The 71,042-nt window shown below is 43.3% G+C and overlaps 4 protein-coding genes across 5 annotated transcripts; all 4 read left to right on the top strand.

The window, feature by feature from the left end:
* The first annotated feature begins 15,778 nt into the window (after window positions 1-15,778).
* On the top strand, window positions 15,779-35,606 carry LOC308481983 (serpin B3-like). Of its 2 annotated transcripts, none has more exons than XM_081014896.1 (9): window positions 15,779-15,828; window positions 16,025-16,209; window positions 16,998-17,078; window positions 31,922-32,047; window positions 32,493-32,639; window positions 32,984-33,101; window positions 33,528-33,679; window positions 34,125-34,292; window positions 34,481-35,606. In XM_081014896.1, the coding sequence occupies exons 2-9, from the start codon at window positions 16,042-16,044 to the stop codon at window positions 34,871-34,873; spliced, it is 1,353 nt and encodes a 450-aa protein (XP_080871022.1). In that variant the 5' UTR covers window positions 15,779-15,828; window positions 16,025-16,041; the 3' UTR covers window positions 34,874-35,606. The 2 variants fall into 2 exon arrangements, with proteins under 2 accessions (XP_080871022.1, XP_080871021.1); XM_081014895.1 differs by lacking the exons at window positions 15,779-15,828; window positions 16,025-16,209; window positions 16,998-17,078 and adding exons at window positions 30,093-30,142; window positions 30,339-30,523; window positions 31,425-31,505.
* Window positions 17,178-21,517, top strand: LOC308481800 (serpin B3-like; the record flags this gene model as incomplete). The annotated part of the gene is made up of 7 exons (XM_081014508.1): window positions 17,178-17,183; window positions 17,451-17,771; window positions 18,213-18,359; window positions 18,740-18,857; window positions 19,284-19,435; window positions 19,909-20,076; window positions 20,265-21,517. 7 exons carry the CDS (start codon window positions 17,178-17,180, stop codon window positions 20,655-20,657), a joined length of 1,305 nt encoding a protein of 434 aa, XP_080870634.1. The 3' UTR covers window positions 20,658-21,517.
* An 8,112-nt stretch (window positions 35,607-43,718) lies between the features above and the next one.
* LOC308481839 (serpin B3-like) lies at window positions 43,719-53,012 on the top strand. The gene is made up of 7 exons (XM_081014548.1): window positions 43,719-43,752; window positions 44,820-45,004; window positions 48,032-48,178; window positions 48,878-48,995; window positions 50,128-50,279; window positions 51,565-51,732; window positions 52,346-53,012. The coding sequence occupies exons 2-7, from the start codon at window positions 44,837-44,839 to the stop codon at window positions 52,715-52,717; spliced, it is 1,125 nt and encodes a 374-aa protein (XP_080870674.1). The 5' UTR covers window positions 43,719-43,752; window positions 44,820-44,836; the 3' UTR covers window positions 52,718-53,012.
* Window positions 53,013-59,747: 6,735 nt separating this feature from the next.
* On the top strand, window positions 59,748-70,647 carry LOC308481997 (serpin B11-like). Its single transcript, XM_081014923.1, has 8 exons — window positions 59,748-59,921; window positions 60,925-61,103; window positions 62,464-62,520; window positions 64,004-64,141; window positions 66,084-66,201; window positions 66,835-66,977; window positions 68,189-68,344; window positions 69,881-70,647. Exons 2-8 carry the CDS (start codon window positions 60,942-60,944, stop codon window positions 70,277-70,279), a joined length of 1,173 nt encoding a protein of 390 aa, XP_080871049.1. The 5' UTR covers window positions 59,748-59,921; window positions 60,925-60,941; the 3' UTR covers window positions 70,280-70,647.
* Window positions 70,648-71,042: the final 395 nt, after the last annotated feature.

Genomic DNA, 71,042 nt, shown 5'->3' with positions numbered 1-71,042 from the left:
TATGGTCTCGGCGGCCACCCCCAGCCACCAGTCTAGCTGCTGCATCCAGTTTACAGTGGCTCTCCAATAACTCGTTCCCACATTTCCTACTAGAAATCTTTTTTAGGACGGAGCTTGCTGCCAAGCTTTGGCCCACTTTTACCCAGCATCCAGGTCTACTTGCTCTCTTGTTCATTTAATCACATTAAGATTTAGATTTATATGCCACTTAATCAAAAGAAATCTCCAAGTGCTTTACATAAAATGATATGAAATATTAAAGAAAGCACTAAAGAGACACTTTCAAAATGGTAGAACATAGTACAACTATAAAATAAATAAGAAAAATAAATGCCAAGCTATCCAAGCAGGAATTAAAAGAGAAGTTCAGTCTTCTATTATACTTACCCTGCTTTCCTCTGAGGAAACTCAGAATACTTTATAGGAGACTCTTGCCTGGCAGTGACAAAGTTAAGAACTTCATAGCTTCCCAGGGATGGGGAGTCTGTTGGGAAGCCATTTTGCTTTAAATCTGCAAAACGTTTATGACCAAACATCTCTAGTCGCAGAAGCTGACTGCTATGTCCTCCAAGTTTATTATCATGCTGCAACTGCTGTTTTATTTCCATTCGATAGCGTACGTATGGTACTGCAACTTTGACAATGTTCTGGGGGTGCTGTATTGCTTTAGCAGTAGCAGTAGGTCTTTAATTATATGAAAATAGTCGTCCCTGCCATCTGTGTTCCAAAAAACCCATGCAGTAAATCTGCAAACCAGAAGATGCCAACAGGTGAATGGGACTGGTCCACTGCAGGAAAAGGTCTATCAGCTTGTATAGCCTGGAACCAACTCTGCAGTTCACAAATGCACAGTATCAAGTGCACAGTAGTTAAGGGATATACATGTATGTGTGAACGTGTTCCTAGTTTAATATAAAAAGACAAGAAACTGTAGGGAATTTTTTATATAGGATTAATGAATGCATTATCATTTATTAATCTTTTAGGTGCTTCATCATCTCAGCAAAGCTAAAGAACATGCAAGATCAGGAAGCGGAAGTGACTCTGAAACAGCAACAAAAATTGACCATTTCAGAAGCAAACTAAGCATAGACCTTTCAAACTTTTCAAATGGTGTGTAGGGGTTTTTGGTTTTTTTTAATGAACTGTGTGGCTCTTCTTCATAATTCCTTTAGAGAAACATATCTTATTTCATAAAATTTATATACTGCTTGATTGTAGAAAACCCCCTCAAAGCAGTTTAATACACACTAGTATTGCATTTCTAAAGTCACTAGAGATAAACAAATGCTAGCAGTTTACTTGTATGCTAATACTGCATTTCTTAAGTCAGAAATCTTATCCCAAATGCTGCTAAGCTGTTGCCTTTGATGGGCTTCGCTTTTAAAGCTTAAAACGCAGGTAGTGAAAAGGTAGAACACAAAAATCAAGACAATTCAGCCCTTGCTATATTGTGGGGAAGCGTGTAGGACAAATAGAGAAAACAACGCAAGGAGAAGTTTGCTGTCTATTGAAAGGGTTTGGGCAAGTGGCAGAGAATTGGCTGGCCTGGCTATTGCTGCGATACTCCTTTTGCTGCTGTAACATTTGACACTGCAAAAAAGCAGGTGGCAAGGATCCTGCAAGGCTTTCTGGAGTGCCTGCTGTTTACCTCACTTTGAGGCCTTGTGGATAAGGTGCCTCCCAGAGAATACCTGCTCTGCTGAGGTTCTACTACAATGGCGACAAATAGCAGCTCACAGTTGCTTTAACCTAGAGGTACATTGAGGGTCACTGACGCATATAAGCACACTGAGACCTAGAAGTACACCAGAAAGCCTGTGATTGTCACGACTGTGAGAACAGAATGATTCCAAAAGGCAGGCAGGGAGAAGAAAAGGAGATTGCAGCATTGACTGTAGGCCTTTTGCCCGCCTCAAACGCAACAATGTCTTGTGCCGGCCCTAGCCCTGTTTCTGTAGGTGAGGAGTGTGCATACCCTAAGGTTACCAGACGTCCCCGTTTCCTGGGGACATTCCCTGGATTTACAAACCAGTCCCCATACAAAATCCATTGAAGTTGAAAAGTGTCCCCGGATTCATTGAAAAAAGATCTGGTAACCTTAGCATTGTTGTTGTTGTTTAGTCGTTTAGTTGTGTCCGACTCTTCATGGCCCCATGGACCAGAGCACACCAGGCACTTCTGTCTTCCACTGCCTCCCGCAGTTTAGTCAAACTCATGCTGGTAGCTTCGAGACACTATCCAACCATCTCATCCTCTGTCGCCCCCTTCTCCTTGTGCCCTCCATCTTTCACAACATCAGGGTCTTTTCCAGGGAGTCTTCTCTTCTCATGAGGTGGCCAAAGTATTGGAGTCTCAGCTTCAGGATCTGTCCTTCCAGTGAGCACTCAGGGCTGAATTCCTTCAGAATGGATACGTTTGATCCTCTTGCAGTCCATGGGACTCTCAAGAGTCTCCTCCAGCACCGTAATTCAAAAGCATCAATTCTTTGGCGATCAGCCTTCTTTATGGTCCAGCTCTCACTTCCATACATCACTACTGGGAAAACCATAACTTTAACTATACAGACCTTTGTTGGCAAGGTGATGTCTCTGCTTATTAAGATGCTGTCTAGGTTTGTCATTGCTTTTCTACCTTAGCATACCCTGAAGTAAATAAAAACCCAGGAGGTAATAATGTAATAACGAAGACCTAGAAGGGAAGATAGGGTAGAACAAGATGTTCTTCAGAGGGTATTTATTCTTCTTTTTGTAGTAGTAGCAGCATTTACATTGGGGAAGATAAAGTTAAGTTAAAAGTAATGATATGTAGCAGGCATTGGCCCTATCTGGTGTGGTGCCAGTGTAATGTGGTGGTTAAAATGTTGAGGTAAGAACATGGGAGAACAGGGTTTGAAACTCCACTCAGCCGTGTAGCTCACTGGGTGACCTTGGGCCAGTCACCGACTCTCAGCCTGGGGGGATGAAATGGAGATAGCAGGAGTAGATTTGGGTAATATGGAGTCCTGAGGACAAAATTTGACACACACCCCCCCTTATTTATTTATCATCATCATGGATTTGTGTATCAGATAATTGCAGTTGTATAAGGGAAGAAAAAGGCTATACTTGTTGATCCTGACTCTACCATCACATCCTTGCCAGTCCTGCTCTACACCAACCATGTGTTGGGGGAAGTTGGAAAAGAGTAGCCTGCCCAATAAGTGTAGATTTTATATCTGATTTAGAACCCTTATCATGCAGGGTTTGAAATCACATGGTGAGTCGAGGCATATAAAGAAGTTCCCCCTTTTAGACCTTCCTCTGAACAACTGGAAAGCATGGGGGGCAAGTACAATGACCGTAAATCTGTGGTGGGTGCACACCCAAACAGGGCAAGTCAGTGCTGTATATTCTTCAATTTAACTGCACATTAAACTTTCATTGTTTGCAGCTCGGACCGCTGCGAGGGAGGCTGGTTGTGAAGCTGAGGAAAGAGCCTCCTCACCTGTAACACCTGGAGAAGATGAGACACGAGCAGATGGCAACCTGGAGTTGTCAGTGGCGGAAACCACTGGCGAGCTTGATTCTGATGAAGTTTCTCCCTCTTACTTTATTCCTTGGAGGAAACATCTCCAGGGAATGGAAGAGGCTGAATATCTAGTTCAAGAACAGTCATCTCCAAAAGGAAAAGTATCCCGGAATCCATCTACTTTACGTGAAAACCTGGAAGAACCTGTCAATGAAAACATGGCAGCCGCAGAAGCAGGTCTCCACACATCTTCCCATGCAGCCAGTGATAATATTAGCGCCCTGTTGTCTGAGTTCAGACGCACAGTGAAACATGCAGATGACAATGTGCAGGCGTTCAAGGAATCTTTCGGTATTTTTAAAGAATGTTGTGACAAAGTGTGTACAAGCATGTCAAATCTGCAAGTTGTTCTAGAAGCCCTAGTTACCATCCTAAGAGAGTAGAGGAGAAGCAGCCTTTATGGGAAAGAAATACATTAAATAAGTTTATTGAACTGGAAGTCTGTTCTAAATTAACCAACAGTTTATGTGTTTTCCCCTGCACAATGGGACAACAGAGGCTGGATCCAGATAACCTCTTTTTTCCACATCTTAACCTTGCGTGTGGTAAAATAATCCTTACCACTTAGCAGGATGATAGAGAGGGTTCATATGGAATAACATAGGGCAGCTTCCTTCAGGGTGCATATAATCACTTCACAAGATGGCTGCCTGAGACCCAGATATGTGATCAAATTACCACAGGATGGAGTTACTAAACCTGGTTATCTGTATCATTCTTCAAGTGGTAAGGTAACTGCCGTCCCCATACGCAGATTAGGTGCAAATGTATGGTAAAAATGCAGGGCAAAACTGCTGTCTGTGTCCAGTCTCTTCACTATCCTGCCAAGAAGAAAGGAGAATTTCAACAACTTCTTAGGTACAGCTGTCTGGCAAAATTCTCATCTGTATTCACTCAATGGCCATTTGTACTGGACGTTCGTGGTGGGATTTATTGTTAAGACATGAAATTGTAAAAATAGAGTCCCTTTTCCCAGTCTAATACCACCCTAAACAATCAAAACATGCCCTGACCCAGCCTGTTAGGTCTTTTAAGTACTTCAATTTGCCTGATTATCAAAGATAAACTTTCAATACTGAAATTTCTAAAGTTCTTTTTAGTAGTTTCAAAAAGTGAAAATCTGGACACAAAAGTTGCTGAGATTTTTTTGGCACACTTGTTGAGCTTTCCCCCCTCTCTTTCTTTCTTTCTTTCTTTCTTTCTTTCTTTCTTTCTTTCTTTCTGGCCAAAGTTGTTTTCTCGGACATTTTTGCAATTTTCAATTCTGCCTGGATGCTATTTCTGATATGCAAATCCCGGATATGTCAGTCCTATTTTTAGGATGTTGAGGGGATTCCCCTTAGAAAAGAAGAAGCTATTTTCTTGATGTTTTCTTCTGTTTCATTGTATTAATGTTTATCTATCCTGCATCTGTATTGTCTTCTTTTCTTTTTTTGTAAACTGCTTTGGGAGGTCGTACATCTAAAAAAGCAGCTTGTGAATGTTCAACGTAAATAAAATAAATAAATACCTCAGTCTGCAACTTGCTCTTAATTGGGAAGTGGGAGGCAACCCATTCTGCATTCCAATCTTGATTGTCATTGCCACCCAACAGCTGAATACGTGTACTAGGATTATAACTTTTTTACAACCTCATGTTCCTATAGCTTAGTTACGTGAACTTTTCCCTAAAAACAAATGAATGAACTGTCATTTCCAAATCTTCTGGGGAAAAGGTCACACCGAAATCAATAAATAGATTTTTGCATATGTATAATGTATTATGCAATTATAAATAATAATTATAATTATGTATCATAATACAGAAAAAATACAGCTTACAAATTTTCTAATACTTGCACAATGTTTGGTACATTGTACAACACTTATTATTGTTTAGAATAAATCGCGGTTCATCTTTGTTTCTCTTGCAAGCACCATAAAGTTCCCACATCACTCTGATTGTGCATTCTGCGCACTGACTACTTCTTGGTCTCTGGAGTACAGATGGATCCTGCTTCCAGTGATTCTCCAATACCCACAATGCTTTTTTGCAAGGTTTCAATGTTTCTGAAAAGTTCTTGAAATCTTTTACATTGAGTAGGAACATTACATATACCTCAGCTCCCAAATGCCTCGGCTCCCAAATGCCTTTGGAGTTGAATGTTCAGGCTCCCGAACAATTGAAAACCGAAAGTGAGTGTTCCAGTTTTCGAACGTTTTTCTGGAAGCCGAACACTCAGAGGGGCTTCTGTGACTTCTGATTGGATGCAGGAGCTTCCTGCAGCCAATCAGATGCCATGCTTTGGAAGTCAAACGTTTTGGAAGTCGAACGGACTTCCAGAATGGATTCTGTTCAACTTCCGAGGTACAGTGATTCCAATTTTTCATTTTGGGGAGATTTTTTTTCACAACTGAGAAGAATGAGTCCCCTTTTCAGTGTTTCTAAGCAAATGTTAATCCCTTTATGATAATGTTCTTTCCAGTACTGAAGTAGGAAGCTTAAGTAGATTTGCTGGTTGTAGAGCAATGTGCATTCATGATTATTTGTGCTCAGGAGGCTATAGGAACAGTCACATGCAATCCTGCTTTCAATACAAGTTTACACCTGCAAAAGATCTGGGGCTGACGCTCAGCTTCATTTCCAATCCTGCAACTTTCCTGCTGAAATCCCATACATTTTCATACCACAATGTTTTAGTTTCTTTTTGTCCTGCTTCTGTTGTGCTATAATCCTGCCAGACAGCAATAATGCAGTAGCACATGGGAAACATCACAGAACAAACTAAAAAGAATAAATTCACCTGTATCAAGAATATGTGTCAAGAATGTGTTGCTGAATATACCTGCGATAAAACACCACTTTGGAGGGGGCCAATGCTTAAATGGATTGAATTCAATGGAACCCCTTCACCTTAATGGGTAGATCCAGTGCTTTCCCCCCCTGGGGGTACACAAGGTCATGAATAGACTGTACCACTTCATACTGCAGGAAAGTGTGTGTATACATTTTTATAAATGCTCCTCCGCATAAAAGCTCCCTTCTAATAAATAATAATTAAAAATGCACATCAAGAAGAATGGTTCTAGTTCATCCCTACTATGTTGCTTCTTCCTTTGCTATATATGTTTATGATTGTTGGGTGTTTTATGCATTGTAAACCACTTTAGTAGGTTATCCAACATGAAAGGCAACCTAATACATATTTGCCAGGATCCCACCCTCCCAATGCATTCATAAATGTGATTCCTTCCTGTGTCCTCTGCTGCAAAATAATAATAATAATAATAATAATAATAATAATAATAATAATAATAATTTTTATACCCTGCCCTCTCTGGCCAAAACCGGGCTCAGAGCAGCTAACATCAAATATATAACACATCATGATAAAATCAGGCAATCAAATTAAAATATATCCTAAAATCGTATCAGAATAAGAGTAAAATCCAGTCAGATTGGGGACCTTAAAAAAGCTGGGAGGCCACTTGTCATACACGTTCTTATAAAAGGGAAGGAGGAGTCAGACTGAATCCTGACCAAAGGCCTGGCAGAACAGCTCCGTCTTGCAGGCCCCTGCGGAATGATGTCAAATCCCACAGGGCCCTGGTCTCTTTTGGCAGAGCGTTCCACCAGGCCAGTGGACTCTGATGTGGACAAGCACAGTGTTCAAAATTCAATGACAGTAAACATTCATTTGTGAATGTTACAAATCCCTAACAATCAGATGGTACGTGTCCACGTTGAAAACGACAGGTTCATATTGTATCCCACCTCCCTCTCATAGCATCTGTCAGGAGCAAGAGTTAATTAATAAAGAGTGAATTAGCAAAAACAAGATCAGGCCTAATGAGCACAGCAACTCATCTTTAGTAGGTCTTACCCCCATGAGGCAGTTGCTGAAACTGAAAGTCCCTGCCTTCTCGCAGCTGTCTAAGTCCCCTCCTCTCCAGGGTATTTTCCCCAAGCAATCAGAGACTGCGTCTGCATGTTGCCAATCACTCCTCCGCCCTTTACATGCCTCTTCTGGTTCTGGGAGACAAGCTTGTCACAGAAGGAGGGGGGACACCTGCGACTCTTGACCAGCCTCACTCACCTCTGCCTCTTGACCTCCTCTCCTGCTTCAGCCTCTGCCTCTCATTCTGAACTTCTCTCTGTCACAGACTCTTCCAGCTCATTAAGCCCTGTGACTCCTTCAGCTCCTCTTCCTGATCTTCTCCCCCTGACCACTCATGGTTGTCCCACTACCACCACTCCTAGGGCTCTGAGCCTTCTTCCTTTGGGGGTTCCCCAGCTGGTTCCTCTCACCATTCCACTGCATCCAACCAGCCCAACAGCATCTCATTCAACTAACCATCATTACCACCATCATTCTCTTAGCATCACTGCAATGTATATTGTTTTCCCACCATTGCTATACATCATCGACTACTGCTGGTATGGGTAGGGAGCATACAGGGCAGTCTTTACAGCAGAAGTGAGGAACCTGTGGCCGTCCGGATGTTGCTGGACTACAACTCCCAGCATCCCTGATCATTGCTCATGCTGGCGGGGGCTGATAGGAGCTGGAGTCCAAAAGCATTTGAAGGGGCACAGGTTCCTCACCCCCACTTTATAGACATCTCGTGTTTCATACACTATTTTGTCCTTTCCTGAGGCTCACTGCTGGATCTCAGCAGTGATGCAAACATCTTTTTCAGTCTTCACTTGTGTATCTCTAAAAATTGGCGGAATCTGTACCTTTGTTTGTTTGGATGTTCACACAGTTCACAGGGTGTGTGGACTGTGAGTACTGGATAAGAGCATTGTCACAAAAATTGTGTGCCACCCTCAATCTCTGCAAGATTCCTGGGGGCTCCAGGCACTCCCCCAGGGTCTGTGTTCTTTTGGACACGGCAGAGACTGTCGAAGCTTTAAGAAATATGGTTTATTCGCCTATTTACACCATCAGTCTGCATGGGGGAGTACAGATCTTACGGCACGGTCATTTCAAGAGCGGCTTGTCCCCCACAGCAGAGGAGTCCAAGGCATCCCTCTCAGCCAGCCTGCCCAAGATGGATCCCAGTCCTTCTTTTTCCTTCTTCTTCCCAGAACACCTTGCTAAAAGCTTTCTTTTCCTGTCACCTCACACCCAGTTGCCCTGGCAACCTTCCAAACCACCAGTCTCTGTTCACACCTCAGGACAAAAGGGGAGGACAGTTCTCTTGCATTGCCAATGGCTCTCAATGGCCCTGTATTGTTGCTTTAATGGCCCTTGCTTGGCCAGGTCATTTTGCATAGGCTAGCCCAGGATTGCCTCTGCAACTTGTATTTCTCCCTTTACATCCCAAGTAATCAAAATTCTAGCATTCATTAATTTCTAGGGTTGGGGAGGTGTCCCCCCAATCCATAACACTATTAGCATTACTTCATTGATATAATATTTACAAGACAGTGGTAATCACTAATACATTTACTAAACAGGCAACTCTGATTCAGTGTAAATTGAAGAAAGTCACATTTGGTCTTGAGTTTAGAAACTTTCTGTCACATTACAGAGTTGGGGGGGAGGGAGGAATATTACCTGTACTGAAGTCACTTGAAAATCATCCCCTCAACATTGCAAAGCCAGTCTTTTAATTCCTACACTGCATTATCATGAAGAGCATTGCTAACTCACCTAATGACTTCAGTGTTACGCCCAGAAGGGCTGATTTTATTTATTTATTACAACAGTAATTAGTGCAGTACAAATTAACGTGGTACAGCCCTGGTCCTAGTCAGCAAGTTCAGCTTCATCAAATAGCTCATATCGAACATATGGGCTCGCTCTAATTATATTTTATTAAGGAACCCTGCTCATTAATTCCATTTGGCTCATTTAGATTGCGGAGGCATGCGAGACTGAAGGTTCATGGGCAGATTAAAATGCAACTAGATGGTGACATGCAACAACACTGCACCCTCTATCCTGCCACCCCCTCACCAACTCACCTTACACTGCAGCTATTCCAGGACAGAGACGGGGGGAACTCAGGGCTACGAAAAGAAGTGGTGGGGCTGGGGCCAGAATACAAAATGGCGGACAGTGTGTCTGTCAGGGAATAAGTTTTACAAAGCGCGGAAGCTACCAGACCATTCTGGAACATTCTGGCGTTTCATTTGTAAAGTCTTCTGGAAGGAACAGAAAGCGCAGCTGCTGTTTACCAGGCTGTGCGCTATCTCTAAACTGCTCTGAAGACAGCTGTCTACTGGGGATTCCATTTACTCTTCTTCTCTTCTTTCATACTGCACTATAGGTTTACTTCACTTTCATTTTTACATTTTATTGTGTGGTGCATTTTTACTGCTGGAAACTGGATTTTGCTCTAAACGAGCTACGTTTGCCTTCCTAGGCAGCTAGCAAAGAACTGTACGCTTTATACCTTAGTAAATCTTTTACTAAAGACTTTTACTGACTCTGTGTGAGTTTCTGGAATCCACGCATCTGCCAGACTTCTGCTAATAAAACACAAAGACTGGAGCGTCTCTGGGTTTTTTTTAGCATCGTTACTCATCAGTGCCATCCTATCAATGCCAAGGTCTACATATAAGACACTGTGATCTGGCATCCTAAATTTGGCAGAGGGGACAAAGTAATGCTCTTGAATCTTGTGACCAACAGCCCTTAAAAACCCTTTCAAGGTGGCTTTCCATGGGATATTTAATATTTTAAATGCCATACCATCCAACTGCCCTGAAAACCCTGTAGCCATCACAGCTTCTAATGGTTCCAGTTACAGATAGGTAGCCGTGTTGGTCTGCCATAGTCAAAATAAAAAAAAATCCTTCCAGTAGCACCTTTAAGACCAACTAAGTTAGTTCTTGGTATGAGCTTTCGTGTGCAAGCACACTTCTTCAGATACTTCTTCAGGTATCTGAAGAAGTGTGCTTGCACACGAAAGCTCATACCAAGAACTAACTTAGTTGGTCTTAAAGGTGCTACTGGAAGGATTTTTTTTTTATTTTAGCTTCTAATGGTGTCACAGAGACTCCCAAATTCCAAAGGGGCCTTCCCTTCAGTACAGCATTTCAGCATATTACTGTTTAAAAACTTCCAGGAAATAACAGTTCATCTCCTTTTGTGGGAGTCTGTCCCACCACCAAACAACTCTTACTGTCAGAAAGTTCTTCCTGATGTTTCTCCCAGGCAGTGATACAGCTGGGTAATTTAAGACTCTGGACTTCACAGTTGCAGTGGGGTGTGTGTCTTTAGATGGAAATGTGTATTACTGCACTTACTGGTCTTATGGGGGGTGCTCTTTTTTTGAATATTTTATTTTCCAGAATTTTTGAAATAACCATTTCCCATCCATCCTAAAACCAAATTCATCTTGTTTGACTTCCCCCCTCCCTCCCCGGTTTCCATTTTTAAAAAATTTATCCCCTTGCATATCATTAGTTTTCCCATTAATTTTCACTTTTTCATTTTTTACTGAAATACCAACTTGCTTCATAAATGCTACACCAATCCTGCTATTGTTTTAACATATTTACAGTGTTCTTTAATGTTCTTTATAAATTTAATCCAATCTTGATCAAATTTTTTTCTCGTCTTGATGTCTGATCTTTATGGTAAGTTTTGCCATTTCGGCACACTCTAGCATCTTAATTTTCTATTCTTATTTCATTGGTACACCATCTTCTTTCCTATGGGGTTGCTCTATAAATGGCAATATTTATTTCTTTACTTGCATCAAAATGTGGTAAGCCAACCCCTCTGCTTTTGCAGATCCTTCTTCTCTGTCTTCCGAGTGGGGCACTGGATGTCCATCCTGGCAGAATTACTTTGAGGATACTTTGGCAGACTTTATGGCTTCCATACGGAGTTTGAAAACGTTTGTGCTAATTGATATACTAGACACAACCAGTGCACATTCTATGTGCTAACTCCCATTTGTACCCTTAGGGTTAAGGCAAGCTCTGTGTGGGTTATTGCCAACATATCATTTCCATTTATCTGAGGCTTGTTAATCCCCTCACCTGCCAGACAGAGTTGTTAGGTGACATCATGTTCTCTTTCCCATTTGTGCCATTTTCCGCTGATGCCTTTTGCTCCTGGTGACGTGAACGTGCTTAGCTAGATGTCTCCAGATTGTCTGGGCAGAATGTTTTCCTACAAGAGCACTCATCTCCATGCATTATGTGAAGTCTTCAGTTATGAAATGGGGACAGACTTGTAGAGCTTCTGTTGCAATTACTGCATACACAAAAGGGCACACGTCCTTGTTAAAAGTAGGGGCTGTGATTCAGCAGTTCCTGATAATGTACACAATAAAAGGCTTGAATTGTAATTGAAGGTAGCTTGCAGCTGACTGTTAAACTACACAGCAGACATTGTATATGTCTGGGTGCTTCTTTTGTGCTCTGTTTTTCTGTTTCAGCTTCTGAAAAACTATATGAAAAAAGGCAATCTTTTGAGACTCTGAAAAGCAGAATTATATGATTGTTGTATCCATGCATGATGAAACATCCATACACACATCTAAGAGGGCAAGAGGAATTTGACTTCTGTGAATTTTGATGTGAACTGACCTGCCGTCTGCTCCAAGTGTGTGGATCAGAATGCAATTATATTTCACATTTTGCATGGCTCCAAATGTTGCAATACAGTTCTTAGCTTAAGCACCAAGATGCTTTAAAAATGCCTGTTTCAAGATAACACACCTTTAGAAATGTGTACACTGAGATGAAATAATATACCTCTTTAAATAGACATTTTGCGAATAAATCACTTGGATCACCTGGAGAAATTATACTTGTGCCATCTACAGCATATCATAAGGTGGTAACCCCAAAATGGGCATTTTTTGCAGTTGCCTCTGTGCTGTGGAATGCTCTTTTCTCTGCCATATGTGAAGTAGCAACCATCACTTGCTTCAGATACCTCATAAAGACGTATCTTTTTGCCCAATCTTTCCCTGACTCATAAGTTTAGACCCTGTTTCATGTGAATCCCCCAAATCTGTTTCTTGTTTGCTTGTACTAGCAGAAAGTGCCTGGCATTGCCCAGGAAGTCTAAGAACCCCAAAAATATTGTGATTTTTAAATGGATAGCGTGATTTGTAGGTTTTTTGGACATGCATACATACTGATACAGGGTTCAGCGCATCCAGCAGCATTCAAACGTAGATGAAAACCATCTCCTCCACCTCAGGAAACCTCGTTTGTGACCATCACACCACATTGTGTGATGTCATGGGCAAGTCACATTTCGGTTCACCATCTCGATTCAAAAGAGCATCTGGTGTCCAAATGAAGACCACTGCCTCCTCACCGGGAACCCTCATGCTGAGTTGGGAGACAATATCTCAAGAGGCATCTAAACTGGCACAGTTGCAACTCACCATGCAATAGTGGGTGAAACCAAGTAAAACTGGGAAATGATATCTCCAGAGGTGTCCATATCACCTCTGATTTTTGGACCCATCGTGCCAAAAATCAGGTGAATTGGTGCCCATCATCCTAATGTGGATGAAGATTGCCACCTGCACCTCAGGAACTCTTGTGCCAAGTTTGGTGGTGATATTTTGAGAGACAGCTTAGCCCTCTGAGGCCCAGGGCAAGTGTACTCGGCTGTCCCCACCTGCTCTCCAGAGGCCTGATTGTTATCAGAAGTATGCTGCCTTCTGCCTTGGAAATTTCATCAAGTCATTTTGGCTCATAGAAACATTCTCTGTGGATTTAACCAATCCATTTTGGAAGCCAACTAAATGGATGGTCATCACCATGTCCTCTAACAGTGAATTCATGAATTCATATGTGCTGGGCTGCCATGTCATTTTCAATTTGCAACACATGTCATAATAATCTCCTGATACCTGAACTGAGGGTCTTGACATCTGCCCTAGGTTACGGCATTCACCTGGATCCCAGGCCATGACACCCTGGTATCATTCCAACATTCCTCAGATGAAAATAGAGACATTTTCACCGGAGGAACATTGGAGGGTATGTGGTTGGTGTGTTGTTCGTGTACATGTGATTTAAAATCGGAAACGTGATTTTAAAAATTATTATTAAAAAAAACAAAAACCAGCAGTGCTGTAAAACCTGGTGGTGTTGTTGTTAAGTTATCTTGCGATTAATGTTAACTGAATATGCACAAAACAAAACATAAAAAACTAAAGTGACACCACAACACCCCTGCCAGCCAAACAACCACTGCCCAAGGCACTTGCTTTCTTTAGAGAGACGTGTGAGAAGCTACTTCTGGTTAAACGGAATGCACCACTCATACATGGCAACTCCATGTTGCCTCTTCTCTCAAGATAGGGGCAGCTTTAAAAACAAACAAAAACAGTTCGGTAATCACATTTCAATGGCATAGAAAATAAGAATATAGGTGTGTCTTTTGGCTCCTGGGAGGCTGAGCATCTGCTGAAAGGCCAGTGAGTTGGTTCACAAAGCAAAGGGCAGGGATGGAATATGGTTGCTGGTCTAGAATAATGGGTTAGGGATGCTGGTAGCACTGTGGTCTAAACCACTGAGCCTCTTGGGCTTGCTGACCGGAAGGTCAACGGTTCAAATCCATGCGATGGTGTGAACTCCTGTTGCTCTGTCCCAGTTCCTGCCAACCTAGCAGTTTGAAAGCACACCAGCACAAGTAAATAAATAGGTACTGCTGTGGCAGCAAGGTCAACAGAGTTTCCAGGTGCTCTGGTTTCCGCTTTGGTGTTCTGTTGCACCAGAAGCGGTTTAGTCATGGTGGCCACATAACCCAGAAAGCTGTCTGTGGACAAACACCAGCTCCCTCGGCCTGAAGCGAGATGAACGCATCACCCCCATAGTCGTCCAGGGGTCCTTTACCTTTACCTAGAATAATGGCTTCAGGCAGGAGGCAGAAGGGCTCTGACAGAGTCCTGGAGTCCATTCACCTTCTTCCCAAAGCCTAGTAATCACTAACTAGGCTTTAGGAAGGAGCAGTGGCGTAGCGTGGGGGGTGCCAGGGGGGCCGGCCGCACCGGGCGCAACATGGGCGGGGGGGCGCGCTCGCACTAGCAGCTCTCTGCCCCTACTAAAATCCACGGGTTAGGGAGCCCGCGCTCGCTCGGCTTGGCGAGGAGGTCACGGAAGGGGGAGAGCGAAGCCTTCTGCCGCAGGCAAAAAAAGGAGAGGAAGCCGGGTGGGCGGGCGGGCGGGCTGGCTGGCGGGGGTCTGGCTGCGCCTGCTGCTGCCGGTGCAGGGCAAGGCAAGCAGAGCGAGGAGGAGAGAGAGGGGAAGGGGGGGGGAAGCAGCTAGGAAACGCTGCGGTGTGGAGGAGGAATCAATTAAGGAGAGAAAGCGAAAAGCCTTGGAGAAAGGGAAAAAAGGAAAGAAAAGAGGCAGCTCCAGGAGAGCGCGGGGGAAAGAGAAGCCTCGCTGCTGCTGCTGCTGCTTGGGAGAGTAAATTACTGTACTTGCCTTGCCCCGGATTAGGGGGCGCAAATTATTTGCCTTGCCCCAGGTTAGGGGGCGCAAATTACTTGCCTTGCCCCGGGTGCTGATAACCCACGCTACGCCGCTGGGAAGGAGCTCTCATGCCTTCTTCCCAATTCCACTGTTGCTCCAGGAGCTGCTTCCATAGCCCCCATCCACTGGCTGGGGGAAATTGGGACGCCCTGTGATCAAGTCAGAAGCTGTGATGGTTTTAGGAGTTTTGTCACTGTCTCATACTTGGAGGTGAAACAAAATTTAAAAATTCCTTCCAATAGCACCTTAGAGACCAACTAAGTTTGTTATTGGTATGAGCTTTCATGTGCATGCACACTTCTGGTATGAGATGTTTCTCAGTAAGTGAAGTGGTGGCGTGATGAAGGGAATAAGAAAGCAATCCTCAACATTTCCTGGTTATAGGAGCATCCATTCTTTTACTGGAGTCTCTTGGGGGAAAATACTGGTTTTAAGGGATAGTTTCAAGAGTCATTATCAGGAGTGCTTCGGACACCCTGCCAATACATGGAGATCTTCAGTGCTGAAAGGGCATGTCATAATCCATCTGCTGCTTGCAGTAGATGAAGTGCACATAATTATACAAACTCATATCTGAAGCATATGTGGCAATCCATGATAATTAGGTCTGATTATTATAAATGTCCAGTTTTTGCACCGCACTGTTTTCATTATGTAAATTTGGTTTAATGAAATGGTTGCAGGTTTAGAACTTCAGGCTTGTTTAATGGTTGTGGGGGTGTGAGATGATCAGTATAAATACCAGCGTCTCACAGGAGGAGAGCATCACACTCACCTGCCAGACTCCTATCATCACAGCTGAAGCCAAGGTAAGCAACTCTCCTTTCAAGCATCCATGCAGCCTTGTGTTGGGTGATGTGCATCTTTACAGCAGTTCTTTTATCATGGGTAGTTCTTCAAAACTGTGGGTTTGGTGATAGAATGTATTGCAGTGCAGAAGTAGGAACAAGTATATCTGTATTCTGAAGGATCCTGAAATGACGAGCTGTTTTGGTCTTCCCTCAGAGCTTTTGAATTCCATCATGACCACCCTGCCTGAAGCCAATGCTAAATCCGCCGTTGACGTTTTCAAAGTGTTGACCGCTGAGCACCCATGCGACAACCTCGTGTTCTCCCCTGTGAACCTCACTGCAGGCCTGGGCCTACTCGCTTATGCATCTAGTTGTGAACAAGCAGATCAGATCGAGAAGGTGGGTCTAATCAAGCAGTAGAGACGCAGCCTTCAAACTGGGCTCATCATTAGCAGATACCTTTCCATCACCGGTCATATTTGATACAAGTTGAGAAATGACCTCACTGTGGCTTGATCCAGTAATAAGCCCAGTCAACGTCTCTGCACAAAATCCCATAAATGTGCAGAGATCAAAGAATATTGCATCACTAGTCATGGAGTAGAAATTTGGTTGAATGGAATGGAAATCTTCCAAATGGAATCTTCCAAATTTGTAGTTTTCAAAACAATGTATGAGCCAAAAACAGCTCTTTTTTAATAGATTTGTACTTACCTGTACTTATTTTGTAAAAGTAATATTTACAAAAAATCATATATTAGGGGGAAATGTGCATAAAAATGAAGATATTAGTGAAAGTAGCATAACACATGCATTATATTGGGGAAATTGCTTGCAGAAATGTGTACATTAGTAAAAGAAAATGCATCTAAAATGGGTTTATTAGGAGAATTTCACACTAAAATGCTTGTGATTAAAAAAATTGCAAACTGTTGGAGAACTAAATTTAAGATTCGATTCCTTCAGTTCTCATCCTATATGAGATTTGTTGCTATCAGCTCAAGGCAAAACCATAGATTGCCTAAAGTTTGTTTCAAAGATTAGTATGCAGGAAGATATCCATCCTGTCAATGTCACATATGATCTAAGAGTCATGTGAATCGTCCCTAATATACATATCAGGATAATAAGTGCTGCTATTATAATATTGCCTGTGCAACTGAAGCAATGTTCCAATTTCATTCAAGGTCCTGCATTGGGATGAAGTGAAAGAGTGTGACAAACCCAGAAGCAGGAGCCTGGGACATTCAACAACCAGACTAAGAAGGGTATGTAGAAGAACGCTTGGATAAAGGTGTATTCCTCCCCTGCCCATAGAACCCAGCTTGCATATTAGTATTATCTCCTGTTATCTCAGCATCAAATCCATGCCTGTTGGGAAGAAACATATCTGAAGGAAGAACAGAGGCAGCGAGCAGTCAATCAATGAAAGCGCAAATGTCATTTTCACAAATACATTTGAAACAAAATATTTAGATGTGAAGTTAACTGCCCCTCCTTAAGTTGAATGGGGAATACAGCCTGCAATTATTTGTGGTATATTTGTGGCTTCTCATTTGTGGTATCAGTGCAACATTGGGAAAACTATACAGTTCTATGAGTCTACTTATGGATACATACATTTTGTAACTTCATTGCAGGCACAAGAAAAAGTTGAAACCTGCCCCAGACCAAGACCCCGTCCTGAGCCAACCAAGCCTGAAGCAACTCGCCCCAGACCAAGACCCCGTCCTGAGCCAACCAAGCCTGAACCAACTTGCCCCAAACCAAGACCCCGTCCTGAGCCAACCAGGCCTGAGCCAACCAGGCCTGAGCCAACCAGGCCTGAGCCAACTTGCCCCAAACCAAGACCCCGCCCTGAACCAGAGCAACCTAAACCTTGTGACAAGAGACGAGTCATTCACCGCCCAGCTCCTTGCCCTGAGCCTGAGCCTGAGCCCGAGCCACGTTGTCCTAGACGCGTAAGTTGTGAAACATCTGGAGAGTTTCATCTAGATGATTTTTTCTTTATTTTTTATTTAAAATTTAGGGGGCTGTCTCTAAGCATTCTACATGATACCACACAACCTGTGATAAAATCCACAGGAAAGTAGGGATGAAACCGCTAAATTCTTGCTTAGATGTGAAGTTCACTGGGTGATGTTGAGTCAGTCACCATCAACCCCCATCTAACGTTGCTGTGAGCATAAAGTTGAGTAAATCACAAGAAAGGTGTGCTGGGATGCCTGGAGGGATTCAGATGTGATAAATGTTTACTTCAAAGTAGGCATTCCTGAGTTCAATATGACTTTCAAGTAAGCATTCCTGCCTGAGATAAGGGTATAGATTTTCTTTCTCACAAGACAAACCCTTAAGAAGCAGCCAGGTGTCATGAGAATTAACCTTCTATTTTGAATCCTTAGGATGTTCCCTGCTACGAGTGTGAGGAGCCTGAAGGAATCCATACAGCATTCAGCAAAATCCTTGCGACTCTTAATGAGCCCAGCAGCAACTATACCCTGAGCTTTGCCAACAAGCTCTATGGAAACAAGGACATTGCCTTCATCCAGGTAACTCTAATTTTGGCTCCTATGGGTGCTCCACTGCACTGTGAGAACCAAGTGCAAATTGCAACCTGCAATTGACTGTATTCTACCATAAATGGGTTCATCATCTACTGGTGTCTGTCAAAGCTGTGCCTCATTCCCAGGCCATCAGAGGAAATGATAACAATTACTTGCTCTACAAAGTGCTTTACTTGCAAAATCCAATGGTGGTGGTGGTTGCTGTTGCTTTTATTATTATTATTTATTATATTTATACCCCACTCATCGGGAGGAATTGGGAGGAACTGAATTTTTGAGGGCATTAGGCAGCAGTTGGAAAATTCCCAAATGAGAAAGGTGATTATGGATAATATATGGATCCAATGTTTTCTTGTTCTGTTCAGAAATTCCTTTACTGTGCTCTGAAACTGTACTTGACTGAAGTGGAGAACGCTGATCTGCATAATGCCCCAGAGGAAGTGAGGAGACTCATCAACCTTTGGGTCGAAGTCCAGACACATGGTAAGACCACAGCACACTCCAATGACTTCTTGATATAACTTTCATGACAGGGAGGTCATGATTTTTATTCTGCAAACCAGGAACCAATTAAATCTTACTGAACCAACAATCAGTTAAGAGCCCATTGTGGGATAGCCTCTACTCTCTTCCAAACCAGAAGAAAGGTCAGATTATCAAAATAAATTACCGGTAAACTGGTGACCATAATATTTTGTTTATTAAAACATTTAAATAACTCCATTCGGCTGCAAAGGACCACTCAGGGTATAATTAAGTACTTCATCTATCAAGTTGCTTAATTTATCTCCTATAAATAGTGAGTTAGAAGTTTTATGCTAACTCATACAGTGTAATATTATAGCTAAAATCTGAATTTATATATATTTTAATTTTTAAGAAAACCTACTATATCCATTTCTTTCCCAGGTAAGATCAAGGACCTTCTCCCCAAGGACAGCTTTGACTGCCTTGCTCAGCTCCTGCTGGTGAATGCTCTCTACTTCAAAGGACAATGGGAAGTGAAATTTGACAAAGAGCTCACAGAAGAAGCCCCGTTTTACCCACATCATGCAGATGAGGTGAGTTAGAAACATATTCCTAGCTTCCTTGCTTCTTTTGTGCAGAGACAATGTACCTTGTAACTTCCAGAATACATGTTTAGTGTTGGAGTTGAGTTGCCCCAATAAGGTCTTGATGGAGGTCACTTGCAACACTTGGTGCAAGGAAGGCTCTGCAATGCTGGACAGTCGTCACCACTTCTAGTTGAAGATGATGACCCAAAACTAGAGTTAGCTGTCCTAAACCCCACTGCTAACAATGGGGTTTAACTTGGCCACTTGATACCAGTCCAATTGATTTCAGTTAGGCATGAAGATGACTAAATTTAGCAGGATCATTGTTGAAATTATGAAAGAGAAAAATCTGCTCTCTCCCTTTTCTTTTTCCCTGGGAGTTTTTTTTGCAAATGATGTCTGAGAAAGAAAGAACTTCCCAAAGCAAACTAAGTTCCTTCTCTCTTTTTAAATATTTCCTTTTGTCCTTTTCTTCACAGAAGGAATGCCACAGCGTGCAGCTGATGCACAGGAAGGGTGTCTACAATGCAGGGACAATTGACCTCTGCGATGTTCAAGTCCAAGTTGTTGAGATCCCCTACAAGAACAATGAACTGACCTTCGTTCTTCTGCTGCCAGTAGACTGCAATGCAGAAGCTCTTGAACAGGTAAATGGTCTTTCCATTCCTATGATACTGTCCATGGCCTTATTCACCTTATCCATCTCTGGCCCTCGATTTCAATAATACTGGTGTGGAAAAAGTCTGTTGATATATTTTTCTTATTGTATTCACCCTTGTTTTGATTCAATCTGGGATTGGAATGATATCACTATAACTTCTATGTGTTCCTCTAGCTGGAAGATGGACTTAGCCACGAGCATCTGCTTGACCTGGCCTGTCATCTGAAGGCCATTGAGGTGGATTTGGCCATTCCCAAGTTCAGCTCAGAGAAGAGCATTGAAGCCAACGAATACCTGAACCTGCCGGATCTGACTGACCACGAAAAGGCCGATTTCTCTGGAGCAACCACAACAGAAGGCGTGGCTCTGACTCAGCTGGTCCATGATGCTGCTATCGAGATTGATGAGGAGGGTGGTGAAGAACCAGAGCCAGTCCCTTGCCCCAAAGATAGGCGTCCACGTCGGGAACCTGTGGAGATTCGGGCTGACCATCCTTTCCTCTATTTCATCGTGCACAATTGCACCCAGAGCATCATTGCTCTTGGTAGATTTGCTAAGCCAGAATAAAGGAAGAGTTCTGATGCATGGAACAAGATCAATGGAAAACGGATATGGAAGATGTTTTATAGAAAAAACCCTAGTATTTCCCCCTCTTTGCCTCATATTTTGTAATGTCAATCATTGCAGATATTTGGTCAAAGAGAACTTTCATTTGGTGGTGGGCCTAATTTTCATGGTATGATCATGATGTTTTAGAGGATTGCTGTCCTACCTGTCTGCAATTCTTTCTCTGCCTATTTTACAACTTTTCGAGGAAAATCTTCCTCCTGAGTGCTGAATACTGTCCTAGTTCTTAAACAGAAATCTAGGTCATCAGAACAGCTGATAAAACAGAAATGTCTATATTCTGAATGGAAGAGAGCTTCTTTCCCTTACGGTCTTGCATGAAGTGCAATATTCAGGGCGTGAAGTTTTCCGTGCTACTATAGCACTGTGATCGAAGAAGCTGCCCTTCTTTGGGCTACAGTTGACACCAGAATGGAGCCTGGAGGCAGGAATATGTCACTACTCTGGAATCTGCTTCCTGATGAATGTCTTCCTGTTGATTCCTGTTGCAATCCTGTCTGAATAACTGAAACACATTTGTATGCCTTCTGCTGAATTACTTTCCCTGAAGTCAGCATGAGGATTCCAGCCTACACCTACTTACCTTTGAGTAAGCTCTGCTGAATTCAGTGGGACTTACTTTTGAGTAGACACATATAGCATTACAGTACAAAAACAGTAAACTGTAGTGTGGCTCCTCAAACTGATTTTTTTTGGCTATGATGTCTGTGAGACTATACTCTTTCTTTGAAACCTATGAAACCCTATAGCATCTTTTTTTCTGAACTGCACAATATCTCAATAAACAAAGCATTTAATAACATTGTTGTTTTGTCGTTTTCACTTATGTGAGGTGCATTGTAGAGTATGGGTTCTCAAGAGTTGTGATGAAAAGTCATCCCAAGGTACTCAGACAACAGTTTTTTTAAGCCTCACCTAGTGTTCTAAAGCCAAACTATAAGATAGGAATCCCCCATTCACATCCAAAAACTGAGACACAGGAATACAGCTGGAAATACACACAAACGTAGCCACGCAAACAACCCTCAGTTCTGCTCCCCCCCTCAACTTAAACACAGCTAGACAAGACCCCACAGCCCCATGTAAACACAGTCAGTCAACCTCCCTGAAAATAATCTCTACCCAAACACAGGGAAGCAACATTTCCAAAATAAACCTATATGAAAACAGTCAAGCAATACCCACCAAACCCACCCAAACATAGTGTGGTGTAGTGGTTAAGAGCAGTGGACTTGTAATCTGGTGAACCGGGTTCGATTCCCCACTCCTCCACATGCAGCTGCTGGGTGACCTTGGGCTAGTCACACTTCTCTGAAGTCTCTCAGCCCCACTCACCTCACAGAGTGGTTGTTGTGGGGGAGGAAGGGAAAGGAGATTGTTAGCTGCTTTGAGACTCCTTAGGGTAGTGATAAGGTGGGATATCAAATCCAAACAGGGAACTGCCCCTCCCAAAAGGACTCCACGAACCCAGCCAGGATACTCTTCTGAAAAAGCACACACAAGGACACACATACCCCACAAACTGCATACCAACACAGCCAGGAACAGCCTTCCCTCCAGCTGAGAAAATCCCACAAAAACACTCCCAACCACTTACACAAGCACAGCCAGCCAACACCCCCCCCTTTCCCAAACCCCCAAACACCAACCAAGAACTATCACCTTCATTCCAAAGCTCCCTCTATACACAGCCAAGCACTCCCTCTTCCCAGCCACTCCAAAACTCCTACACAAATGCAGTCATACAGCATTTTGCTCCCCTCCAAGATACCCCACACAAGACAGCTGGGCAGCATGAAGCCCTGTCCCCACTCAAAACAGTCAGACTATCACCTGAAATCCCATACAAAACATGGGAAGGGGTGTGTGGCGATCACACAGGGTCCCCGGACGTTTGATGGTCTATTGATCCCTGTGCCACCACTGTGCTCGCTTCCCCGCTGCCACCAACCCCTTTCTCTCGGGTACACACGGAGTCCAGACAGTTGTTAACATTAAACCAAATAAACAAGTTTATTTTATAAGCATGAACAAGTTTATTGTTTCAGATAATTTTTCTTGTAAGTTTCTTAATCTTAGTTTCTTTACCAGCCTAAAACTTCCTAATAACTTCTAACTGATTATCCCAACTGTCTATCTGACTCCTCTTAACAGATTCTCTCACTCTCTCACATCAAACTATCCCAACCCACAGCCTTATCTTCCCTTTCTCTTCTCTAACACCCGGCAGACTGCTTAACAACACTAACTCTAACTCTAACTCCTCCCCTTGGGTTCCCACTGGCCAATCACTTCACTCTCATTTAACCCTTTCTTTATGACCCAGCATGTTTGCCTAGGAGGGCAAATGCCACAGGGGGGAATTCACATAGTGAATTAAATAAAAAGTTGAGAGATGAACATGCTTTCCTTTGCAATGCTGAGGTCATCTCTAAGAAAACAGAAAGCTTTTTGTTCTTAGTAGGGATGAGTTGTCCTGCCTGTTTTGGTTCTGCCAGTTTCTCATATTTCCAATCTTAAACTCCACTTTGTTTCTGCAGCAATTTTCAATTTCTTTTCCCTTTTTTAAGTGAAAATTTGCCAGCATTTTAGTGTGAATTTGTCCTACATTTTGTTTGTTATTTTGCTACTATACACATTTTTTTGCAAACATCATTTCCCTAATAAAATTCATTTTTGTATGTTGTTTCCACTAATATACACATTTTTGTACACACTAGTTGCCTGGTTAACTGCATTGCAAAATTCAGAGAAATGCAAATTTCAAAGGGTGCCTGTGTTTTGGTTCAAATACTGTTTCTGAAAGCGCAAAGTTGGTAGGTTTATGTTTAAATGAGGCACACTCGATTGTCTCTCGAGACAGATGGATGCCAACAACGACAAACTGGTGAGCAATCTGGCCATTGCATTTTGCACCAGCTGAAGTTTCCAAACCATCTTCAGAGGTGGTCCCACGTACTGTGCAACACATTACAGTAATCCAGCTTGGATGTTACCAGACCGTAGGCCACAGAAGTTAGGCTATCCCTGTACTGATAGAGGCATAGCTGGACCACTGGATGAAGCTGACAGAAGGCCACCTGAGCCTCCAGTGACAGCAATGGCTAGGAGAGCACCCCCAAGCTGTGTACTCGCTCCTTCAGAGGGAGTGTAACCCCTCAAGAGCAGGCAGTCTTCCACCCATCTGGTCTAGGGAACCAACCACTAACAGTACCTATGTCTTATCTGAATTGAGCTTCAGTTTATTGGCTCTCATCCAGTCCATTACGAAAGCATGACACCCACTCATCCACTGCCACACCTGTAGATGTAAAAGAGAAATAGAGCCGTATGTCATCAGCATACTGCTGACAACACACTCTGAAACTGAATGGCTCCATTCAGCAGCTTCATGTAGATATTAAACAACACAGGGAATAAAATTGAGCCCTGAGAGACCCCACATGGAAGGTCCCATGGTGCCGAGAAACACTCCCCAAGCATCACCTGCTGAAGACAACTATCCAAGTAGGACCAGAACCACTGCAAAGCATTCGCAACTCAGATAGCCTCTCCAGGGATCCCCCTGGGGATGGTTGATGGTATTGAAAGCTGCTGAGAGGTCAAGGAGGATTTACAGGGACACATTGCCCCTGTCTGTCTCCCAACAGAGCTCAGCATATATGGTGACCAGGGCAGTTTCTGTGCCAAAGCCAGGCCAAAACCCTGATTGAAATGGATCTAGAAAATCCAAGAGCACCTGGATCTGGTCAGTGACCACCTGCTGAAAAACCTTGCCCAGAGGAGGGAGGTTGGCAGCTGACTGGTAATTAGGTTCTTAGAATCTAGGGATAGTTTCTTAAGAAGTGGTCTTGTCTTCTTCAAACAAGCAGGAACCACCCCCTCTTGGCATTGACCACCTCCATGGCCTAGGCAGCTGTCTCCTCTTCCAAGAGGGGCAAAGGTCCAATCCAAGCACCTTGTCCACACCCTCCAGCCTCATCTATTGAAATTCGCCCAACAAAACAGGATTAGATTCTGCATTACCCTGCAGTTTGTCCATTTGAATACAGAGGTACAGGGTTCGTCAATGAGGGCGGAGGTGTATCTACACCTGCACCATGTCATTGTGGGTGGCTATATGCCAGCATCGCAATCGCCACTTCCTTCTTCCTTCACCTGGGGCATAAACAGGAAGGAAAAGGCATGAATAAGAGGAGGTTTTTCAAACCTGCAATAAGTTACCACTCACTCTTGTGGAGGGTGGGATCTAGAATCATTCTAGACTGAAAGCAGCTGTTGATGATGAGTATAAATGATTCTGGATTGAGAAAAATCTGTTTTTGTACTACAAACTGGTCAGTGCGAATGCAGTCCATATCTGAGAATACCCCGTGTGTAGGGGCAATTTTGATCACAAAAAAAATGTAAACCACCCATTTCCTAGTACTGCAGTTATCACTGTCACCGTCCACTGAGACTTTGATGTGCCAATATAACATTTTTCTAAGTAAAACGAATTTCCAGTCATAGCCATGCTTCCAATTGTTTGAAAGAGGAAGAGGCTGAGACATCTTGGTGGTGCCAAGATATTGAGGGGAGTGGGTGTCAGGGCTTTTCCAGCCAGAATTCGCCCTCTCAGGTGGCAGCCATTGTGTGGACAGGCGGAGTCCCCAGATCCCGCGTGGTCCCCCCGTCATGTGGAATAACGACTCAAGACAACGTGCTATGGGATTAAATTGGCCACAACTTTATTAAATTTCAAATGTGGGTAGACCTTGGCTCAGGCATTGGGCGTTCTCCCTCCCCAGTCCCCAGCCGGGGACCTAGGGAGCATCAGGGTTATCCAGTGTGTGTGTGGGGGATGGGCCGGCTCTGGAGAACATATGTTCAAGCAGAGATAGCCGCCCCCGTTACGCTGCCGCCGCAGGGGAGAGCAATGATGACCTTTCGGTGTACGGTCAAAGCCTCCCTTCAGAAACCCCTTTAATGGGGAACCCTGGTATCGCCGCCGCAAAGAGGAAGATGGACTAAAGGATTCCGCCCAAGGCCTGATACCGCCAAAGTTGTGACGTTTTGCTACGGGAAAGGCGAAACCTGCCAATGCAGGGAAATTCCTTTCCGGCCCTTTAACAGCGACCTTAACGTAGCAGCGCCCGCATACCTGCGAAGAAAAGTTAACCTGCAAAACCTGTGAAGAAAGTTAACCTGCAAATAAGACATTAACTGAGGGTGGGTAGGGTGGGAGAAGCTCTGGAGCCAAGTGAGGATTCCCAGGTAAGATCCTCCCTCTATTGTGTGGGCGGTAATCCCTCCCCTACCTGCCTGGTCTCCTTGGCAACGCTTCCCCCAGGTGGGATTGGACAACTGACTGAGGTAGGCGGAGACCTCCAGGTATCCCACCTGAGGGAAGGCAAACCAAGCCTATGCTGTTGGAGCCGCTCCAGATCTAGGGGCTGCCCGCGCCCATGCAAAGGGCGCCCCCCGTTTTAAGCGGGGAGCGGTCATTGCCATTATAAGAGAACAAGGGGTTGTTCCAGCACCTCTTTTTCTTGCAAAATAGCACTGGTGGATGTAGTTGAGATTTGGTGTCATTGCTCAGTGGCTTCTTGAATTCCACAAACCATTTTCCTGCGATATTTTTTAAAGCCCTCTCACCCCTCTTGGTGCGGCAGCGTTGCAGGATGGCAGAGGCTTCACTGGGGGCCTCGATGAGGGAACTTGAACTTCAGTGCCCTTCCTGATAGGCGGTGGGGGCATAAGCCCCTGTCCCCTATCAGGAACTGGATCCTAGCCTGCGCCCTGCTTTGGCAAATGGGGATGCAGGCTGGGCCTTGGGCCGTGCCAGGGGGTGGAGCCGATGGAGCAGGTAGGCTTCTCTCGGATCTGCCACTTGCCCCATTTAAGCAGCCTACACCTGGGGCACTACCTGTTCGTTAAAAGTGATCTGGTCTGCAAATTTACAGAGGTGAGGAGCTGTTCAATGGCGGTCCAGGATATTTTGCTGTCAGATTTCCCCCCCTTCTAGGTCAACACTGTAAAAAGTCTTATTGTGTTTTTGTAGACCAATTCCTGCCTTCTGTTATCCCCTCCACCAGCGGTGGCTAGTGCTCAGTGGAACTGGTGGAGAAGTCACCAGGGATGGAGAACTTTAAAGTTTTAAGATCAGTAAGCAGAAAACATGAAAACAACGAGAAGAGGCAGGAACAAAGATTTGGAGATATGCTTCAGAGGTCCAGACTATGGGGAGTCCAGAAAAATTAATAATTTCAATTTGGATTATAATTTGGTTGTTTTTTTATTTTAGTTTATTATTTTTAATTGGATTATGATTCGGATATCTGGATTGGCTGTTTTTATGGGGAAATCAATAAAAATGATTTTTTAAAAAGAGGAACTGGTGGAGAAGACAGGTAGGCAATTGGTTGATGGAGCCAGATCCAATGGCGAACAAAGCCAACTCATTTCTCATTCCCTCCCTGTCCTCCTGGCTAAGTTGTACACAGGAAAGACTGGGACTAAAGAGGAAGAGCCTGGCAGGGTGTGCCACACCTGCACTGGTTGTAGGAAAGACAGGTGAGGGCTGAGTGAAGGTAGACTGATTTTGTTGGAGCAGTGCCCCACTAGCCCTAGTAGGTGACCTCTCCACTGCCCTTCTTATGAGACCTACTTAAAAAGATTGCATGTAAGAAGTAACCCCGTTACAGCTGGCCAAGCTTACAGGCTAATAAAGACCTATATCAACATCAGCATAGATGTCCCTACCTGCTCGCTCTATATCTCAAACACTACCATTCACTAATGAAGCTCCAGGATGATTTACATCAACAAAGAATGTAAAAACGGTGCAATAAAATATAAGCTGGATATGATAAAAAGCAATTCAAAAACTGTAAGAATGGTAGAAGAGGGCAGGACTTGATTTCCATGCACACAGTGGTGTAGCATGGGGGGCAGAGTGCAAAATTCTGAGAGGGGGCAACCAGGCACCCCGACAACAGGCTCACCCATCAAGGCTGCATGGCTGAGCTCCTGCCACCCCCCGGAGCTGCGGGGAGGCAAGCCATGCCCAGGCCAGGCCTTCGGGGCTGGAGTTGCATGTCCTTCTCCTCGTGGCCAGCGAAGGGACGCCTGCATGCTCCACCCCTGGGCTGGCTGAGCCAGGAGGCAGCAGAGCCGCCAAGCCTAGAAGCCACATGGTTATCGCCACCAGCAGCAGCAGCTGCGGCAGCCATGTGCCTCATGGGTTCAGTGCACATCCCCCAACACATGCTTCCACCCCAACTGCCCAGTCCAACACTTGCCCTGTCCCGGGCACCAGCAACCCATGCTACACCACTGCATCCACACCCAACTGCTAGAGACCAAGTAATCTGCAAATTCAGCAATTATTAATTCTTAAATATAGGAACAGCATGAATTGAAAGCAGGCTGGGGCATCCAGTTCTTTGAAGCCCCCTTCAGAAATAATAGGGGAGGGAGCACACCTCCCGTTGGTGGTCCCCTGCTCGTGCTTTCGCTTGGTGGCAGTGGCAGAAACGAGTACATTTCCCACACTGCTCAGCCTGCCATGGAAGGCTTAGAGAACATATTACTTAACGAAGTGCTTGCCTAGCAGCTTGTCTCTCTTAAACAAGAACTGAAGAGTAACGAGAAATTTCTGACTCCCAGCTAGATATCAATACCTCCATTGCCACCTAGTGACGAAATCATATAATGACACTGTCCGAACAATTAGGGAAGTTAAGAGGGCGCTTCCTGACATAGACATGAGTTAACACTCGCTGTGCCCAAACTCCCTCCAACACTGTGCGAAGGTGTAGAATTAATCTGTTTTCAGTCAATTCCCATCTAAGTCAAGTGATTTCCTTTTCCTTCCATAAAATGGGAAATGCTTTCAACTGCACTGTCACTGACTAGTGATAAGTGATTGGTTATATGGGAAACTTCAATTTTTGACATTGTAGATTTGCTTTTTTACCTTATAACATCATCTGTTGTTTGCTTATTGGACCTGTTTATATGAATTTGTAGTATTTGTATCTTGTTGTTCTTCTCTTTACTTTTATTACTTTGTGCCCAGAATTGGGATTGAAAATATTAAATGAGGATCTTCAGAGCAGAAACATAAATGCTCCTCAGAGCTCCATATGTATTAAATAGTTCATGGCACAATGAATTATCTGGATGAATTCTAGCAGATCACAGAACAGCCTATTTATCCTAGTCCTGCCTGCTTCTCCTGACTGCTCTTTGGGACATTGGTCATATTTTAGATTTTTTTTTTTGTTCTAAGCCATGTGAATAACACCCTACCCCAGGATTGATTGTAGTTTGTGAACCCTAAAAGCACATAGCAAGTGATGGCTCTCCAGATGTTACAACATACAAAGAATCTAGATAGGTAGAACTAAAGTTACAACTGATGCAGCCTTCTGTTTTGAACAATGTTCAGTCTGGTGTTTCTTGAAAGGTGGCATATATGTCAGTGTGGTGTAGTGGTTAAGAGCGGTAGTCTCGTAATCTGGGGAACCAGGTTCGCTTCCCCGCTCCTCCACATGCAGCTGCTGGGTGACCTTGGGCCAGTCACACTTCTTTGAAGTCTCTCAGCCTCACTCACCTCACAGAGTGTTTGTTGTGGGGGAGGAAGGGAAAGGAGAATGTTAGCCGCTTTGAGACTCCTTAAAGGGAGTGAAAGGCGGGATATCAAATCCAAACTCTTCTTCTTCTTCTCTTCTTCAAAAACAACAGCTCTCCTCTGCCACTCACGCTCAGCATCTTGAATTGTATTTGGAACTATAGTGCCTTTGGACTCGGACATTTCATTGAGCCATTTTGACGGATAGAAACATTTCCCACGAATATGCCCAATCTATTTTTTTAAACATCTAATTGAGTGATCCTCGCCATTTCCTCCAGTGGTGAATTCGTACCCACCATCCTGCTGTGTCATTTTCAATTTCTTACACATTTTTTTCAAAGCCCATATAGGGTGTTGTGGGGAATAAGAAAGGAACCCTCTGCATTTCCTTCCTCTAGGGACACACATTCTTTCAATGGAGTCTCTTGGGGGGAAACTTGGTTTTAAGGGACAGTTTCGAGGGGATATTTGGAGTGCTTTGGGACACACTGACATGCTGACAGGGTGTGTCACATTGTGCCTGCACTTTGCAGTAGATGAAGTATACCTAATTAAGCAAAGTCATACAGGGAGTATATGTGGCAATCCAAGATAATTACCTTTGATCATTAGAAATGTCCAGTTTTTGCATCGTACTGGTTTCATTATGTAAATTTGAATTAATCTAATTTTTTGCAGATTCGGAAAATACAAAGTAGTTTAATGGTTGTGGGGGTGTGAGATGATCAGTATAAATACCAGCGTCTCACAGGAGGAGAGCATCACACTCACCTGCCAGACTCCTATCATCACAGCTGAAGCCAAGGTAAGCAACTCTCCTTTCAAGCATAGATGCAGCCTTGTGTTGGGTGATGTGCATCTTTACAGCAGTTCTTTTATCATGGGTAGTTCTTCAAAACTGTGGGTTTGGTGATAGAATGTATTGCAGTGCAGAAGTAGGAACAAGTATATCTGTATTCTGAAGGATCCTGAAATGACGAGCTGTTTTGGTCTTCCCTCAGAGCTTTTGAATTCCATCATGACCACCCTGCCTGAAGCCAATGCTAAATCCGCCGTTGACGTTTTCAAAGTGTTGACCGCTGAGCACCCATGCGACAACCTCGTGTTCTCCCCTGTGAACCTCACCGCAGGCCTGGGCCTACTCGCTTATGCATCTAGTTGTGAACAAGCAGATCAGATCGAGAAGGTGGGTCTAATCAAGCAGTAGAGACGCAGCCTTCAGACTGGGCTCATCATTAGCAGATACCTTTCCATCACCGGTCATATTTGATACAAGTTGAGAAATGACCTCACTGTGGCTTGATCCAGTAATAAGCCCAGTCAACGTCTCTGCACAAAATCCCATAAATGTGCAGAGATCAAAGAATATTGCATCACTAGGCATGGAGGAGAAATTTGGTTGAATGGAATGGAAATCTTCCAAATGGAATCTTCCAAATCTGTAGTTTTCAAAACAATGTGTGAGCCAAAAACAGCTCTTTTTTAATAGATTTGTACTTACCTGTACTTGTTTTGTAAAAATAATGTTTACAAGAATTCATATATTAGGGGAAAATGTGCATAAAAATGAAGATATTAGCGAAAGTAGCATAACACATGCATTATATTGGGGAAATTGCTTGCAAAACTGTGTACAGAAAAGAATGTGTACAGTAAAAGAAAATGCATCTAAAAATGGGTTTATTAGGAGACTAGAATGCTTGTGAATCTTCATATGGATCTTTTTAAAAAAAATAAAAATAAAAATGAAATAGCAACTATTGCAAAACGTGGAGAACTAAATTTAAGATTTAATTCCTTCAGTTCTCATCCTATATGTGATTTCTTGCTATTAGCTCAAGGCAGAACCATAGATTGCCTGAAGTTTGTATGTATGTTTGGATCATTAATTTAGCATGATTCAGATATCATATGCCAAATATGTTGAATAATTTCAAAGATTAGTATGCAGGAAGATATCCATCCTGCCAATGTCACATATGATCTAAGAGTCATGTGAATCGTCCCTAATAGACATATCAGGATAATAAGTGCTGCTGTTATAATATTGCCTGTGCAACTGAAGCAATGTTTCAATTTCATTCAAGGTCCTGCATTGGGATGAAGTGAAAGAGTGTGACAAACCCAGAAGCAGGAGCCTTGGACAGTCAACAACCAGACTAAGAAGGGTATGTAGAAGAACGCTTGGATAAAGGTGTATTCCTCCCCTACCCATAGAACCCAGCTAGCATATTAGTATTATCTCCTGTTATCTCAACATCAAATCCATGCCTGTTGGGCAAAAACATCTCTAAAGGAAGAAAAAGGGGCCTTGAGCACTGAATCAGCTCTTAAAAGTGCAAATGTCATTTTCGTAAATATATTTGCAACAAAATATTTGGATGTGAAGTTTACGTCGCTCCTTGAGATGAAGGAGGATTAGAGCATCAATATATGTGTCTGATGTCAGTGCAACATCAGAACAAGGATTGGCTGATGTTTGAAAAACTAATTTGGTTTCATGCCAACATTTCTTATTCCTTTATTGTAAATGGGCTGGGACTGAACTACCTATGGATGCAGACATTTTATAACTTCATTGCAGACCCAAGGTGCTGGTGGCGCCAAACCAAGACCCCGTCCTGAACCTAAACCTTGTGACAAGAGACGAGTCGTTCACCGCCCAGCTCCTTGCCCTGAGCCCGAGCCCGAGCCACGTTGTCCTAGACGCGTAAGTTGTGAAACATCTGGAGAGTTTCATCAAAATAATAATAATCACACACACACAAATAGACATTTAGGGGGTTATCTCTAAGTATTCTAAATGATACCACACAACCTGTCATAAAATCCACAGGAAAGTAGGAATGAAACCGCTAAATTCTTGCTTAGATGTGAAGCTCACTGGGTGATGTTGAGTCAGTCACCATCAACCCCCATCTAACATTGCCGTGAGCATAAAATTGAGTAAATCACAAGAAAGATGAGCTGGGCTGCCTGGAGGGATTCAGATGTGATAAATGTTTACTTCAAAGTAGGCATACCTGAGGTCGACTTTCAAGCAAGCTTTGTTGCTTAAGATAAGTTTGTAAGTTTTCTTTCTCACAAGATATACCCTTAAGAAGATAAGTAGCCAGGTGTTTTGAGAATTAACCTCCTTCTTTTTGAATCCTTAGGATGTTCCTTGCTATGAGTGTGAGAAGCCTGAAGGAATCCATACGGCATTCAGCAAAATCCTTGCGACTCTTAATGAGCCCAGCGCCAACTATACCCTGAGCTTTGCCAACAAGCTCTATGGAAACAAGGACATTGCCTTCATCCAGGTAACTCTAATTTTGGCCCCTATGGGTGCTCCACTGTACTGTGAGAACCAAGTGCAAATTGCAACCTGCAATTGACTGTATTCTACCATAAATGGGTTCATCATCTACTGGTGTCTGTCAAACTTGTGCCTCATTCCCAGGCAACCAGAGAGATCTACTACGGTAATGATTATCTGCTCTATGAAAGTCTCCACCTGCAAAATTTAGTGTTCTGAAACTACAAAGAGGCACTGAATCTTTAAGGGCATTAGGCAGTACTCAAATGCGAGAGAATACTCTGGACATTTTCTGTTTTGTTATATATTTACTGATACATGGATCCAATGTCTTCTTGTTCTGTTCAGAAATTCGTTTTCTGTGCTCTGAAACTGTACTTGACTGAAGTGGATGGTGTTGATTTCCATAATGCCCCTGAGGAAGTGAGGAGACTCATCAACCTTTGGGTTGAAACCCGTACACATGGTAAGACCACAGAATGCACTAATGACCTCTTCTTGACATAACCTTCATGATACAGAGGTCTCCGGTCTTTGTTCTTCTGATGCTGGTTCAAAAAACCAGTTAAATCTTTCCTATTCCCCAAGAATAAGCTAAGAGCACACTGTGGCCTCTGCTTTCCTTCAAAAATGAGGAAAGGTATGATTGATTTGTTGTAATAAACTGGTGCTCATACTATTTTATTTGCTTATAAAAACAGTTAAACGCTCCCATTCTGTTGCAAAGGACTACTTAGGGTATAATTAAGTACTTTATTCAAGCTGTTCCATTTATTCTCCATCAACCGTGAACTACAAATTGTATGCTCACATTTTATTTGGAGGAATGCAGTAGACTAGTTAAAACCCACCCCCATTCCCAAAAAACCCATTGTAACAATTTCTTTGCCAGGTAAGATCAAGGACCTTCTCCCCAAGGACAGCTTTGATTGCCTTGTTCAGCTCCTGCTGGTGAATGCTCTCTTCTTCAAAGGACAATGGGAAGTGAAATTTGACAAAGAGCTCACAGAAGAAGCCCCGTTTTACCCACACCATGCAGATGAGGTGAGTTAGAAACATATTCCTAGCTTCCTTGTTTTTTTGTGCGGAGACAATGTACCTTGTAACTTCCAGAATACATGTTTAGTGTTGGAGTTGAGTTGCCCCAATAAGGTCTTGATGGAGGTCACTTGAAAGACTTGGTGCAAGGAAGGCTCTGCAATGCTGGACAGTTGTCACCCCTTTTAGCTGAAGATGATGGCCCAAAACTAGAGTTAGAGCCCCACTGCTAACAATGGGGTTTAACTTGGCCACTTGATACCAGTCCAACTGATTTTAGTTAGGCATGAAGATGACTAAATTTAGTAGGATTGTTGCTGAAATTACAAAAGAGAAGAATCTGCTGTCTCCCTTTTCTTTTTCTCTGGGAGGTGTTTTTTGGTTTTGCAATGCTGAATCTCATGATCTCAAAGAAAGAAAGAAATATTTCCTTTTTTCCTTTTCTTCACAGAAGGAATGCCACAGCGTGCAGCTGATGCACAGGAAGGGTGTCTACAATGCAGGGACAATTGACCTATGCGATGTTCAAGTCCAAGTTGTTGAGATCCCCTACAAGAACAATGAACTGACCTTCGTTCTACTGCTGCCAGTAGACTGCAGTGCAGAAGCTCTTGAACAGGTAAATGGTCTTTCCATTCCTATGATACTGTCCATGGCCTTATTCACCTTATCCATCTCTGGCCCTCGATTTCAATAATACTGGTGTGGAAAAAGTCTGTTGATATATTTTTCTTATTGTGTTCACCCTTGTTTTGATTCAATCTGGGATTGGAATGATATCACTATAACTTCTATGTGTTCCTCTAGCTGGAAGATGGACTTAGCCACGAGCATCTGCTTGACCTGTCCTGTCATCTGAAGGCGATTGAGGTCGATTTGGCCATTCCCAAGTTCAGCTCAGAGAAGAGCATTGAAGCCAACGAATACCTGAATCTGCCGGATCTGACTGACCACGAAAAGGCCGATTTCTCTGGAGCAACCACAACAGAAGGCGTGGCTCTGACTCAGCTGGTCCATGATGCTGCTATCGAGATTGATGAGGAGGGTGGTGAAGAACCAGAGCCAGTCCCTTGCCCCAAGGATAGGCGTCCACGTCGGGAACCTGTGGAGATTCGGGCTGACCGTCCTTTCCTCTATTTCATCGTGCACAATTGCACCCAGAGTATCATTGCTCTCGGTAGATTTGCTAAGCCAGAATAAAGGAAGAGTTCATGCAACAAAATCAATGGAAAATGGATACGGAAAATATTTTATAGAAGAATATTGTTTTCCCCTCTCCTCTTTACTCAGCAAGGCCAACCTTTGCATAGCTTTGGGCAAAGAGAACTTTCATTGGGTGGCGGGCCTAATTTTCATGGTATGACAACAATGTTTTATAGGTTTGTTGCTCTACCTGCCTTCTCCTGTCATTTTACATCTTTTCAATAAGATGTTTGATAAATGACAATATTCAGTAAGTGCATTTTCCCCTGCACTATAGCACTGCGATGGAAGAAGCTACACTTCTTTGGGCCACAACTAAATTTTTCTAAATGGAACACCTGGGTGGAGACTGAAGTCAGGAAAATGTCACTATTCTGGAATCTGCTTCTTGATGAAAGTTGTCTTGTTCTTTCTTGATTCAAATCTGCCTAACCAACTGAAGCAAAATTGTATGCCTTCTACTAAATTATCTTGCCTGAAGTCAGCAGCATGAGGCTGCCATCCTAGATCTACTTACTTGGAAGTAAGCCCTGCTGAATTCAGTGGAACTTCTGAGTAGACATGTATTGGACCACACTATGAAACAGGAAACTGCAGTCTGGCTCTTTGAAATGAAAATCTTTCCACGTTGCTTGTGAGATTATAGCTTTTCTTTGAAACTTATGGAACTTTCTTGCATCTTTTGTACTGAAGCTGCACAATATCTGAATAAACAAAGCATTTAATAAAACTTGTTTTGCAGTCTTCACTCCTGTGAGATATGTTGTACAGTACGAGTTCCCAAGGATTGTGATGACAAATCTTCCCCAGGCACTCAGACAAGAATTTTTATGACTAAAGGCAACCCATAAGATAAGGATCCCCTCCTTCGCATTTCAAAAACTGAAGAATTGTTGTGCACAACATCACAAGATGAGTGGTATTTGGAGGTGGCGGCACAGAAATCAGTAACTTTTCCCCAAACATAGAATAAGGTAGAGGTTGAGTCTGTAACCCAAATGCCAAACCGCGTATTTGACCCCACATAATGCAACAAAATATTCATTTCCTGGGAGGAAAACTTCCCACAGAAATACAGACAGGCAGCTCCAATTGCCCCAGACTTTTCCTTTCCTTTCTTAAGAATGCCTCTGAAGGAAAGAAAGATGTCTGGAAGCTAGCCATTGCCTCTGGAAGAGTTTAAACAAGTGGGGCAGGGTTTGACTTTCTGATACACTGGATCAGGCGCAGGGAACTTTTCTGGACCAAATACAGACCCCCGTGCTTCTGAATCTAAACCACCAGACTCTCCCTAGCCCAGCCCTTAATGTTACATGCTATCCCTATCGCCACAGCAGTGCGAGATCCCAGGGGTTCAGGCGCTTACCCAGGGTTTGCGTTTGCTTCAGAAATGAGGCACAGAGGAGACTGTAGTGCCAATATGGTTTTATTTACACATATATACAACCTTGGTTTACTGTGGAGGGAGTTCCAGCATTACACTCTGCAGGTTCTGAAGCTTCAACAGGCAGATTGGCAGCGACTTTGAAAGGCCCCAGCAGCCAAGAGATTGGTATGTCTGTTGTGCTCTTTGTATTCCAGCAGCTCATGCATGTATTCTTGTGCTCTCTGCACTGTCTGGTGGCTCTGGGCCAGGAGGGTGCTGGAGAGCTTCTTGGAGGATCTAACAATGGAGAAGGTCCTTTGCTCCTTTCATAGGTGCAGCAGGCTTTAGTCTAAAGGCAGAGAAATCCACTGTGCCATCTCGGTCCCTTTGTTCCAGCCTGTCACCCTCAGCTCACAGAGTGTTCTGCCCCCCACTTCTCCCTCTCTCTGCTAACAGGCTCAATGGATCTCTTCCCTGTAGCGAAAACACAGCTAAGAAGCTCAGATCATATATGTGACTGACGCCCTTCTTTGGAAATTAAACAATACCCAGACTTTAACATTCAAAACATTTACTTGCAGAAACTTATAGATGAATGGAAACATAATATTTAGAGTCACATGCTTATCCAAGCATGGGCTTACAGTCTTTTATTCCAAACAACTGTATTTTCCCTCTCTTTTCAGAGCTCAGCCCTTTTAGCCTTCTGTATCTCAGTTAGGCCGTGCGTTGCAGTGCCTATGAGAGAGGTCCACTTTTATCTTCTCCTGCAGCATTGCTCTCTTTCTTTCAAGCAGAGAAGAAGCACTCCAACACTCGATTCAACTTAGCAGCGTTCACAGTAGATTCTAAAATGGAGTCTCTCCTTCACTAGATACCCCCCATGTGACCAACGTTAGCCAATCACGTGCGAACTACCAGAAATCTCTCTAGAATTCACATACCAATCATTCAAATTTAAACACATAATAATGCATACAAGCGTTTACAATTTCAGTGAATTAAATTACTATATTCAACACCCCCAGCCTACGCCATCCAAACCTGAAGCTCTGGGCCTGGCTTTTGCCTCTGTTCACCATTCCCTGATGGGAGAAGGGGCTCACACTCCTCTGCTGTCCAGCCCGGAGTAACCGCTTCGTTAATTACTTATTGCTTTCTTTTATACTACATGATGGCTCTTCTCTCCAGGTGAGTTTCCTCCTGAGCAGGAAACTGATACTGCCTGAATTTTAACACTGCCAAATCTAACATTTGTCACCCAGGTTAATAATCCAAGCTTTTTAAATTATTTATAACATTTACTAACCCTATAAAATAGTGGTGCCTTGCACCCACAAACCCTGGCACCCTAAACCGGTAGCATTACCCTCCTCTAAGAAAAGCACACCTGCACCAGATGTGTAAAAGAATTACAGAAAAGTTAGTAAAGGCATTTAAAATAGTTGTAATAATAATAATAATAATAATAATAATAATAATAATAATAAAGCAAATCATAACACCATAACATTGTAGCAGCCCATTCCTTTCCTACAGTTCCCAGTATTGAGATGCCCCACCAGACCTTCTTATTTCTTTTGCTTTCCTACAGCAGAGGAGAACTTCTAAAAGCACACCCCGCCAACAGAACAGTTCCTAAAAATCATTTATCAGTTCAGTTTCTAAAAATTATCAGTGGGTTCCCATGTAAACCCCCCCCCCCCAGTCCACAGTGTTTAAAAGAAACCTATTGCTAAGATTTGCTGGAAGGATGATTGTAGTAAACCAAGGGTCAGCAACCTTTTTCAGCCGTGGGCCAGTCCACCGTCCCTCAGACCATGTGGTGGGCCGGACTATATTTTGGAAAAAAATATATGAATGAATTCCTATGCCCCACAAATAAGCCAGAGATGCATTTTAAATAAAAGCACACATTCTACTCATATAAAAACCACACTGATTCCCAGACTGTCCGCAGGCTGGATTGAGAAACCTAAACATTAGGAAGAAACATTAGGAAACCTAAACATTAGGAAGAACTTCCTGACAGTAAGAGCTGTTCAACAGTGGAATTTGCTGCCAAGGAGTGTGGTGGAGTCTCCTTCTTTGGAGGTCTTTAAGCAGAGGCTTGACAACCATATGTCAGGAGTGCTCTGATGGTGTTTCCTGCTTGGCAGGGGCTTGGACTCGATGGCCCTTGTGCTCTCTTCCAACTCTATGATTCTATGATTCTATGAGAAGGCGATTGGGCTGCATCCGGCCCACGGGGCTTAGGTTGCCTACCCCTGTAGTAAACAGTCTCAGAAAGCAGAACACAAACCCCTGCCCATCCCTCACACTGAGCAGGTGCTTTGTCTTGGGATTTACACATAGTTCTCTGTTCAAGTAGCTGTTCAAGGGGCAAACTCCCTGGTGATTTCAACCTCACCTGATTCTGGAGGGACACAAGCCTTGCTCTGTTCCTGGGTTTTTCCCACACTAAGAAAGGCACCACCATTTTCTCAAGCACACAGGGAAACACTCTCAGCACAATTCCTTTTTCCATCGCAAATTGATCAGGAGCCTGATGTTAGTATTTTCATTCTCCATTGCTGCTGGATCTCATGATCCACTGTTTACAGTCCTTTGTGATAGGAGTGTGGGAATGAAACTCGACACTGTACTTCCGTCCTATGGGCTTTTGTACTTTCTCTTTGCTAGCTGCTTTTGGACAGAGCAGATGTGTGAAGCTGCTGCTCACACTAGCCATGTTTGTTGTTTTGATTTGTAAATCAAGGAAGCTTTTGCGATGCCAATGCCTTCACAGCCTCGCTTCTTGCTGTTACTCTGCTGATGCATTTGCGTGCCCACAGCTCCACTGGAGGTGGGTCGCTGGACACCTGTGTGAGCTCCCAGACCGGGCCGTGGCCAAGGAGGCTAGCACATTCACCTGCTGCTCCTCTGGCTTCTCCTGGCCACACAGGAAATTGCTGTCTTTCTCACAGGCTGTGATGGCCTGGGAGTCCGATTCAGAGGCTGAACTGGAGGAACCCCAGCCTGCACAGGAGTCCCCGCCTTCAGGGCCGGCTGAGCTGGTGCAGGGCCTTGGATATGAAGCACCTGCACCTGTGCCGGATCCTCAGGAGCAGGCACCAGGTGAATCCACTCTGGCTCCAGAGGTGATTGAGGACACAGTGCCTACAGGTGCTCCTCTCCCAGCCCTGTCAGGGGAAGGCGAGTCTCCCCCTGGGTCCAGTAACCCTCCAGCCTCTCCTGAGCTGCAGAGGCTCAGGGCAGAGAGGCGGAGGGAACTGGTTTCTCCCAGGAGGAGTGCTCGCCTTAAGGCCCGGAGAGGCAGGTCTCCTGGGGGCCGGGACCGCCCCTGGCCTCAGAGAAGATAAAGGCCAGTCAGCCCGGTCCCAGGTTGCGGGAGCAACGTCGTTGAAGAACTGTTTCGGCCAGCACCCAGACCTGCACCTTCAGAGTTCCTGTCCTTGCCCGGCTCCTCACTTCAGACCCTGCTCCGCCCTTGGAGGACAATCTACAGCCCCTCGACCCAGGACCCTGACCTCGCCTCTCGGTAACCTTCCCCCCCGGGACCAGCACATAGGCACTAGCCTTCCCCCTAATTCCTGAACAACAAATTCCCATTCAGCAGGAGTTTAATGTTCCTTGTGCATGCTCTCACGGACCTCAAATTCCTCCTGCTCCCCAATCCCAGGGAGCCCGGTCCTTCTCTGAGTTGTCGTCTTCCACTACAGCTTGCATCTCTTTGCAGTCTCAGCCCCTCTGCTGCTCGGCCATGCTCCGGACTTCCAGCAGGGCTCCTGGGTCACTTCCAACCCCTTGCAGCACTTCATAAGGCAGGGATCTCACCTCGCTTGTAGTCACTTTCCCCTCTTCACTAGGTTTCTTCCCCTTTCTGTCAGCAGCTAGCCTGTTCTATTGAACTGCTGTAGCTGCTGCTGGCTTTGCTGCTGGAATATTTGCTCAAACCTCTGGCTCTGCCTTTGCTCCATTCTCTCAAGCTGCTCACTCTGCTGCTCCCTCGTCAGTTTTATCTGTGTGGCTATTCTTGCTCCCATTTTTTTTACTTCAGGCACACCTAGCTGATGTTGTATTGTGTTTTTACTGTTTTTTTGTTGGGAGCCACCCAGAGTGGCTGGGGCAACCCAGTCAGATGGGCAACATATAAATAATAAATACTTCTTCTTCTTAGCTCTCAGGCCTTTCCTCCAGGAAACACAGATCCCACTTCTAGCACCAGTGTTGCACACCACCCCTTTCTCTACAGTGGTGCAAGATCTCAGGGGATCAGGAGATTCTTGGGTATGGGAGGGGTGAAATCTCCTCACCAGGTGCTTATCCAGGGTTTGTGTTTCCTTCAGAAATGAGGCACAGTGGGGATTTTATTATATATGCCTTTATTTACCACACACATTTATATATGCAAAGAGAAAGAAAAAGAGAGAGCACATATTTTTTGTTTTAAAAAAATTAGGTGTCCATACTAATCTTTTGATAAAATTGCCACGTGTGCCAGAAAAAAATGGCTATCATGGGAAACAAAGAAAAAGTGATGGTACTCCTTACCAGTGAGTACTAGCACTAAAAATCACTCACTCTATACTTGTTGTTATTATTAAATACAATAGCCACATGATTTAAAAGCAGACGGGAACATCCAGTTCTTTTAAGCTCACTTTAGAAACAGTGGTCCCCTGCTCATGTTTTCACTCTGTGGCAGTGGCAGGAGTGGGGATGTGGGAGCACAGGAAGCTGACTGGGTGGCTGGAAGCTGCTATTTACATTTCCCACAATGCCCAGCCTGCCATGAAAAGCTTACGTTACATAATGAAGTTTTCTTGCCTAGCAACTTGCTCTCTTAAACAACAACTGGAGAAGAACAACAAGACATTTCTGGCTCCCATCTAGACATGAATAACTCCATTGCCACCTAGTGACCAAACCATACAATGACACTGTCCAAACATTGTAGGAAGTAAAATGGCAGCTGACTTAGAGTTGCCATACATCGAGAATTTCCTGGAAATATCCGGAATACTACAGCTGCAAGCAGTGTCTAGTAACCAAACAATTTAACCCCTGTGTTGCAAACAATAGTCAGTAACATCCAAGGCAACATAATGACCAAATACAAGGATACAATATCAATATACACTCTTTATATAATATGAAATATATGAAATCACATAAACAGAAAACTTATGAATCTCTGAAAGTCACAAAATATGCACTCTTAATGGATTCTCTTGAAAACATAAAACCAAATAAACATAAGTCTTATAAGTCTCTGAAAGTCTTTGAAGACTATGCAGGTCTCTGAAAGAAGCAATAACAGTGATTCCGGATAGCAGTGTCCAGGCAGAAATCGTCGAAATGTCCAAGGAAATCTGGATGTATGGCAGCCAATGTCGGTGATTTTGCAAAACTTTTTGAAATATGGCAACCCTGAGCTGATTGGCACAGAAAAAACACTAACACTGGATGTGTCCAAACACTCTGTGGGATGTAGTGTGTGGGATGTATAATGAACGCTTTACCAATCAATTCCCATCTATTTTTTCTTCTTCCTTGATATAAGAAGAAGAAGAAGAGTTTGGATTTGATATCCCGCTTTATCACTACCTGAAGGAGTCTCAAAGTGTCTAACAATCTCCTTGCCCTTTGTCCCCCAAAACAAACACTCTGTGAGGCTGAGAGACTTCAAAGAAGTGCGACTAGCCCAAGGTCACCCAGCAGCTGCATGTGGAGGAGCGGGGAAGCAAACCCGGTTCACCAGATTACGAGTCTATCGTTCTTAACCACTACAGCACAATGTTGTCTTCCTTGTTCCATGAAATGGGTCTGCATCTTATCTTCAGAGGAGATGGCCAGTGTCATTCTGGGGCATTATCTAGGGTTGCGATACATCCAGGAATTCCCAGACATGTCCCCTTTTAGGGGGTCTTCCATGCCCATCCGGGATGCAGGTGGCGCTGTGGGTTAAACAATAGAGCCTAGGGCTTGCCGATTGGAAGGTCGGTGGTTCTAATCCCCGTGACGGGGTGAGCTCCCGTTGCTCTGTCCCAGCTCCTGCCCACCTAGCAGTTCGAAAGCATGAAGTGCAAGTAGATAAATAGGTACCACTCCAGCAGGAAAGTAAACGCCGTTTCCGTGCGCTGCTCTGGTTCGCCAGAAGCAGCTTAGTCATGCTGACCACATGTCACTGTACGCCAGCTCCCTCTGCCAGTAAAGCGAGATGAGCGCCGCAACCCCAGAGTCGTCCGTCACTGGACCTAACAGTCAGGGGTCCCTTTAACATTTTACATGCCCATCCAGGGGGGATTTTACATTTTAAAGCAGATGTCCTAGATTTGGTTCAGACTTGGGCTCTTGTGCAGGGGTCCCAGGCACAGTTTCAGGCTCTGGCTCTGGCGTGGGCAGAGGGGCTATTGGGCGATTGCCTTAAAAAAGCTCAACAACTTTTTGTGTCCAGATCTTTACTTCTTGAAATATGGCAACCCTAGCCACCATGATAAAGACTGGATAATTTGCATGTTTCCAACCGTGCTGTCTAGTGATAGGTGAATGGTTAAATTGGAAATCTTAATTTTTTGGCACTGTGGTTTTGTTTACATTATGACAGAATTTGTAATTTGTTGTTTACTGGACCTATTTAGATGATGTTGTAATATCTGCATATTGTTTGTCTTCTCTTTATTTTTATTATTTTGTTCCCAAGATTTACACTCACGTAGACCTACCTATGCAGACAGTATTTCTGACGCACCCTCCTTTAGGTAGTGCAAAACAAAACCAACAAAATGCAAACTAATCAAAACAGCTGAATAGCAACTAAAAATAATGTACAAATAGCGCAAACAAGGAATCCTGGCCAAATACTGTATACTCGAGTCCTCCTCCTTCAAAGGTCTTGGGGGAGGGGGAAGTCCCATTGAGCAAGTGGAAATCCTTTTGCTGACCAAACACATTAACTGAATACTGTCCAGTGTGTACAAAGCCCTGTCATTTTTCACAGCACCAGAGGGCATTCAAGGGGAATTTGGGGAACAAGGAAGCAACCCTCTGCATTTCTAGCCTAAAGGGACACCCATTCTTTCAACGGATTCCCTTGGTAAAATAATATTGGCTTTAAGGGATAGTTTTATAATGAGGATGTTTTCAAGAGTCATTATTTGGAGTTCCGTGAGCACACTGACAATGCACAAACACCTTCATTGCTGAAAGGGTGTGTCGTAATCCACCTGTTTGCAGCAGCTGAAATATATGTAATTATACAAAGTCATATCTGCAGCATATGTAGTCATCTGTGATGATTAGGTTTGATTATTACAAATGACCAGGTTTTGCCTCGCACTGTTTTCGTTATGTAAATTTGTTTTAATCAATTTTTTTGCTGATTTAGAAATGCAAATCTGTTTAATAGTTGCGTGGGTGTAAGGAGATCCATATAAATGCCAGCAGCTCAGCGGAGGAGAGCATCACACTCACCTGCCAGCCTCTTATCATCGCAACTGAATCCAAGGTGAGTAGCTCTCCTTTTCCCCCCAAGGCCAAATTAAAGTGGCAGGGAGGCTCTGTTGCAGTTCTCAAAATAGGGGTCCCCCTCCCCCCTCAAAAAAAGGAATACATAAAATAAGGAACCAAAATTATGCCCTTAAAGTCTAACAAATTTATTATTAATAAGCTTCCATGGACTACAAAAAAACAAAACAAAAATACTCTGAGCATGCTTAGTTTCACACCACCAACCAAGTACAGAGAAAGCCAATTCTGAAATAAGGAGGAGGTGGTGTTGCGGGTTCACGCCCCGAACAATCGCGCAGGGCTGGCTGCAGCCCCGCGCGACCAGGGGAATACTCGGGCCGCGTCAGCCCCAGAGCCAGCCAATCAGCTCGCTCTGGGGGCGTGGCCTGGGTCATTTAAGGCTGGCGCGGCCCAGGGATCTCCCCTTTTCGTCCCAGCTGCGGATTCTGTTTCCCACCCACCCACCCTTTAGGTTTTCCTTCTGACATTGCTATGGACTTTGGTTGGTTGCCGTTAAGGGGCCTGGTAGGAATTTTTTCCACTTGGCGAATTGGCACTGGCCATTTGGTTTTTTCCACCTACCTCATAGCAAATCGTCACAACATCTCTTGGTTATGGCGGTTAGGCATTGGTAGGGGTATTATTATGTAGATGTGTTTATTATGTAGATTCCGGGGGGCGTTGCCTCGTCCGAAACCTATGGAGGCCAGGGCCTAAAGCATGCCCCCGAGCGGTGACCCCTGGGGGAGTTCCTAGTGATGTGCATCCCAGGGCTCCCCCTGCTGGTGTTAACCCTTTCCGGTTTTCATGCTAACAGGCTGAAGCTGGATAGTCTGATAGGACCAATGCCTAAAGCCAATACCGCTCTTACCTGTAATCAATAAAGTTGTGGCCAATTTTTGCCCATTAACCTTAATCAATGGTGTCCTGTATCTTTATTTATTCCAATTGGGGGGAGGCGGGAATCGCCACACAAAAAACACTTTGGCAGCCCCCAAAACAGAAAGAAAATACTCTGAGCATGATAGAGCTTGTAAAAAATGACTCATTCTGGTCTTCCCTTAGAGCTTCTGAAATCCATCATGACCACCTTGCCTGAAGCCAATGCTAAATTTGCTGTTGACTTTTTTCACCATGTGGCCCAAGAGCTCACAGATAACAATGTCTTGCCGTGCCCTGTGAACCTCATCTCGGCTCTAGGCCTGAGTGCTTATGCATCTGGAAATGAACAGGCAGCTGCGGTCGAGAAGGTGAGAATAATCAAGAAGAAGAGCTGCAGCCTTCAAACTAGGTTCACTGGCAAATAGCTTCCCATCACTGGTCCACACCAAATATTACAGTTACAGTGGATCCTTGGGTTACATACCGCTCTGGATACGTAACTTTCGGGTTGTGAACACAACAAACCCGGAAGTGTATACTTCCGGGTTTTGCCGCATATGCATGCGCAGAAACAGTGCCTCTTCTTTCAGGGTGCGCACGAACCCCCAGAATGAATTAAATTCATATCCAAAGGGTCCACTGTATTGTTATAATCACTGGTTACAATTCATTTAAATTCCCCCTCCCCTTTTTCTTTTATTTAATTAAACAAAAATTAGTATTAAATAAACCACCATCCACACATACAGAGGCACCAGATATCTATTTAATTACATTTAACTTTTAAGTCATTTCAGTTCTTAAACTGAATTATAGTGATTATAACAAATTATAGTGAATTATGGTGTTTATAACAAGTTTCCATGTGCACTTAGAGGCCCATAACTACTCTTGATGCTGCATATGTGATAAAACTATCCCAGGTTGATTGAAAATCAGTGATTTTCTTGTCTGTTCAGCTCTCTCACACATGGGTTGTGTCAGTTTGTCCATTAATATTAGGTCCCATAGTTGTGAGATCCAGATCTAAACTGCATTTAGAGTCTTCCATTCTTGCAATAGTAGGTAAGCAACGAGATCGTTCTGGGAAAGTTGTTGATCAGTTTCTGAAAATTATTATAGAAATGCTATTTCCGAATCCAAAGGGATTCCTCATATGTACTGAGCCTATTTGATTATTTCTTCAATCTGAACATTTACTTTCTCATTACAATCCTAAAAGAGCTTCTTAAACAAGGATGTCTTAGAATGTGCATGCCTGGAAGAAAGGCTGTATACAAAAGCTGATACATGTGTAGAGATGTAATATTACTGAATCACTTCATAGACAATATATGTAGGGCTGCCATACATCTGGAATTTCCTGGACATAGCCAGGATTCGTCTGTTGAAAATTGTGTCCATGCAATCTTTTTCTCAAATAGGTCAAATTGTCTGGGAAAACCAGACATTTTTTGGGGGGGGGGTGTGAATCCCCCCCCCCCCCATAGCTAACAAACTTCTTTTTCTTTGGAGATTTTGCAGAAAAGGAAAAGGAAAAGGAAACATTTTGTGTCTGGATTTTGAAATATTGCAACCCTAAATATATGATTATGTAGAATACATCCCTTTCCTCTGTTTCTCAATCCCAATGTGACTTGTTACTATCAAGTGAATGTAATATTAACTCAAACTTCAGGTTGCCTGAAGCTCAATAGATGTTTTCATCATTAATTTGGCATGGTTCAGATAGGATGTTCCAAACATGTCAAATCATTTGCAAGTTTGAGATGCAAGCAGAGATCTACTCTGTGTTTGATTGACAGTGACACCTTGTGGTGTATGAGACCTAGGAAACCATATATTTTAAGTTCTTAAGTGCTGCTGTTATTTCGCCTATGCAACTGAAGCCATGTTACCATTTTGTGGGGAAATATATTTGAAGGAAGAGTGTTCAATCAATTCTTCACATGAGAGTGCAGACATCATTTCCACAAATGCATTTGCGGCAAAATACTCAGATGTAAAACTCAAGTGAAACAGGCACAAGAACATAACAAATATTTGCATCTTCCTCTGCAGTATTGGTGCAATCTTGGGCAGTATTTAACTAAATAATTGCAGAAGTGAAATGACCTTTGCTTGTGCACTGGGATTACCACCCAGGACTATCCCAAATATGCCACCCCCAAATCTGCTCCAGAGGGTTAAAGCGGGGACCAGAACAGATTTGGTAGGCCCAGGTGAAAAGAGGGAGGAAAGTCCCACTGTGCAAGTGGAAGTTATTCCGCTCATACAAGGAGATAATTAGCAATAAGTTGAACGCAGCACTTGGTTTACGGGACGTTTTGAAAGGTTCATGTGTTTTTATGCCAATGAAGATTTCTTTTTAATCATTTTTATTGATTTTCCAATAAAAAACATCCAATTAATATATCCAATCGTAATACTCCAATTAAAATGAAAACTAAAATAAAAAAGACTAAATTATAGTCCAAATTATAATTATTAATTTTTCAGAGCTCCCCACGGTCTGGATCTCTGAAGCATCTCTCCACATCTCAGTCCTGCCTCTCCTCCTTGTTTCCATATTTTCCACATCTCGATTTTGACGCTTTATAATTCTCTGACCCTGAGTCCACGATTCTCAATCTTCTGCCAGTGAAGATATCTTATTCCTTTCCTCTAACTCAGTGATGTCCAACAGGTCGACCGTGATCGACAGGTAGATCATCTGCGTGATCCTGGTCAATCATGGTTGATCACGGGCAAGTAACGTCCCCACTCCCGTCCCAAATAAACCTCAGAAACTCTGTCTACCCCCTCAGAAAAACTCTACAACTGTCCACTCCCCTCCCAAAAGAAGCTCAACAACTCTGCCAACCCCCCCCCCCAAATGCACACTCCTCCCCACTCCAATTGACGGAGATGTTTCATTGCAGGCACAGAATAAAGGTGCTAGCTGTCCCAATCCGAAAACCCATCCTAAACCATCACATTTAAAACCTAGTGACAGCAGATGAGACTTTTGCCACGCACCTCCTTGCTCTGAGCTGAACCACCTTGCCATAATGCCTAAGTTGTGAAATACTTGGGAAGTCTGATCTAGATCAATGTTACAGATATAGTGACTGACCCGAGGTCATCCGGTGAATTTCACTGCTGGGCAGGGATTTTAAATCTGGATTTGTGTATTTCCTTCCAACTTTTCACTGGATCTTATAGTAATACATTGCGTGAAATCATTTGAAACTCTTGCACGTTAGGAGCTGATGTAACTGAGCGCTTTGCCGATATAGAATTAAAAATTCGGTCGCTTGGCCTTGTTGGTTTGCACATATTCGGGACATAGAGAAGTTAATAATGAGATTAGCAGCCAAGAGTCATGAGAATTAACCTCCTTTTTGAATCCTTAGGATGTTCCCTGCTATGAGTGTGAGGAGCCTGAAGGAATCCATACGGCATTCAGCAAAATCCTTGCGACTCTTAATGAGCCCAGCACCAACTATACCCTGAGCTTTGCCAACAAGCTCTATGGAAACAAGGACATTGCCTTCATCCAGGTAACTCTAATTTTGGCCCCTATGGGTGCTCCACTGCACTGTGAGAACCAAGTGCACATTCCAACCTGCAACTGACTGTATTCTACATAAATGGGTTCTTCATCTACTGCCAACCTGTGATGCTGTACCTCCTTCCCGGGCCACTAGAGGGAACTATTACAGTAATGATTACCTGTTGCATGAAGTACCGGTACTCCACAACTAAAATCCAGTGTTCGGAAACTAGGGAAGGACACCCAAATCCAAGGTAGTTAAGAAGTAGCAGTGGTTAAGAAGGAAACCTATCAATAAAAATCTCTGCTGGCTTCCAGAAGGCTATCAGTAATAACATTTCTATTATGCAAAACCTTTGAGGTCATGAAGCTGTACTTCTAATACAGTGGTACCTCAGGTTACATACGCTTCAGGTTACAGACTCCACTAACCAAGAAATAGTGCTTCAGGTTAAGAACTTTGCTTCAGGATGAGAACAGAAATCGGGCTCCGGCGGCATGGCAGCAGCAGGAGGCCCCATTAGCTAAAGTGATGCTTCAGGTTAAGAACAGTTTCAGGTTAAGTACAGACCTCCGGAACAAATTAAGTACTTCACCTGAGGTACCACTGTAATCTCAAATCAGAGACGAACCTGGATGTTATAACCGATTTGTTATTCTTTTAAATTTACTGATACATGGATTCAGTTTTTCTAATTCTGTCTAGAAATTCATATTCTGTGCTCTGAAACTGTACTTGACTGAAGTGGATGGAGTTGATTTGCACAATGCCCCCGAGGAAATGAGGAGACTCATCAACCTTTGGGTTGAAATCCGTACACATGGTAAGACCACACAATGTACTAACAAATTCTTCCTGACAACTTTTGTGAAAGGAAAGCTTCTACTTGTTGTTCCTCATTTGAGTGATCTAAAAATCAGCATCTAAATCTATTTTACTCTCCAAGAATAACCTAAGAAACCATTGTCGCTTCTGCTGTCCTCCAAACATGGTACAGTGGTGCCTCGCAAGACGAAATTAATCCGTTCCGCGAGTGTCTTCGTCTAGCGGTTTTTTCGTCTTGCGAAGCAACCCTATTAGCGGCTTAACGGATTAGCGCTATTAGCGGTTTAGCGGCTATTAAAGGCTTATCGGCTTAGCAGATTAGCTGCTAAAAGGCTATTAAAGGCTTAGCGGCTTAGATAAAGGGGGGGGGGAGCGAAAAAAAAATCTCAAGACTCTCAAGACATTTTCGTCTTGCGAAGCAAGCCCATAGGGAAATTCGTCCTGCGAAGCAACTCAAATACGGAAAACCCTTTCGTCTAGCGGGTTTTCCATCTTGAGAGGCATTCGTCTTGTGGGGCACCACTGTAAAAGGAAAACTGGTGCTCATGATATTTTATTTGCTTCTTAAAGCACCCCAAAGGACCACTCAGGGTATAATTACCGTATTTTTTGCACCATAACACTCACTTTTTTCCTCCTAGAAAGTAAGGGGAAATGTCTGTGCGTGTTATGGAGCGAATGCCTGCGGGTGGCGGAGGGGATCTGCTGCAGTCGTGAGCAGAGGATCCATGGTTCCCCTTCCTTCCCTCCTCCGTGGTTACAAAGCATGGATCCACATGGATCCTCAGGATTTTTGCATTGGGCTACTCCAAACTCACTGTCAGATCACATGTCTGCGGCCACAGCATGAACCACAAAAATCATATATCCACTATTTCGTTTAGAATATTTTTTTTCTTGTTTTCCTCCTCTAAAAACTACGTGCGTGTTATGGTCTGGTGCGTGTTATAGAGCGAAAAATACGGTAAGTACTTAATCTAATTACTCTACTCAAGCTGCTCCAGTTACCCTCCATAAATAGCTAGCATACATGTTGTACACTCCTTTTTATTTGAAGTGATACTATGGAATATAATATTTCAAAAACCTGGATATTTTTCTTAACCCTATTATATCCATTTCTTTGCTAGGTAAAATCAAGGATCTTCTCCCCAAGGAAAGCTTTGATTGCTTTGCTCAGCTCCTGTTGGTGAATGCTCTCTACTTCAAAGGACAATGGGAAGTGAAATTTGACAAAGAGCTCACCGAAGAAGCCCCGTTTTACCCACATCATGCAGATGAGGTGAGTTGTAAATATATGTCTAGCTTCCTTGCTTCTGTTGTGCAGAGACAATGAGAGCAAGTAGGCGAGTAGCCTTGCAACTTCCAAATTGCCTGATTTTCATGGGAGTTCAGTTGCCCCAATAGCGTCTTGATGGAAGTCACTTGAAATACTTGATGCAAGGAAGGCTTTGCAGCGCTGAACTGAACCCTTTTTAGATGATGGCTCCCACACAACTAGGCTTAGATGTCTTAAAGCCCCATGAGTAACAACAGAGTTTCACTTGGCCACTAACCACCAGTCTCATTATTTCAATTAAGGAAGAGGATAACTTATTTTAGCAGGATTGGTGCTGAAATCTTGGAAGAGAAAAATCTTCTCTCTTCATTCTGGGAGTTTGATGGAATCATGTAGCCTTGCAAAGAACTAGAAGGCTCACTACTTCTTGCATTTTAGAGGGGCGATCCTTACCATTATATTTCTTACAGATTTATTCATTCAGGATAAACAGAAGATATTGGGCCTCTCCCCTCAATCTTGCATATCTTCTTCTTCCAAGGGGGCTTCTAAAAAAAAAGATGTGCTGTTGGGTTGAAATCACGACAGACGAATGGTGGGTGTCAAAGGAGAGGCGTCTGCCGGGGCAAGTCCCGGGAACTCTCTTTTATTGAATATTACAAACATTGCCACAGGTGTGCTTGTGGCTGATTGGTTGATACAAACACAAAGCATCTTGTTGCTGATTGGTTAACATAGGTACAAGGCGGGCATTACATATTACATTAATCACTGATAGTTCAAAGACTGGGAAACGGAGCTGGAACTAGACAGGCATGAAACCTCCTAATTAAATTATAACTAAAGATTGATATTGAAGGAACATAACATGAAGGAATACAACAATCACGTTCCGTAGATGTGGTTAAGAACAGGTCAGGATACACTGTTTCATGAACTCAATGGGAACTGTTCAGAACATTCTCAGACTCTTGTGCAGAGGCAAAAACTTCCCAGAATGTAAGAGAGAAAAGAAGCAATAGTTCTAAAAGCAAAACTTTCCCACAATGCCACAGTCATGTGCAGTAAGAGAACTGCAGAAAAGAAAAACTTCCCTTCAATGTGCTTGACAGATGGTGCCCATTTTATCCATCTCTCCCTTTTTCAGCAAACCAGAGGCAGTCTCTTGGGGTGGAAATCTCACCTTTATAACTTGGATATTCAGAATCAGGGGAAGGAAGGAACCTCCTAAAGCAAAATAAGTTCCTTTGCTCTTTTTAAATGTTTACTCCTTTTCTTTTCTTTACAGAAGGATTGTCATACCGTGCAGCTGATGCACAGGAAAGGTGTCTACAATGCAGGGACAATTGACCTATGCAATGTTCAAGTCCGGGTTCTTGAGATTCCCTACAAAAACAATGAAATGAGCTTGTTTGTATTGCTCCCAGTAGACTGCAGTGTGGAAGCTCTTCAACAGGTAAATCATATTCCTGCTCCTATGCCGACAACAACAACAATTTATTATTTATACCCCGCTCATCTGGCTGGGTTTCCCCAGCCACTCTGGGCGACTTTCAACAGAACATTAAAAACAGAATAAAACTTCAAACATTAAAAACTTCTCTAAACAGGGCTGCCTTCAGATGTCTTCTAAAAGTCAGATGGTTGTTTATTTCCTCAACATCTGATGGGAGGGCATTCTACAGGGCGGTGCCACTACCGAGAAGGCCCTCTGCCTGGTTCTCTGTAACCTCACTTCTCGCAGCGAGAGAACCACCAGAAGGCCCTCAGTGCTGGACCTCAGTGTTCGGGCGGAACTATGGGGGTGGAGCTGAGGCCATTTAGGGCTTTAAAGGTCAGCACCAACACTTTGAATTGTGCTTGGAAGTGTACTGGGAGCCAATGTAGGTCTTTCAGGACCGGTGTTATATGGTCTCGGCGGCCACTAATATCCATAACACTTATATGGATTTAATAATATTGTTGTGAAAGGACGTACTATTACCTACTTATCTATTGTGGTCACTATTGCTTTGATTCAACCTGGGACTGAAATGATATCACTGCCATTTCTGTGTGTGTTCCTCTAGCTGGAAGGTGGACTAAGCCATGAGCATCTTCTTGCCTTATCCTGTGATCTGAAGCCCATAGAGGTGGAAGTGGCTCTTCCCAAGTTCAGCTCAGAGAAGAGAACTGAAATCGACCTGGTTGATCGAAAAAAGGGAGATTTCTCTGGAGCAACTACAACAGAGAACGTGGTTCTGACTCAGTTTATCCACAATGCTCTATTTGAGGTTGATGAGGAGGGTGGTGAAGAAGCAGAGGCAGTCCATTGCCCCAAGGATAGGCGTCCACGTCGGGAACCTGTGGAGATTCTGGCTAACCATCCTTTCCTCTTTTATGTCCTTCACAAACGCACCCAAAGCATACTTGTTTTCGGCAGATTTGCAAAACCACAATAAAGGAAGATTTCTGATTCGTGGAACAAAGTCAATGGAAAACAGATATAGGAAATGCTTTATAGGACTCTTTGCCTCATATTCTTTGGTCAGAGAAAACTTTTTGTGTGTGGTGGTGGGCCTACTTTTCATAGTATGTTAATGGTTTTTTAAAGGATTGCTACCCTGCCCATTTGCAATACCTTCTTCAGTCATTTTACATCTATTTGAAGAATATCTTTCCACCTAGGTCTCAGCAAGACTGCTCAAGAAAAAGCGATATATATGTCTTGTATGTGCGATATAGCATTGTGCCACCAGATGGAGCCCTGTGTTTCTCTACCTGTTTTCCCTTTTTTAAATTTACAATGCTTTAAACTGAAAGCCTTCTTGGGTGTTTCTAGATCCAGCCCTGACCTCTGAATATTGCCCTAGCTTTTGAGCAGATAACCAAGACTTCAGAGCAACCACCTAAACAGAAATGCCTATGTTCTGAAAGGAATTTTTTAAACAATGTGTTTGAATTTTTGCACAAAATACTCTAAGAACTTATAATAATATAAAACATAAAAAATGTAAAAAGGAGAGAATATATATTCTTTCCTCCTTTCACACACACACACACACACACACACACACACACATATATATATGAAAGGAGGAAAGAATATATATATATATATGAATGAGAGAACCAGAATAAGTCCACTTGGTTGATAGTTGGTCTCCTGTGTAATCTGCAGTTTTAGTTCTGTTCAGTCCCCCCCCCCCATCCTTCCAATATAGCACTGTGATGAAAGAAACTGCACTTATTTGTACCTCAGTTCTTCTTTTTTGAATAGCGTGCAGAGATGGCACCTGGAGGCAGGAAAATGTCACTAGTGTGGAAACTGCTTCCTGGTACAAGTGTTCCTGTTGCTTCATAATGCATTTCAGCTTGAGCAACTGAAATAGATCTGTGTGGCTATCACTGAATTGGAAAGGCCAAAGTTGGCATGAGGCTTCTGTCCACGGCTCACTTGCCTGGAAGTAAGCTCTTTTGAACTCAATGGGACTTACTTCTGAGTAGACAATGTGTAAAGGTAACTCTGGGGCCAACTCTGGGGTTGCGGCGCTCATCTCGCTTTATTGGCCGAGGGAGCCGGCATACAGCTTCCGGGTCATGTGGCCAGCATGACTAAGCCGCTTCTGGCGAACCAGAGCAGCACACGGAAACGCCGTTTACCTTCCCACCAGAGTGGTACCTATTTATCTACTTGCACTTTGACGTGCTTTTGAACTGCTAGGTTGGCAGGAGCAGGGACCAAGCAATGGGAGCTCACCCCATCACGGGGATTCGAACTGCTGACCTTCTGTTCGGCAAGCCCTAGGCTCTATGATTTAACCCACAGCACCACCCGTGTCCCCTAGACAATGTATAGGATCACACAAATCGACATGGAACTGTAGCCTGGCTGCTTCACATGAAAACCTTTTCATATAGCTTTTGAGACATTCTCTGGCCATGTTTCAATAAACAAAGCATTTAATAAAATTGTTCTGCAGTGTTCATTTGCAAGGGAGTTCATTGTAGAGTATGATTTCTTAAGTACCCCTAGCTCAGGGAACTTAAATGAGCTAAGTGCTCTAAGGGTACTGAAGTAGACCAAGAGGATTAAAGTGAGCTAAGTTGGCTAAGAGGGCTGAAGTGGGCCAAGTGTTCCAAAGGGCAAAGGGGAGTTAAATGGGCTAAGGGGAATTAAGGGGACTGGAATGGGCTAAGGAGACTTAGGGGGCTAACTGGGCTAAAGTGACTGAAGTGGCCTACTTCAGTCCACTTAGCCTACTTCAGTCCCCTTAGCCAACTTGGCCCAGTTATGTCCCCAGTTAGCCCACTTTTGACCACTTTAGCCAACTGAAACTTAGCCACTCACTTTTAGCATTAACTTTTTTCAGAGATTTTGCTTCCAATGGAGAGAGCCACCAAGGTGTTTTCTGTTCCAATAAGTTTTTATATTTTCCCCACACTGAGTAAATTGATTTTCTCACCAAGTGGTTTAGGAAACCTTTATGCACTTTTGTTTTTTCATACCATAGATATGCATGCCAAACAAATCTGTTATCATGATCTTCCAAGTCTAAGATATCCACATGCTTTAAGACAATTCACTCCCAGAGCCAGCAAAGACAAGACACCTCATAATATAATCTCAAATCTGGCACAGAGAATCTGGCCATAAATAAAAGAATTAGCCAACTCCACCCCCCACCCCCCAGATACATCACATGGGAAACTCTTGCTCCAAATCTGACACGGATGTCGCAAACGTATTCGGCAACCGTCCTTGGACAGGCCCTGCCAGAAATAATTGCATTGTTCCTTCCAGTTGGGAGTCAGTTACACCCAATCTTCTGCGAAGACCATCCTATAGGCTGGGTGGAATTTCTATTATTATTATTTAATAATATATCAAAATAAAGACATGGGTTCCTCCCTCAGGGTTACAAGAACAGTTACTCTTGTAACAGTTTCAAAAGCTCCCTCTAGAGGGAAACAGTCTCCACTTGTATCAATCCTTTCAAACACAATTTAAACTATAAAGTTAGTTTCTTTTCCCACTTTTTAAACGCAGATGAGTACAATGGAAACAATATATTTCTCTTATTTTGGCCCAGGGTGAGAACTTCAGTACATAACAGACAGTATCAAATATTTTTTGCCAGCATTGAAAATTATGCAAGGGGATACTCTTGAGAAGGGTCTGGAACAGAGAGGGGGAAATCTATAAAGGATCATCATTTTAAGAGTGGTGATTCAACCCAACCAGGAAAACTCAAGACGTTTCCATTTCTTTCAGTCCTCCTTCATAGTCCTCAAAAAAGGACCAAAATTCCTCTTACAAAATGGGGTGGTTTCTTTAGTGATGAAAGCTCCAAAGAATTTACAACTTCTAGGTTTAAGTGTCACTCCTGGCAATTGTTGCAAGCTCTTTTAAGTTGCTTTTTCAAAGGAGGTGCCTCTCATCGGCTGTCACAAGAACAGGTTTCCCTTAGAGCCTCAAACCATGATTCATCGTAAACATGCAAAGTGCTTTGCAGTGCATCGCACCCTTCCCTGAGCTAAAAGCTGATGTGCAGCATGAACCCACAGCAAAAACATAAGCCAGCTCAAATTCTCCCTCATCCCTGCACTATTCAAAAGGATAAAATCTGAAGCAAACTGTTGGAAGCATCTGAAATCTTTCCAAATCTGGAATCTTGTTTAAAATCATTTTTATTGGTTTTAGACAAGAGGAATATCAAACAAGAAAGAGACCAATGAAAAAGCCATAAACGATATTAGGTTTTGTGTAAAATTACTGAGTGAGTAAACACACCGGAGGGAAAGGGAAGGGTGGTCACCTAGAACTTGGCGAGTAAATGAAGCCTCTTTAGTGTGTACAGTCTCTCCAGAAAGAGGACTGTTTGGAACGTGTTGCCTGCCAGTTCATGGATAAACAAGATGAAGGAGAACCAAACCAAACTTGTTAGGCTTGGCCAGTCCATGGATCCATCTAAGGTTAAAACAGTACCATACAACTTTAAGCAGACTTGGCGTCCCCCAAAGACATCTGGGAATGTTACCAGTGGGCATCACCAATGAGCAGTGATATTCTTCAGCTTGGGGAGAGGCAGTTGTTTGCTTAGATGGCTCCTATGTTTCCTCATGAAGTAATTCTGGCTTCTCTGACCTCAGGCTGCAAACATCCTGGCCCAACTAATTGAGCTTACTGTTCATTAACACTTCTGATATTGTGTCAGAGAGTAAATAAAGTGCTGGCACCATATTTCACCAGACAGTAGCCGTCTTGGAGCTGGTGCATTTCAGGTACTTTTTGGACTACACCTACACAGCCCCAGTCAGCAAAGCCATACTTCTATTTTTTTATTATTTTTTTTAAAAAAATAATCTTTATTGCTTTTAAAACTTACAAGAAAAGAAAAAGGAAGAAAATAGGTGAAAGAAAAAGACAAAATAGAACAGAGAAGAAGAAAAAAAGAGAGAAAAGAAAAAACAATACAACAAACAATACAAAACACAACCTTAACACATTAACCTAAACAAAGCAAAGGAACAACAATTTAAAAACATATACCATACCATTTCATTACTCTATCTTTCATTCCCTTATTTCATTGACCTCCTCTCACCTCCCTTTTTGTATTCCACTTCTATTACTTGTTTCAGCAATACCTTTCCATCTTTCTCTATTTTTATCATTATGAATATCTTAACATATTTTGTACCTTATTTTCCATTAATACTGAAATACTTAATTATACCTAACTCCTTATAACATTTCTGCTAAAGCCATAAAATTTCATTCCAACAATTTTCTAACACTCATTAAATTTACAATATTTCTATATATAAACTTTAAACTTTCCCAATCTTCTACCACCATCTCTTCTCCCTGGTCTCGGATTCTGCCAGTCATTTCCGTCCATTCCATATAGTTCATCAACCTGGAGATCTTCTGTCCGAGGCTCTTAAATCTTTTCCAAGTCCCTTCTGCAGTTTTTCTTCATATTCTTTAATACTGAGGGTGCTGAAGCGCAGGTCTTGGGGGGGCCCCGATCCAATCATGCCCCCATTCCCTCTCAACAGACCAACCAACTCTCCACAGCTAAAACCAGTGTCCATACAATGTCTCAAATCATGTTTCAAGGCTCCTCCAGATCCAAAGGCCCCCACAACTCCAATCACCTCCTCACCCAGATTCAGGACCCAAGGGTCAGTAAATCTCTGCTTGAAAGAGTCTATCCAACCTTCCTTCTTCAATCCAAGCAGGGCTCCAATCTTCAAATTCTGGCTTTTTCTATATTCATTCATAAAAGGGCTCCACTTATAGTCCTCAGTTTGCCTCTGTAAAACTGGGGCTTCCACTTGTATTATTTTAGGTTTAACAACACCAACATTTTCCTTCGTCTTCTCCCCAGTTTGTCCTGTCAAGGTAGGTTCCTGTGTCAAATCCTGAACAATTTCTGTATTAATGGTCACTTTTTGTTCCAAATTAGTCACTTTTTGTCCCAAGTTCTCAAGTTTGGTATTCATAGCGTCCGTCTTCTTGTGGAGCTGTTCCAACGAATAGCTTATCGTACATAATACAGTCACTAAGGCTCCTTCTGTCAACATTCTTAAAGTCCAAGGTCAATCTCTATTTCACACAGTTCTTATCTTGCGACTGGAAAACCCCCAGCTCCACTCTTGTAACAGTTTCAAAAGCTCCCTCTAGAGGGAAACAGTCTCCACTTGTATCAATCCTTTCAAACACAATTTAAACTATAAAGTTAGTTTCTTTTCCCACTTTTTAAACGCAGATAAGTACAATGGAAACAATATATTTCTCTTATTGCTAGCTGTCAAAAAACGTCACTCTTTCTGGCAGCCCGTTTCCAGGTTCGGAGCAGTGGTAATTTGGTTTTTCACTCTCTTCTGCAGGCTCACTAGGTCCAAAATTTCCCCCCTCTTCTCCTGCTTCCAAGGGTGGTTTAATAGTTTTAACTGATGGAGATTTAATCCTTTACAAAAATAAACTTTCCAAGGCTTTAACTTGCAACTTCTTTGCTTCAATCTGTTTACAAAAAAGGAAGGCGGACTTCCTGTTTAGAACCTTCCCGTTTCGATGCCAAATTTAAGGATCTAATTTTCCGTTCTACTCACGGGTAGTTGTTTAAAATCCAATTGTCCACAGGAAAAAGTCAGCGCTCTCCGGCAACAGCGATGCGGCTTCACTCCGTGAAAGAAGCAGTCAATTCGAAGCACCGCGCCACTCACCCCACTTCACTCCGGATCCCCAAATCAGGGTTTCCCCGCGAGTAGGGGAGGCGCAAAGGGTGCCAGCCGAATCCCAAGTTCACAGGCTTCTTCCGCCTGTGATTTCAGTGGGTCTCCGCCTTCGCCGTGGCGGTCAGACCCTAATTTCCGCGGAGCAAATTCCTCCCGATCGGAGGAACTCTGCCATTGCCTGGAGGCGCCAACCCGGAAGTGCTGCAAAGCCATACTTCTAGAGACTTCTGGTATTCACCACACGTTTGCCATGCTTTAGTGTGCGTCTCTGTGGTACACTTACTTGAGAGAAATTAGATTTAGGATGGGAGTGCTAAGGGGGCCAGGCCTTCATGGAGCCAAGATGGCGGCCTAGTTCCCAGTCTCATGCCCCTACAGCACCGTATACAAGCCCAAAACCCTCTTGTCCACTCATTCAACATTATACACAAATAAAATTATACAGACATCTGATCTGAGATCAGCAAACCCCTTCCCCGCCACCTCCCAGTTTGAATGATTGAATGGGGTTGGAGATTTTTTAAAAAATCATTTAAAAATTGTTATATGTCCATTTTTTCATTACCTTTGTATAAGTTAAGTTTGTTTTTAAGGGGAGAGGGTCAGGGCTGCCTCGGGAGTGGACCCTAGCCAATATAATGGCTGGGACAGGCACCACTGGGGCAGAGACAATGGAACACTCAATCTCAGTGATCATGGGCAGGAGGAAGAGTTACACTAGGATCAGATTATGTTTTTACTCAGGAGTCGGGTTTAGTCACTATCTGAAGACTACCCTTGCCTCTGTGTCAGGTCTTGGCCAGGCAGATACAGGTATCAACAAGGGTGTCCCACATGACCTTAAGGTAGTGCTGTGCAAAGCCAGGTCAATGACTAGTAAGACCAACACCATCCATGATTTGATAATGGATGAGGGAATTGACCTGGCAGAATGCCTTCTCAGTCTTATTTTCCAAACCTTCCTATTTTCAAGAACCTTCTGGTCTGTTTCAACTTCTTCTGCAATTGATGTGCCAAGTAAGCTGAAATCTAAACCCAAGTTGCAACACGAGTAGATTATTAACTGAGGAAGGGTTTTCTGTTTTGTTTTGGAAATGCTTCTCAGATGACCTTTTCGTGACAAGCTACACCTTCTGAAATTCTATTGAAGGCGCAGGAGCTCCTGCCCCACCTCTATTCCCAAATTGCAACACCAGTAGATCCAGGATTCCTCATTCTGCTGCTCTAGACAATCTGGCTTGCTATTGCAGATTCATTTGCAATTTCTGGCACCACGAACTCATTCTCCAGGAAGTTCCCAAATTGCACCTGTGCATAACAAAAACAATTCTTTGATTTATGCAATTCTCCAGCTTTAAATAGTGGAGCCTCGAAAGAAGGTGCATCAGCTGCATTGGAATCACTTCCACAGAGGAAAAGGTAAGCTTCATACAGACTTTTCTCTCTTCTGGTAACTGAGGAAGGGTTTTCAATCTTAGAACATCCATATTTACATCTAAGGGACACAGGCTTGGGGTGGTGGTACAATGCTAGATTTCCATGGAGAGGAACCAAATTCAAGAAATGTATTTTAAGAGCACTTATTCTGGTTACCTCTCCATACATACTTTATAAGTCAATTAAAAAAATTATCAACACAGCACCCCCAAAAAGGTGGACATCACTTTAGCACAGATACTTTATACATAGGCTCATCTATTTGTTTATTTGTATGGGGGAAGGGGGCAACATATGTAGCCCCCCAAAGAGCAGTGTCTTCTTTGTGGTGGTGACACTGTGTTCCCTGGGATGGGAATGAGTTGGAGTAATATGGCAGTGAGGTCAGGGAATCTCATTCACTTGCCCCTAAGCTCCAGGAAACCTATCTGAACTAAATAATAAGGAAATAATATGGATCTTATGACTGGAACTGTTGACAGTTCAAAACTTGACTGGCATTGAAAGTCCTGCTAAAACAGGTCCTTCTTAGAGTATTTGTTGTTAAGTTCACACTACAGCTTATCTAACTTATGTAACTACTGGTCTAATAAAGTAAAATGAAACTATATACAGAGAATCATTCTATCTTGCCCCGCTCTTCAGCCATCTTGGCCAGAGCAACAGCCTGTACGCCACACACAAACCTTCCCTCCAGAGCCTGCCTTATAAAGAAGCCTGTTGTTAAGGGCAAAACTTTTTCAAGGAACATTTCAAGTCAGTGTTTAGAAGCCACACTGACATCAAGATCATATTCTCTATCTTGAGCTTTTTAGAAAGGTGGGGTGTAGGCGTTTTAAATAAAATTGAAGTAACGTGGTATTGAAGGCACTGTGAATACCTTTCTATGGAGCTATTCATCCTTTAGACAAAAATAAGACCAATAAGAAGGGACTATATACAAAGGAGTCCACCAGAAGAATTAACCTGATGATATTTGTCCCAGATATCACAATCAGCACCATGACTACCCTTGTGGATGCAATCGACAAATTTGCCTTTGATTTACACAAGAAGATTGACAGCACTTCGGGGAACATCTTCTTCTCCCCCATGAGCATTGCAGCCGCTTTGGGCATGGTCTTTCTTGGAGCCAGAGGAGACACTGCTAAGCAGATGGAGAAGGTAGGAAACACCCCACCACCACCGCTGTGTGTATGCCAAGTGTCATATTATGCAAATGCCTCCTATTTCAAAGATCAGATAATACAATGGGTGGTAGTTGACTGAGTCCCAGTCAGAGGAGACCCATTTAAAGAAGTTAGGGAAAAGATGGCCACCCGATTCTCCTGAACCATGTGGAATCTTCTCCTGCTAGCCACTCTTCCTCCTTGATGGCTTTCATTAGGTTCCTTTGTGATAAAAAGGAAATGTGTTAGTTTTGACTCTGAGAAAGAAGAAGAAGAAGAGTTTGGATTTGATATCCCGCTTTATCACTACCCGATAAAAAGCGGCTAACATTCTCCATTCCCTTCCTCCCCCACAACAAACACTCTGTGAGGTGAGTGGGGCTGAGAGACTTCAGAGAAGTGTGACTAGCCGAAGGCCACCCAGCAGCTGCATGTGGAGGAGTGGGGAAGCGAACCCGGTTCACCAGATTACGAGTCCACCGCTCTGAACCACTACACCACACTGGCTTCCCCCCCAAAAAAGAGTCTCCCCCCCAAAAAAAAAATCTGAGGTCGGGTGAAGGACCAACTATTAGTTATATGATACCCATTGGCAGTTGTGGGAAGTGGTTTTCAGTCCAAGTGCAGCATTCCCTTGTGGGAAACTTTCTGAGGGGTTGCATGCCAGTGCTGGGTGTGGCCAGAGACAAAAGTGGGCGGGGTCAGAGGGAAAAGGAGGCAGGGTGATAGATGCGACTCTGTCCTCTTAGGAAATTTTCGTTCCACCTTAAAAGAGTCAGGCATGATTGTTGTGTGTCACATGCCTGTTTACTTTCTCGCTGGGAACTTCCGTTTTGTATATAGCTTTTGTTCCAGCTGTTTTCCTGCACACGGAGGCAAGCGGTCATGTTTTTCCTTTGTTCTGATCTACATTGAATAAAGCTGTAAATATGCTCTCCTGTCTGCATCCTTTCGTTGTGGAGACTCTGCTGAAAGGGTGTGGAGTGTCTTGGAATGTCTCTGAGGCTCGTGTTGCTAATTGACTGATGCTGTTCCACGGGATGGTCTGGAGATGACTTGGTGGCCTGCCTGATGCCTCCATCTCCCTGGCAGTATCCCAACACTCTGTACCGTAGGCGATATTCCAGCCCCACAAAAGCCAGAGATTTCTACACAAACACACACATTTCTCCATGAAGCTAAGCAAGATGTGTTATCACAGCTCAGGGACACGTGGTTCCCAACCCCTGTCCTAAACTCCAATAAGCCCCCTGCTCAAATGAAGTGTTTTCATTGTACTGGAGGAGGATGAAAAGAAGATGGCAAAGTGACTTGGAGTAGATCTGTGGTTTCTCATTCCACATTTTGTGTTGCAGGTCCTTCACTTCAATGAGGTCACTGGATCTGGAAGCTCTCCAGGCTCGGCTGAAAAAGTACTGGCATATCATTTCTGTTTCACTAAGGGTTCTTTTTTGGGGGGGGAATAATATGGATCTAGGGATGCGGGTGGAGCTGTGGGTTAAACCACAGAGCCTAGGACTTGCCGATCAGAAGGTTGGCGGTTCGAATCCCCGCGACGGGGTGAGCTCCTGTTGCTTGGTCCCTGCTCCTGCCAACCTAGCAGTTCGAAAGCACGTCAAGTGCAAGTAGATAAATATGTACTGCTCCGGTGGGAAGGTAAACGTTGTTTCCATGCACTGCTCTGGTTCGCCAGAAGTGGCTTCGTCATGCTGGCCACATGACCCGGAAGCTGTACGCCGGCTCCCTCGGCCAGTAAAGCAAGATGAGCACCGCAACCCCAGAGTCGGCCACGACTGGACCTAATGGTCAGGGGTCCCTTTACCTTTAATATGGATCTAGCTGATGATCCTTTCAAAATGTGAGATAATCTGAAATCATAAACAGCTACAGCCATAGCAGCCAACTCCTAGGGGCCGAGTGGGCTTCAGCCCCCCAATAAAATATTTGAGGGGGCACCAAACTTTACAAAGAAATGGTGTGCATGCACCACAGCATGTGACTGATTATGTGGGCTGGGACTTACCTTTCTCCCACCCCACCCCCAATATTTTATTCAAGTTGGCACCCCTGGGTGCAGCTGTGAGGCTCAGCTTTCTTGGAAGTCAAGCTGGTATAATGTAGTGACTAAGAATTCAAGCTGCAAAGGCCTGGTCAAAATCTCACCTTAGCTAAACCATGGTTTAGCTCTTAGGTATGGTTCTTCCCATCTCCAGGCCCTACCCTCATCTGCAATGCAGAGATTATAACGCAGTTGAAAAGGCTTCAATTTGGATAACCGAAGTCATATATGAAAAGCAGTTGTGGTCGGCTACATGCTGTTCCTGTTCACCAGATAGCTACTATATACCGAGAGTTAGCGGGGTAACTCTCCCCCTCCTACCTTCTGGTCAGCAGGCAGCGATTCAGGAGACATCTGAAGGCAGCCCTCTTTAGGGAAGCTTTTAATGTTTAATAGACTATTGTATTTTAATATTCTGTTGGAAGCCGCCCAGAGTGGCTGGGGAAACCCAGCCAGATGGGCAGGGTATAAATAAGTTGTTATTATTATTATTATTATTATTATTATTATTATTATTATTAGAGCTCAGGGGTATACTGCCCTGCCCTGCTGACCCCTACTGAAGGAAAGCACTTTGAACATAATTCCCCAACAGAAATATGCACACTTTCAAAGACTGCTCCATGGCAGTCTTGGAGTTCTGGGAGCAATTGAGTTTGGTTCAGGATGCCTTGGAGGGGGGCACGTGCTTCCACTCAGAAGAGCCCCCAATTTCTCCATTATCTGCTCACTTTGACTCCGGATTTGGGATTTGTCCATGTAATGGTTTGGAGGGTGTTGGGAGCCATATTTACGAGAATGTCGATGTACTGTTAAACAGCCTTTGCTATTTAAAGGATACACAGTGTGACAGACCGGGAGGACCACACATCCAATTCAAAGCACTCTTAGCAGCTATCAACCATCATGACAAAAATTTCGAACTGAGCATTGCCAATAGGCTTTATGGAGAAGAGAAATACACATTTCTACAGGTAAGGAAGAACACTTTCTATGCTCCTCCCTGTGTAGACACATTGCTGTTGGATGAGCAGCACAGACCACATGAAATTGATAGCAATGAGTCCACTTCCTTTTACTGATGCCTATTTAGTATCTCTTTTCTTGACAGTGGAGGGTGTTTTAAATGGTACATGGGAGTAGTTGTAGGGCCTTTGAAGTTTGGTCTTTAGTCAGTCAGTCAGTCAGTTTTATTGCACATAGCCAAAGGCTGCCGCAATGTACACAGAATCATTCAACAATTAAAAGAAAATATACTGAATTGATACAAAAAACTTAACATTTATATTATCAGGACATTATCTACTCTAAACAGAGCTATAAAAGTACCTTAATATACAAATTAAGACATTAAACAATAAAATTTTTAAGCTAAAATTATCACATGGCCACTAATATATTAAAAATGTTAATTAATACAATGTGCAATTATATTCAGAGTTTGATGATAAAGATAGAATATAGCTTGATGTAGTTAGGGTCAAATAAATTCATCTCCTTTACAGTTGGCTACCTTGGCTATATAATTTGCTCTAATTTTCCTAGCGGCAGTTGCAAAGAGTGCTACACGCCAGCTCACATACTTATCTGTGTCTGCGAGGAGATATACAATCGTGTCAGAGGGGTTCTGGCCAGGGGACCTTGAAGTTTGGTCTTTAATGTTTTACGTTTTATTTTGTTTTTAATATTCTGTTGGGAGCCACTCAGAGTGGCTGGGGCAACCCAGTCCGATGGACAGCATTTAAATAATAAAAATGTTTGTTATTATTGATCTATAATAGGCTGTGCATTGTATTCAGCAAAGCCAGTGCATGATTCACACTTGTGCACCAGAAGTGTCTCTCCTCCCTTCTGCACCTCGGATCTGCTCTGGGAGTTACCCCAAATTTCTGAAGCAGATCTGAAGCACTGTGGGGGAAACACAGCGGGGAGAGGAGACACAGGGGAAGTTATATGGTACAAATGAAACTTGTTGAGCCCATGCTCAACAAGTTTCTCTCCTTGAGAGAAAGGTGGGGCACAAATATATTAAATCAACAAATGAGTTCAACTCCATCTTTGTCTGGCATTCAGCATAAGAGGGGGAAGAGTCATGAAAGAAAATGAAGGCTGACATAAGTCAGGAAGAGCACAGTAGCGTTTAATGGGGTGGCTCAGATAGAACAGCATTACTCACCTGCCTTCTGAACACTGAGCAACATTGGTGGTTCCTGAGAGGGAGGGGAAGGCACGGAGAGTTTGGTGTGCAGCAGAAGAAGCAGAATGGACCTATGGCTTCACCACAGTGAGCTCCATGTGTCTCACCTCCAGACTGTCAGTTACCAGAAGAACTGAGCGGCGCTCAGTGTCCAGAAGGCACCTCCTTGAGGAACATTCTGGAAAAGCAAAGGAACCACCTACTTCTTCTGAATAGGGAAATGGCTCCGTAAATCCCACAGTATTAATCATACCTTGGAAGTTGAACAGCTTAGTTTTGGAAAGTTTTGGCTCCCGGACCTCACAAGTGTGTGTTCTGGTTTGTGAACTATTTTTGGAAGCCAAACATCCGGCGGGGCTTCCATGGCTTCCTGCAGCTTCCTGCAGCCAATCAAAAGCTGCACTTTGGTTTTCGAACGTTTTGGAAGTCAAACAGACTTCCGGAACAGATGCCAAGGTATGACTGTATTCTATATTTCTTTTTAACTAAGCTTTCTACTTCTCTTCAACAGCAGGCACTAAACAATTAGTAGTAGGAGAGCAACATGGGGAAATTCATATGCCATACCAAACAATAAATTCCCATTTATTACATATATATGACAGCCATAGCTTCTGCTGCCCTGGGCTGATTTGGAGGAAGGGATGGCATACAAATTCAATGAAATTGTTTAAATAATAATAATTGCATTAATGTTTTATTATTATTATTCTTTACAGCAATTCTTACATTGCACGAAGGAGATGTACCATGCTGAGTTGCAAAAAGTGGACTTTGAGACAAAAACAGAGGAAGCTAGAAATCAGATTAACACTTGGGTTGAAAAGCAAACAAATGGTAAAGGAACAGAAGTTACATCTCACTTATTTGGAAATGGATCAGCTAAGGAAAGGGATATGGGAGAAATTTGTTCACTTTACATTTTAATGTGAACTTACGGTACCTAATTCACACTTCGGATGCAAACATGTGGACCAGAAATGCATCGAGCACTTGAAATCCACGCATCTACAATTTTTTGATTGCAGTTTTCCATTCCAAAAAATGCATACGAAAAAGCATATATATTGAGGAAAGGTGGGCAAAAAAAAATGCAAGTTAGTGAAAATGACATACAAGAAAGTGTTCTATTGAAGAAAATTGCTTGCAAAAAAGTGTATGAGGCAAAATTCCATGCAAAAAAATGGCATACAAATGTTCATGTGGTCTTTATTAAACAAATAAATCACAAGCTAAATGCTAAAATGGCGGGAAAGTAATTGAAGATTGAGAAACTGAATGGCATTGAAAGATTTGATTCCCAGAAGAACTGAGCAGCCCACAGAATTTTAATATGTACAAAAGTAATGAACCCTTTAATGGTGTGTTGCACATGGTGGATAAGCTTCATGTTTTAGATGTTACACGGTTGAAAATTTCATTGTCATTTTGACGATTAAATATTTTGCCTTGAATCTGTCTTTTAAAAAGGTAAAATCAAGGACCTGATGGCCAGTGGATCTATTGACACAACAACTATCTTGGTCTTAGCGAATGCTATATATTTTAAAGGAAACTGGAAGTCCCAATTTGATAAGAAACTCACCAAGGAAGCACCTTTCTGGATTAACGAGGTATAATATGCCGAAAGGTTGGTGGAGATGGGAATGCCATTTATTATGGACAGCTATCTGTCCAAGGGGGTGAGCTCCCGTTGTTCGGTCCCAGCTCCTACCAACCTAGCAGTTCGAAAACATGTTAGTGCAAGTAGATAAATAGGTACCGCTCCGGTGGGAAGGTAAATGGCGTTTCCGTGCACTGCTCTGGTTCACCAGAAGTGGCTTAGTCATGCTGGCCACATGACCCGGAAGCTGTACGCTGGCTCCTTTGGCTAATAAAGCGAGATCAGCGCCGCAACGTCAGAGTCGTCCGTGACTGGACCTAATGGTCAGGGGTCCCTTTACCTTTATCTGTCCAAAAGTAATAACTGGAGGTCCATCCAAACTTCCCGCCTGAGATAAAATGGGATTGTGCCTCCCTCTGCCGCTGTCCCCATGCCCCTTTCACCTCCACCACTCACCAGAATGCTCCCCTCTCTTGCCAGACTTGGAATGCTCCCACTTTTTGCTGATCTCAGTGAGAGGGAGGAGCATGCCAAAAGGCAGCAGAGGCAGTGGGGAAGGCAAGATTCTTCATCCTTCATTAAACAACTTAGGACCGCAATACCTCTTTCCATATGAACCTACCCGGACCCTGAGATCATCTTCTGAGGCCCTCCTTCGTGTGCCTCCTCCTCGAGAGGTGCAGAGGGTGGCAACATGAGAACAGGCCTTCTCTGAAGTGGCTCCCCGTCTATGGAATGCTCTCCCCAGGGAAGTTCGCCTGGCGCCTTCACTATACACCTTTAGGCACCAGGAAAAACATTCCTTTTTAACCAAGCCTTTGGTTGATCTGATTGACATCCTATGCCCTTTTAAAATGTGGCTCTTTTTTGGGGGGGGTATTATTGCTTTTATTTTTATTTTATATACTGTGATCTTTTTATGCGAACTGCCCTGAGACCTCTGGGCATAGGGCAGTATAAAATTCAATAAATAATAATAATAATCCTGCCTCATTGGTGGGCCAGCTCTGACTATTGCATTGTACGTTGGGGATACAGAATACATTTGTGTTTTATACCAGAGTGGTCCGATGTTCGAAGGTGCTAAACAAAAAAGGTACAACACTGGAAATCATTGCAACTATCCTACTATACTCAGTACTTCATATGGCTTATAGCCACCTCTTTTACACACACGAAAAATGACATTTTATGCTTAACTACTTGCTTTATTCACTACAGAATCAGAGCAAAAATGTGCCAATGATGAATAAGGAAGGTGAATTCAATGTGGCCTATATACAAAATCCATCACTGCAAATACTTGAGCTTCCCTATGATAAGAATGAGATGAGTATGTTCATTCTACTGCCAGACAAGAAAGGAGGTGCACACCAGGTAATTTGCTTTGATTTCTGAAAAGGATCAAGGAATTGAAGTCAACTTTCAAAACTTTGTAGCGGGCATACATACATACATACATACATTGCTTTAAAACAAAACCTGATCAATGAGAATAAATTGTTCAACTGATTAGTCAACTGAAGAAATCTTGGAGAAATATAGAGATATATGAACTGTAGCTTTTGTCCTGTCAGTTGCCAATTCTGTTTTATTTTGTAATTTTAACAGACATAGAGCAGGGGAATCCAGTAGGCCTGCATTGTCAATGTCTGTTAATACTAGTGTTATCTTTGGATGTGCCCAGGGACACAGGTGGTGCTGTGGTCTAAACCATCAAGCCTTGCAGATTGTCCTGTATACCTGAAGGAGCGTCTCCACCTCCATGAGATCCAGCGCTGAGGTCCTTCTGGCGGTTCCCTCATTGCGAGAAGTGAGGTTACAGGGAACCAGACAGAGGGCCTTCTCAGTAGTGGCACCCACCCTGTGGAACACCCTCTCTTCAGATGTGAAGGAAATAAGCAGCTATCCTATCTTTAAAAGACATCTGAAGGCTGCCCTGTTTAGGGAAGTTTTTAATATTTAACGTTATATTGTTTTGAACACTTGATTGGGGGCTGCCCAGAGTGGCTGGGGAGACCCAGCCAGATGGGCAGAGTATAAATAATAAATTATTATTATATTCGAATCCACATGACGGGGTGAGCGCCCGTTGCTTTTGTCTCAGCTCCTGCCAACCTAGGAGTTTGAAAGCATACCAGTGCTGCAGCGGGAAGGTAAACAGTGTTTCTGTGCACTCTGGTTTCCATCACAGTGTCCCGTTGCGCCAGAAGCGCTTTAGTCCTGCTGGCCACGTGACCCAGAAAGCAGTCTGGAGACAAACACCGGCTCCCTCGGCCTGAAAGTGAGATGAGCGCTGCAACCCCATAGTCGAATTCAACTGGACTTAACAGTCCAGGGGTCCTTTACCCTTTTACCCTTACCATCTTTGGATGCAACAATGGGACTTATTAACAACCATATTCTTGATTACTCTGCAACTTCTGTCTGATAGGCGGGACAGAGGGACACCACACCCTTGGCACAAAGGAGGTTTGGACTGCTATGTTTCTTGTGCAATTTCATAGAATCCCATTGTTCTCCTTGGGGCTTTATGCCCTGGGAAATGTGCATAGGATGACCCAGAATATGCCCATTGTGTCTTTTAAAAGAGAAGTTAAATCAAGGACTCTAAAGCAGAGACAATCAACATTACAGTGCGCTATGTACATGCTGCTGAACCTAAGGATTCTCCTCTCCTCATTAGTTAAAACATTTCCACCGATATTTTTTTTAAGAAACCACCATTTTCACAGACAAATTTAATGGTTTTTCCAAAACATTTTTTGGGGGGAGGGTGTAAACAATATTGGAGCTTTTAGACATATTCTTTGCCTACGCTTTAATAAATAAACATTTGTCTTTCTCTTTTTCCCACGTCTTTTTCTGGGGGCAGATATTTAATTGGCATTGATTATTATTTTTACTTGACAGGTTGAAAAGGAACTCACCTATGCAAAATTTCAAGAATGGACCAGTTCGAAAAACATGCAAAAGCAAAAGGTAGACATTTATGTGCCGAAGTTCAAGCTGGAAGAAACTTATGAGCTCAACAAACTTTTGGTAGCTTTAGGAATGACAGATGTGTTCACACGAGGAAAGGCTGATTTGTCCGGCATCTCAGGAAGCAAAAACCTGTTTGTGTCCAAGGCCATTCATAAATCTTATGTCGTGGTCAATGAAGAAGGCACAGAGGCAGCAGCTGCCACTGGGGTGGGCGTTTCTACCACAAGCATGCCAGTTCAAATCAGAGCTGATCACCCCTTCATTTTCCTTATAAGAAACAACAAAACCCAGACCATCCTATTTTTGGGCAGGTATAATTCACCTTAACAGGTGCTTAAATGATCACATGCATGCCCTTTGCATTTGTTGCAAGCCCAGGGTGTTAGAAGTGACGAAACAAAAATCATATATTCTACATTCTGTTTAGCTAATATTTCCGGGTTTTCGTCTCCTAAAAAATGTACAAATACCTAAGATGGACCTCTTTCTGCTTATGTAGGCAGACTCACTTTAATTTACAACATGGGGCTTTAAACAGAGGAAATGGGGAGAGGGAGATAAGGAGGGAGCAGCCCCGCTTCAAAAAATAAAATAAAACACATATCTAAAAACCAAAAGAGAAGAATCTCAAAGTGTCAAAGAAGGAAAAACGAAACCCAAAGCAACAATCTAAATAAAGTGAGCTATTCAAAATATTTGGTTTTGTTGTGTGATTCCGGGTCCTTAATGAGTGGTGAGGTGTACAGAAATCCAATGCTACCTACAGATTATTTTCAGTGCTGATTCTTTAATGTTTGCAGAAATGGTTTTCAATGGAAGCATACAATAAAAATATGCCAATTCCCTCTCAATGTTCCTCACTTTAAGATCTGTCTCCCAGAGCCAATGCTTTCACACATCTATTTTCACACGACTTTTCAAATATAGTGAGGGACTGTGGCACACACTGAACCATAAGCCACTCTGAGGAAAATGAGGTCATCTGGATCTTCTGAAGCCATGTATGTTTGGATTTCTTTACTTAGATTATCGTTGTGTTGTCAGGATTTTTCTTCTGTTAAATACGTAGGTCCTGGACCCTGTAGAGACC

This window comes from Podarcis pityusensis (assembly GCF_964106645.2).
Source record: "Podarcis pityusensis genome assembly, chromosome: 7".
NCBI classification, from domain to species: Eukaryota; Metazoa; Chordata; class Lepidosauria; order Squamata; family Lacertidae; genus Podarcis; species Podarcis pityusensis.
This window is presented reverse-complemented; position numbering and strand designations above follow the sequence as displayed.

Coding starts and splice junctions, on each gene's coding strand:
- LOC308481983 (XM_081014896.1), top strand. CDS start 16,042: ATGACCACCCTGCCTGAAGCCAATGCTAAATCCGCCGTTGACGTTTTC. Junction 17,079..31,921: donor CAACAACCAGACTAAGAAGG/GTATGTAGAAGA, acceptor ACTTCATTGCAG/ACCCAAGGTGCTGGTGGCGC. Junction 33,102..33,527: donor GGTTGAAACCCGTACACATG/GTAAGACCACAG, acceptor TTTCTTTGCCAG/GTAAGATCAAGGACCTTCTC.
- LOC308481839 (XM_081014548.1), top strand. CDS start 44,837: ATGACCACCTTGCCTGAAGCCAATGCTAAATTTGCTGTTGACTTTTTT. Junction 48,179..48,877: donor AGGACATTGCCTTCATCCAG/GTAACTCTAATT, acceptor AATTCTGTCTAG/AAATTCATATTCTGTGCTCT. Junction 51,733..52,345: donor GTGTGGAAGCTCTTCAACAG/GTAAATCATATT, acceptor GTGTTCCTCTAG/CTGGAAGGTGGACTAAGCCA.
- LOC308481997 (XM_081014923.1), top strand. CDS start 60,942: ATGACTACCCTTGTGGATGCAATCGACAAATTTGCCTTTGATTTACAC. Junction 66,202..66,834: donor GGTTGAAAAGCAAACAAATG/GTAAAGGAACAG, acceptor TCTTTTAAAAAG/GTAAAATCAAGGACCTGATG. Junction 66,978..68,188: donor CACCTTTCTGGATTAACGAG/GTATAATATGCC, acceptor TATTCACTACAG/AATCAGAGCAAAAATGTGCC.